At 47.3% G+C, this 60948-nt stretch overlaps 1 protein-coding gene across 1 annotated transcript; it reads left to right on the top strand.

Moving 5' to 3' along the window:
• The first annotated feature begins 9289 nt into the window (after nt 1-9289).
• TRPV1 (transient receptor potential cation channel subfamily V member 1) lies at nt 9290-38412 on the top strand. Its single transcript, XM_081337944.1, has 16 exons — nt 9290-9646; nt 11140-11306; nt 13298-13450; nt 14945-15085; nt 16446-16744; nt 17594-17770; nt 21137-21301; nt 22245-22340; nt 23340-23410; nt 24482-24647; nt 26253-26319; nt 28234-28550; nt 30479-30606; nt 31352-31470; nt 32314-32443; nt 38312-38412. The coding sequence occupies exons 1-16, from the start codon at nt 9354-9356 to the stop codon at nt 38322-38324; spliced, it is 2502 nt and encodes an 833-aa protein (XP_081194070.1). The 5' UTR covers nt 9290-9353; the 3' UTR covers nt 38325-38412.
• Nucleotides 38413-60948: the final 22536 nt, after the last annotated feature.

The raw sequence follows: 60948 nt of genomic DNA, 5'->3' as shown, positions 1-60948 counted from the left end.
CCAAGGACCCTACAGTCCTCCTCCTCTTCCTCCTCCTCCTCCCTTCTAGCACTGATGATGTTACCCAGTTGGGTCATGAAACGTCTGCAAGAAAACCACCAAGCTCAGAGAGCATCAGGGACCCTACAGTAGTCCTCCTCCTCCTCCTCCTCCTCCTCCTCCTCCTCCTCCTCCTCCTCCTCCTCGCACTGGTGATGTTACCTAGTTGGGTCATGAAAGGTCTGCAAGAAAACCCCCAAGCTAAGAGTGCACCAAGGACCCTACAGTCGTCGTTGTCCTCCTCCTCCTCCTCCTCCTCCTCCTCCTCCTCCTCCTCCTCCTAGCACTGCTGATGTTACCTAGTTGGGTCATGAAAGGTCTGCAAGAAAACCCCCAAGCTAAGAGTGCACCAAGGACCCTACAGTCGTCCTCCTCCTCCTCCTCCTCCTCCTCCTCCTCCTCGCACTGATGATGTTACCTAGTTGGGTCATGAAAGGTCTGCAAGAAAACCCCCTAGCTAAGAGTGCACCAAGGACCCTACAGTCCTCCTCCTCTTCCTCCTCCTCCTCCCCCTCCTCCTCCCTTCTAGCACTGATGATGTTACCCAGTTGGGTCATGAAACGTCTGCAAGAAAACCACCAAGCTCAGAGAGCATCAGGGACCCTACAGTAGTCCTCCTCCTCCTCCTCCTCCTCCTCCTCTTCCTCCTCCTCCTCCTCCTCCTCCTCCTCCTCCTCCTCCTCGCACTGGTGATGTTACCTAGTTGGGTCATGAAAGGTCTGCAAGAAAACCCCCAAGCTCAGAGAGCATCAGGGACCCTACAGTAGTCCTCCTCCTCCTCCTCCTCTTCCTCCTCCTCCTCCCCCTCCTCCTCCCTTCTAGCACTGATGATGTTACCTAGTTGGGTCATGAAAGGTCTGCAAGAAAACAACCAAGCACAGAGAGCACCAGGGACCCCACAGTTCTCCTCCTCCTCCTCCTCCCTTCTAGCACTGATGATGTTACCCAGTTGGGTCATAAAATGTCTGCAAGAAAACCCCCAAGCTAAGAGTGCACCAGGGGCCCCACAGTCCTCCTCCTCCTCCTCCTCCCTTCTAGCACTGATGATGTTACCTAGTTGGGTCATGAAACGTCTGCAAGAAAACCACCAAGCTCAGAGAGCATCAGGGACCCTACAGTAGTCCTCCTCCTCCTCCTCCTCCTCCTCCTCTTCGCACTGATGATGTTACCTAGTTGGGTCATGAAAGGTCTGCAAGAAAACCCCCAAGCTAAGAGTGCACCAAGGACCCTACAGTCCTCCTCCTCCTCCTCCTCCTCCTCCTCCTCCTCGCACTGATGATGTTACCTAGTTGGGTCATGAAAGGTCTGCAAGAAAACCCCCTAGCTAAGAGTGCACCAAGGACCCTACAGTCCTCCTCCTCTTCCTCCTCCTCCTCCCCCTCCTCTTCCCTTCTAGCACTGATGATGTTACCCAGTTGGGTCATGAAACGTCTGCAAGAAAACCACCAAGCTCAGAGAGCATCAGGGACCCTACAGTAGTCCTCTTCCTCCTCCTCCTCCTCCTCCTCCTCCTCCTCCTCCCCCTCCTCCTCCCTTCTAGCACTGATGATGTTACCTAGTTGGGTCATGAAACGTCTGCAAGAAAACCACCAAGCTCAGAGAGCATCAGGGACCCTACAGTAGTCCTCCTCCTCCTCCTCCTCCTCCTCCTCTTCCTCCTCCTCCTCCTCCTCCTCTTCGCACTGATGATGTTACCTAGTTGGGTCATGAAAGGTCTGCAAGAAAACCCCCAAGCTAAGAGTGCACCAAGGACCCTACAGTCGTCGTTGTCCCCCTCCTCCTCCTCCTCCTCCTCCTCCTCCTCCTCCTCCTCCTCCTAGCACTGCTGATGTTACCTAGTTGGGTCATGAAAGGTCTGCAAGAAAACCCCCAAGCTAAGAGTGCACCAAGGACCCTACAGTCCTCCTCCTCCTCCTCCTCCTCCTCCTCCTCCTCCTCCTCCTCCTCGCACTGATGATGTTACCTAGTTGGGTCATGAAAGGTCTGCAAGAAAACCCCCAAGCTAAGAGTGCACCAAGGACCCTACAGTCCTCCTCCTCTTCCTCCTCCTCCTCCCCCTCCTCCTCCCTTCTAGCACTGATGATGTTACCCAGTTGGGTCATGAAATGTCTGCAAGAAAACCCCCAAGCTAAGAGTGCACCAGGGGCCCCACAGTCCTCCTCCTCCTCCTCCTCCTCCCTTCTGGCACTGATGATGTTACCTAGTTGGGTCATGAAACGTCTGCAAGAAAAGCCCAGAGTGCGCCAAGGACCCCACCGTTGAAGCCTGAGCCACAAACATCGTCTTCTATTGAGACTGTGCACATCTGGCCTTTCATCTTCCTCCTAAAAGTTTGCCTCCCTTGCTGGGAAAGGGTTACGCCTACCTCAGTCAAGCTATGCTGGCTCAGGAATTCTGGGAGTTGAAGTCCACGAGTCATAAAAGAGCCAAGGTTGCCTATCCCCGGTCAAGGGCTTGGGGTAAAAGACGCACGCCCCTTCCAAACCTAGGATCCCATGAATTTTGCGGGTGGGCAAATCGGATTCCTGTTTTTTCCCGCTTTCCCGGTGCCGAGCCAGCTTTTGGACGTGTGAACGTTGCAGGAAGTAATTGGATGAAATCTCATCCGAAACTGCCTCGATGGCCCAAGTTTTCCAGTAAATTTGGATGACTCAAAAGCAAATTGCAGAGCCGTTGGAACAGCTCTGAGCAATTAGCCCGGTCCTTAAAAGCTGCTCAGTTCTGTTTGGGTTTTTTTTTCCTGTGACTTAATTGTGGGAAATTGAGCAAAAAGAAACAATCTCACTGTTGTTTATGGAGCCAAAATAAAAGCCCACATCCCATTGTGGTTCCTTTAAGCCAGAAATCAATTGCCTTTTTTTTTTTTTGAGCCAATGGACATATTTGAAGCATTTGGGTGGGCTGTTCCCCAAAATCCGAGGGGTGGTGGTGGTTATAAAAATCCAAATGGTGGCTGCAACAACAGGATCAACGCTGTGCCCCTTTTTAACCCTAAACACACACACACACACACACACACACCACACACAGGGAGCCTTTTGGGTCAGAAAGCAGTTAACTGTTAAACGTGGCCAGCTCAAATGCGCCCATTGCTCAGAAGGCAAAACTGATCAGGGATCCATCACAGTTTTTAAAAGTAAGGAATGGTATACAATATTCCGAAGAAGATTGATCTGAAAAGATTTATAGGCAGATAGCAGAATGTTAGATTATTTGATGATCTTTTCAGGGCATTTCCCAAATACAGATAGTCCTTTAGAATAGAATATAGAGTAGAATTATAATAGAATGGGATGGGATGGGATGGGATGGGATGGGATGGGATGGGATAGAATAGAATAGAATAGAATAGAATAGAATAGAATAGAATAGAATAGAATAGAATAGAATAGAATAAATAGAATAGAATAGAATAGAAAATAGAATAATAATTAGAATAGAAAATAGAATAGAATAGAAAAACAATAGAATAGAAAACAACCAGGTTACTAACTAGCTGCAGTGATTCACTTAACAACTGTGTCAAGAGAGGTCATTAAATGGGGCAAAACTCATTTAACGAATGTCTCGCTTAGCAACCATGCTGGTCGTAAGCCAAGGACTTACCTGTATAAGAAATGAATTTGCAGGGACTTTTCCGTTTTCTCATTAGCCCTAAACAGATTTCATATTCCAATTTCCGATCAAATTTCGACGCAGAACTAATGCCGCATTTCCACCGTGTGTTGTTTTTGAAAGAAATCTGTTTGTATTGTCCTCTGTTTGTGCGTGCGTGTTTGTGTGTGTGTGTTTGTGTGTGTGTTTTAAATTCCTTGGAGAGTTTTTATGGCTATGTTTTATTTCCCAGCAACATTTTGCAGCGAACTCTGGCAACAGCAAAACAAAAAAACAACAACAAAAAAGACGGTTTTGCTGATATTGTAGCTTCCTTGACCGGCTGTGTGAAGTGGAAGTGAGGTCACATCCAGAGATGGTCTGGTTTTTTTCCTACCGTTTTAAAAAAACACCAGACCCTAAAACCAGTAAAGCTAAACACAATTTTATGGACATTTCTGAAGCCGTTGCTAGAAGCCAAATTAGCATTTGTTATCTTTCTCTTCCTGGAATTAAAATTCCAGGCTGCAAAGATTCAAAACTTTGAATTTCCTATTTCCCAAGATGGTGCCATATACCGGAATAACAAGAGTTGGATGGGACCTTGGAGGTCTTCTAGTCCAACCCACTGCTCAAGCAGGAAACCCTGTACCATTTCAGACAAACAATTCTCCAATCTCTTCTTAAAAACCTCCAATGTTGGAGCACCCACAACTTCTTGAGGCAGGTTGTTCCACTGGTTAATTGTCCTCGCCGTCAGGAAATTCCTCCTTAGTTCTAGATTGCTTCTCTCCTTGATTAGTTTCCATCCTTTGCTTCTTGTCCTGCCTTCAGGTGCTTTGGAGAACAGATTGAGCCCCCCTCTTCTTTGTGGCAGCCCTGTTATAATAATAATAATAATAATAATAATAATAATAATAATAATAATAATAATAATAATAATAATAAGAATAAGAAGAAGAAGAAGAAGAAGAAGAAGAAGAAGAAGAAGAAGAAGAAGAAGTTGGAAGGGACCTAGGAGGTCATCTAGTCCAACCCCCTGCTCAGGAAGTAAACCCTATACCAGGGGTGTCAAACTCAATTTCATTGAGCGCCGCATCAGCATTGCGGTTGCCCTCAAGGGGCTGGGTGGGTATGCCCAGGGTGGGCCTACTGGGTGGGCGTGGCTAGAGTGTGTATGGCCTACTGGGTGGGTGTGGCCAGCTCTACATCGTTCGCATCAAGGGTGCCTATGGGGGCCTGGGCAGGAGTGGGACAGATCTGAGGGTCTCTGGCAGGAGGAGGGTCTCTGGGCCAGGGCCAAGGCAGTGGGGGCCATACCCTCACTGTTTCCAGGATGGCTTCGTGGGCCGCATGAAACCACTTCGCGGGCTGGATCCGGTCCCCAGGCCTTGTGTTTGACATGTCTGGTATAGGGTTTCCTGCCTCAGCAGGGGGTTGGACTGGAACAGGGCTTTTCAACCAGTGGTACGGGTACCACCTGTGGTACGTTGGCACCTGGCACTTGTGGTAAGCGACCATCCTAGGAAAGTGGTAGCAGGGGAGGGGAATGAGCTGAACCGGTGGCAGCACCGCACAAGCTTGAGCGAGAGACGGCTGGAGCTGCAGGGCTGTCGGGGCTGAGCGGAAGCGCCAGGATCAGCGCCAGGATCCAACTGGAGCTCGGCACTGATCCTGGTGCTTCTGCTGAGCCCAGAAGAAGCGCCGATCAGCTGGAATGTGGCAGCATCTCCAGGGTCTTGTGATTTACGTTCAGATGCTTGGCAACTGATTCATGTTTATGACGGTCACAGTGTCCCAGGGTCATGTGAAGGGACCAAAACCTGCTGCAACCACCCAGCAGACGGGGGGGGGGGAATAAAAACCAAACACCCACCCCACCCCACCCCCACTGCCAATCCTCCACAGAAATGCTCACAACAATGAAAACCTCGGACAGGAGGAAGAGCGCCGCCGGGCAGGCAGGCAGGTGTCTTGCTCGGCTGTGGGTTGGGGGGCACTTTTTTCAGGGCCATTGTAACTTCGAATAGTCACTAAGCGAGCTGTTGTAAGTCGAAGACTACCTGTGCTTCATCACTTTTTTCCTTCTTTTTTTTTTTGGTCATCAAGTTTTTGACCCCTTGCTGGGCGACTGGTGGTACTCGGATGTTGCCATATCCTAAAAGTGGTGAAAAGGTTGAAAAGCTCTGGACTAGATGACCTCCAACGTCCCTTTCAGCCCTATGATTCTATTGTAATCAGTGGAAGGGCTTGCCTTCAGAAGTTGTGGGTGCTCCAACGTTGGAGGTTTTTAAGAAGAGATTGGACAGCCATCTGTCTGAAATGGTATAGGGCTCCCTGCTTGAGTAGGGGGTTGGACTAGATGACCTCCAGGGTCCCTCCCAACTCTGTTATTTCTGTTATTTTGTTAAATGTGTTCGGTTGGTTTTTTTTCCCCTTTGCAAAAAGCCTTTACAGGCCTCCTGGGAACAGCCATCATTTCTGAATTTGCTTTCTCCATTATCGTATTAGTCAAATCCAGCGTTTTTCTTCGGCATTACCGCTTGCCTATCAAATCTTCCTTGACATGGTCTACTCCACCAATAAATGATTCCAGAAGAGAAAAAAAAGCTGATTTTTTTTCCCCCACCAGGCAACGCCTAAGGCAGGACGTCCCTCGCAGAAAATATTAAAGACCATCCAGAATAAGGTGCAGTGAGCAGAAGGCAAACCTTGGCTACTTCTGTAAGTCCTGGGGATTTTTATTTTTTAAAAAACCAAATTTTGATTTGAAAAGTTCAGTCTGGGTTTGTCTAAGCCGGGATGCTGGTTTCCATCACACACCCTTATCGGAGTGATGCTGTTTGAAATTTATCTAATTCTGACATAGGGGCATAAAGCTAAAAGTTTTTTTTTTAAAGTCAAAAATGGGACTTTTTGTATTAAGCCAACATGGCAGAGGGCTAACGTTATTTTTTTAAAAAAAAAATAAATTAGAAGAGGTTTGCAACCTGTTGTTGCTTGGTAGTAACTTGGAGAAGAATTATGGAATTAAGACAAGCCAAAGTCATTTGGCTGGAAACGAGGTTTAGGCGTTCAGTCCAATTTTTAAGAAAATAATAATAAAGAACTAGGATTCTATGATTTTAAACATTGGATGGTTAAGAAAAAAAATGGACCTATTTATGGCCCAACCTTCTGTAGGGATGTTTATTTAAGCTTTTGCAGGCAAACTGAAGAAAGAATGCAAAACCATTGCGTGGTCATTTGTTTTCTATTAAATGCAACTTAATTTAATTTCTATATAAGAGGCGTTATTTTCCCTCTTTTTTTGTGCCTGAATATTAAATGAATATTCCAAACGAAACGCCATCCGAAAAAGAAATGTTTTATTATTACTGGCAAAAAAAAAAAAGAACCACGACTTTATTTTCCGAAATGAAAAAAAGGGGACCTCAACATTCTTGAATTTGGCTAGGCCAGGGGAAGGCAACCTTGGCCCTTTTATGGCTTGTGGACTTCAACTCCCAGAATTCCTGAGCCAGCATGGGGGGACTATGGCCCCTTCATGACTCATGGACTTCAACTCCCAGAATTCCTGAGCCAGCATGGGGGGACTATGGCCCCTTCATGACTCGTGGACTTCAATTCCCAGAATTCCTGAACCAGCATGGGGGGACTATGGCCCCTTCATGACTTGTGAACTTCAATTCCCAGAATTCCTGAGCCAGCATGGGGGGACTATGGCCCCTTCATGATTTGTGGCATTCAACTCCCAGATTTCCTCAGTCAACATGGGGGGACTATGGCCCCTTCATGACTTGTGGACTTCAATTCCCAGAATTCCTGAGCCAGCATGGGGGAACTGTGGCCCCTTGATGACTTGTGGACTTCAACTCCCAGAATTCCTGAGCCAGCATGGGGGAACTATGGCCCCTTCATGACTTGTGGACTTCAACTCCCAGAATTCCTGAGCCAGCATGGCTCTGCTTGGAAACCTCTCCATTTCTCCTCAGCATGGTTGGCTCAGGAATTCTGGGAGTTGAAGTCCATGAGTCATAAAAAAGCCGAGGTTGCCTACCCCTGGGCTAGGCTAACCAAATTCAGAAAAAAAAGAGAAACATTTCTGTAATGAAAACAGTCACTATCCCTTAGCTCAGCGCCTCTAGAAATCCCTGTTTCTTACAGAAACAGCAAAATTGAACATGGATATATTTTTTTTTGCAGGCAAGAAAAAAAAATAACATTCATAAAGAGATGTTACAGGTAATCTTCAAACTTACGACCACAATTGAGCCCAAAATTTATGTCGTTAAGTGAGAAATTTGTGATGTGAGTTTTGCCCCATTTTACCCCAGAATGCTAAGCAAGGTGGTGGTTACATGAACCGTGCCCAGTTTTACGACCTTTTCTGCCCCGGCTGTTAAGTGAATCACTGCAGTTGTTAAGTGAATCACAAGTCTTTAAGTGAATCTGGCTTTCCCCACTGACTTTGCTTGTTGGAAGCCAGCTGGGATGCTTCAACCCATCATAAATACATGTCGGTTGCCAAGCGCTCAAATTTGATCATGTGGATGCTGCGATGGTCATAAATGCGAGGACTGGTCCTAAGCCATTTTTTTTTCAGTGTCGTAACTTCAAACGGTCCCTAAACAAATGGTTGTAGGTTCTCTTAATGACTCTTACAACAAACGTTGTAACATATAGTTGTCGTGTGATCATCTCATTTTATGACCATACGGTCATAAATGGCAGACTCCATTAGGGTCAAATGTCTACCTATATTATGACATCCCAGCACTTTAACTCACCCTCTGCTCTTTCTAAAAAAAGATATTTGCGAAGGATACGGATAAAGGAGAATATTTATAGATCAGAGTTGAACTGTGGGGTCCTTGCTGTTCTCTCAGCTCAGTTGTTTTCCTGCAGACGTTTCATGACCCAACTAGGTAACTTTATCAGTGCTGGAAGGAATGGGATAGGAGGAGGAGGAGGACTGTGGGGTCCTTGCTGCTGTCTGAGTTTAATTGTTTTCCTGCAGATGTCTCATGACCCAACTAGGCAATATCATCAGTGCTAGGAGGGAGTGAGGGTTGGTTTCAATTAGAATATATATTAGGACTAGAATATAAATTGAGAGCAAACCTTGCTCCTTTCTAGCACTGAAGATGTTACCTGGTTTGAGTCATGAAATGGCTCCAAGCTCAGAAAGCACTACAGTCCTCCTCCTCCTCCTCCTCCTCCTCCTCCTCCTCCTCCTCCTCCTCTCCCCAAACCCTTCTCCCTTCTAGCACTGATGACTTTGCCCAGTTGGGTCATGAAACATCTGCAAAAATACAGCCATCTCAGAGAGCACCAAGGACCCCGCAGTCCTCCGCTTCCTTCTCCTTCCTTCTAGCACTGATGACATTGCCTAGTTGTGTCATGAAATGTCTGCAAGAAAACAACCAAGCTCAGAGAGCACCAAGGATCCCTCAGTCTTTCTCCTCCTCTTTCTCCTCTTTCTCCTCTTTCTCCTCCTCCTCCTCCTCCTCCTCCTCCTCCTCTTCCCCTTCTCCTTCTTCTCCTTCATTCCAAAAACCCCGCCCCCTTTCTATCACTGATGATGTTCCCTAGTTGGGTCGTGAAACTTCTGCAAGAAAACCACCCAGCTCAGAGAGCACCAAGGACCAATGTTTCATTTGCGAACGATGTTTCCTTTGTAGCTTCCAGGTGAGATCGGTCCTTTGTTGTAACCGGCCATGTCGAGTATCCTGGGGAAGATGAGAAAGCTGGGTAGCTCAGATCTGGAGGAATCTGAAACCACGGATGATCACACGGATGGTGAAGACTCTGCAGCCGGCACACCCAACAGTAGCACCAAGGGGACCAAGCATGGCATCTTTGCAAGACGAGCGCGGTTCGGGATTGGCGATGGTGACAAGGACATGGCTCCCATGGACTCCTTCTACCATATGGAGCAACTGGCCTCCAACCCCATCATAAAGTTCAGCCTGAGCTTGGAAAGAGGGCGGTGTGGGAACCACTGTCCCAAGTAAGAGGACTCATCTACTCTCAACTTTGCTCAGGATGAGGTTGCATATTTAGATTTTAGGGTAGAGAACATCCTGGACAAAACGTAACGTAAACGTTGCATATTGTTTAGAGACAGTTTAGTTTAGTGCTTAAGACACTGGGATAGAAACCAGGAAGTGGGGAGTTCTAGTCTTGCCTTAGGTAGGAAAGCCAACTTTCGCCAATCACCAGGAGACAAAGAGTTCTAGTCCCACATTAGACATGAAAGACAACTGAGTGACTTTGGGCCAATCACCAGGAGCCGGTGAGTTCTAGTTCCACCTTGGGCATGAAAGCTGGCTGGGCAACTTTGGATCAGTCCCTCTTTCTGAGCCCAACCCACCTCCTAGGGTTGTTGTTGTTGTGGGGACAATAGGAGTAGCAAGGAATGTTATGTACGTTTGTTGCCTTGTGTTACTTATAAATATAATAAAAGTAGGATATAATAAATAAATAAACAATCTGGGCATTTCCTTTCTCCAGTTGGAACGAGGTCCAACAATGCCGTACTGGAAAAAGAGAAACATCAAAGATTTGGGGGCATTTGGCAGTTTTATTTTCAAATAAGTCACTTTTTTTCCAGTGCCCTTGCAACTTTGAATGCTCACTAAACGAATGCTCACTAAGTTGCAGACTCCACTGGGTATCAGCTTGAAAAGTGGTTATCAGACTCACGATTTTGGCGGCCACGGAGGAACATGATTATCTTATCAGTGATGTAGGGAAAGTGGGCTTCCGGTTACCCCTTACAATCAGCAGAGTCACTTCAGTAGTGTGATGGGAGGCATATAAATTTAATCAATCAATCAATCAGTAAATCTCAACCCCATTCCTCCCTTTTCCTTTGGCAGGCTACTGTCCACAGCATCCATCAGGGTATGTGCTGGGAAAGCTTTCAAGATATACAATCAAAGGAGTCTCTTTAGACTCGTGATTTTGGCGACCACGAAGTGACATGACTCTCCTATAAGAGATGTAGGAAAAGTGGCCTTCCGGTTACCGCCGACAATCGGCAGAGTCGCTTCAGCAGTGTGCTGAGAAGCATATACATTTAATCAATCAATCAATCAATCAATCAATCAATCAATCAATCAGTAAATATCATCCCCTTCCCTTCAGCAGGAGGTTGGACTAGATGACCTCCAAGGTCCCTTCCAACTGTATGATTATTATTAATCAGCAAATCTCATCCCCTCCCCTTCCCTTCAGCAGGCTACTGTCCACAGCATCCATCGGGGTATGTGCTGGGAAAGCTTTCAAGATATACAACCGTAGGAGTCTCTTTAGACTCGTGATTTTGGCGACCACAAAGTAACATGACTCTCCTATAAGAGATGTAGGAAAAGTGGGCTTCCGGTTACCGCCAACAATCAACAGAGTCGCTTCTGCAGTGCAATGGGAGGCATATACATTTAATCAATCAATCAATCAATTAGCAAATCTCATCCCCATTCCTCCCTTTTCCTTTGGCAGGCTACTGTCCACAGCATCCATCGGGGTATGTGCTGGGAAAGCTTTCAAGATATACGACCGGAGGAGTCTCTTTGATGCCGTAGCACAAGGAGACCCGAGTCAATTGGACGATTTGCTGATCTTCCTGCTGGAATCGCTAAAAAACTTGACCGATGCAGAGTTTAAAGGTGAGTGAGAGAAACATTGGTGTGCGCACATCACAATGAACGTGATATCCTGTGGAGACAACATTCTCCAGAAAGACCCAGGTTGGCTTTAGCAATTACAGGTAGTCCTCAACTTACGACTGCAACTGAACCCAACATGTCTGTTGCTAAGTGAGACAATTGTTAAGTGCCCAAATTTTACAACCGTTCTTGCCACGATTGTTAAGTGAATCACTGCAGTTGTTAAGTTGATCATATGGTTGTTAAGTGAATCTGGCTTCCCCTTGGATTTTCTTTGTCAAAAGTTTACAAAAGGGAATCACATGTTTCCCCGGGACACGACGACCGTCATAAAAATGAGCTGGATGTTGAGCATCTCAATTTTGATCATGTGATCATGGGGATGCTGCAATGGTTGTGAGAGTGAAAAACGGTCATAACTTACAATTTTCAGTGCTGTTGTAACTTCACTAAATGAACTGCTGTAAGTCAAGGACCATCTGTTTGTACATTTTCAGCAAGAGATTGTTTTTCTATTCTTCCCTTTTTTAATAAACACCTTTTTCTCAGGAGAGTTAGAAGAAGGTAAAACTGACAATCTGTTGTTTTTGTTTTAATCTGGCTCATGACGGGCTCATTTTGCAGAATCTTTTTGCCAGATTCAGGATCTTTGCTCTCATTTGCAATCTCTCTTTTATTTATAAAAGTGATTTATTGCCCAGGCTGGATGGGGGAATTCTGGGAATTGAAGTTCACACCTCTTAAGGTTGCCAAGGTTGAGAAACACACAGGGTGATTGGAAATATCTCCCTGCTGTCACTGCAACAAAAGAACTAAGGCAGGACAAGAAGAAGCGACAGATGGAAACTAACCAAAGAGAGAAGCAATCAAGAACTAAGGAGGAATTTCTTGACAGTTAGAACAATTAACCAGTGGAACAGCTTGCCATCAGACATTGTGGTTGCTCTAACACTGAAGGTTTTTAAGAAGATTGGACAACCTTTTGTCCGAAATCGTGTAGGGTTTCCTGCTGAGCAGTGTTGTGGCCCTGACCCCCAAGCCTGTCCTACCCGAGGAAGAGGACTCTGAGGATGATGGGGAGGAACTGGCAAGGCCTCCCTCTCCGGGACCCTCCCCTCTGGCAAGGCCTCCATCTCCATCTGAAGGCCGACAGGAGCAGCCTGTGATTAGCCAGGCTGGGAGTGAGCCAGAGCAGCTGCAGCAGATGGAGAGTAGTGGAGATGAATCATGGCTAGATCCCCGAGAACGGTGCAGAGCCAAGCGTTTACAGCAGCGTAGGAAGAGTAGGAGGGTCAGGGATTAGCTGAGTCACTGAGCCACACCCCACAAGGTACAAAAGGGGGTGTGGCTGCTCTCAGGACTTTGTGACGAACAATAATTTAATCAACTTCTGGTCACATCTTCAGAATTCTGTTGGATTTACTACCTGTTTGAAACCCTGGCCTGAATTCTTGACAATGCTTCTCTACTTTTGTTTCTGGACCGTTTGCTTGTTTGCTTGGACTCATTTTGAGTAATTGTTTGGAAGTTATCTCATTCCAGCCGACGCTTGAGGTAACCAGCCTATTTTGGCTGACTGTTTGTATTTTGCTGCCAAGGCCTTATCAGGAGGCAATTAGTAAAGCCTAAGGAATTAACCCTTGCTAGTTGTGCCTGCTTGTCTGTCTGTTTGTACCCCAGGAGGGGGGAACAGGACAAGCAGGGTGTTGGACTAGATGACCTCCAAGGTCCCTTAAATCATCATCATCATCATCATCATCATCATCATCATCATAACCATTATTACTATTATCTCAAAGGGATTTAACAACCAAATGTGAAATGAATTGAGTGGAAAACCAGGTACAAAGGAGAGGAAGGAAGTAATAATATTTACAATAAGATTTGAAAATCTTGAAAAATTGGACTCTTTCTTTCACCCTGGAAATAAGGCTGTTGAGTTGTTATTTTGGAAACAACCATTTTCTCCCATCCTGTTTCTCGATTCCCAGAGCCCGACACCGGCAAGACCTGCCTGCTGAAGGCCATGCTCAACCTTCACAATGGCCGCAACGACACCATCCCTGTCTTGCTGGAGATTGCGGAGAAGACGGAGAACCTGATGGAGTTTGTGAACGCCGGATACACGGACAGCTATTACCGGGGTAAAGACGGTGTGGAGGAGAGCCGTTTCTCTGGGGTTGCTAAGGCTTTGGGAGCTGTAGCATGGGAGGGGACCTTAAAGGTCATCAAGTCCAACCTTCCCACATCACTGCGGTAGAAGGTACCCCTCGCCTCGCAGGCATAATGCAGCCTGCCCGTTGTGGTTGTAACATGTGACGGTTGTAAACCAGGTCACCGGTTTTTGGAATGGGCATCAATTGGGTCATTCCATGACCGATTTTTGTTGTCAGTCGTTAAGCAAAAGCTAGGGTCATTAAGAGAACCAGCAGGATTTTGCTGCAAATAGGGAGCAAAACTCATCAAATGTGGTCACGTGACCATGGAACGCTACAAATGCGGGGGGGGGGGGCGGAGGCCGTCGGGATTTTGAATCTGGGTCATACATATTCCCAGGGAGGTCCATTGCAACTTCAGATAGTCATCATTAAGTGATTGGGCGTAAGTCGAGAACTACCTGTTAGATACACCTGCCTCCAGAAGCGGTGAATGCTCCAACACTGGAAGTTTTTAAGAAGAGCCTGGACAGCCATTTGTCTGAAATGAGTAGAGTTGCCTGCCTGAGGAGGGGGTCAGACTAGAAGACCTCCAAGGTCCCTTCCAACTTTATTATTCTTAGTAACAACCTGCCTCCAGAAGCTGTGAATGCTCCCACACTGGAAGTTTTTAAGAAGAGCCTGGACAGCCATTTGTCTGAAATAAGTATAGAGTTTCCTGCCAGAGGAGGGGGTTGGACTAGATGACCTCCAAGGTCCCTTCCAATTCTGTTGTTGTTGTTACCTACGGCACCCTGACCAATTGACAGCCACCCAGCCTCTACCTGACACAATTCGGCTGTGATCTCAAATTTTCTAATCACCTTGGGGTCTCCTTTCCTTTATTTTTCTTCATCATGAGGCCATCCTTCCTTCTGGGGCTCCAAAATGTGCCTTAACAATGTGGCTTTTGGATACCTTTCCCTTCAAACTTCAGGTGGGGTGAAAAGCTTAGATTGACCCCCTCTGACAAGAAGGTGACAGATTGTGTGAAATAATGGGGTCCTTGGAGGTCACTTAGCTGTGCTGGCTGAGGAATTCTGGGAGTTGAAGTCCACAAGTCATAAAAGGGCCAAGTTGGAAGACCTCTGCTAGTGGACCTCAACTCCCAGAATTCTGGCTGAGGAATTCTGGGAGTTGAAGTCCACAAGTCATAAAAGGGCCAAGTTGGAAGACCTCTGCTAGTGGACCTCAACTCCCAGAATTCCTCAGCCAGGCATGCTGGCTGAGGAATTCTGGGAGTTGAAGTCTACAAGTCATAAAAGGGCCAAGTTTGAAGACCCCTGAACTAGACCTTCAGACATTGAGTGAGAAGGACCGCAGCCAGCAGAATTCTGGGAGTTGAAGTCCACAGATATTGGCTGAGGGATTCTGGGAGTTGAAGCCCACCCTTCTTCAAGCTGCCAATGTTGAGAAACCCTGATCTAATGGATGCCTTTGCAGGTCAGACGGCCCTCCACATCGCCATTGAGAGACGCAACATGTACCTGGTCAACCTCTTGGTCAAGAATGGGGCGGACGTCCATGCGAGAGCCCACGGGGAATTCTTCCAGAAGATCAAGGGGAAGCCAGGATTTTATTTCGGTAAAGTCGGGGGCCACGTTTGGAATTCTTGTGCCTTGTCCAAAAAACCCCCTTAATTTGCCTTTAAGACCCTATGATTGATGCCTCTGTTCTGATCAGCCTGATTTGAGGAAGTTGGGAACAGTTGGGTTGGTCTAGCTGACCTCTGAGGTCCCTTCCAGCCCTGTGATTCTATGTTCTAAGGGATTCCCGCGCAAGTCTCCCAGACTTCCTTCCTTCCTTCCTTCCTTCCTTCCTTCCTTCCTTCCTTCCTTCCTTCCTTCCTTCCTTCCTTCCTTCCTTCCTTCCTTCCTTTCTCTCTCTCTCCCTTCCTTTCTCTCTCCCTCTATTTCCTTCCTTCCTTTTTGTCTCTCTGTCTCTCTCTCCCTTCCTTCCTTTCTCTCTCCCTCTATTTACTTTCTTCCTTTTTCTTTCTGTCTCTCTGTCTCTTTCCCTCCCTCCCTTCCCTTCTCTCTTTCCTCCCTTCCTTTTTCTCTCTCTCTCTGTCTCTCTCCTTCCTTCCTTCCTTCTTTTTTCTCTCTCTCTCTCTCTCCCTCTCTCCTCCCTTCCTTTTTCTCTCTGTCTCTCTCCTTTCCTCCCTTCTTTTCTCTCTCCCTCCCTCCCTCTCTTTCCTTCCTTCCTTTCTCTCTCTCTTTCTCTCCCTCCCTCCTTCCTTCCTTCTTTCCTTCCTTCCTTTCTCATTCTGTCTCTCCCTCCCTCCCTCCCTCCCTCCCTCCCTCCCTCCCTCCCTCCCTTCCTTCCTTCCTTCCTTCCTTCCTTCCTTCCTTCCTTCCTTCCTTCCTTCTGCAATATAATTCCACCGCCCCAGTTTACTGGTCTCTCTATATGGGCCAACAGGGACACGGTGGCTCAATGGGTTAGGACGCTGAGCTTGTCGATCAGAAGGTCGGCTCTTTGGCGGGTCGAATCCCGAGTGCTGCGTAGCAGAGTGAGCGCCTGTTACTTGTCCCAGCTTCTGCCAACCTAGCAGTTCGAAAGCACGTAAAAATGCAAGTAGAAAAATAGGGACCACTCCGGTGGGAAGGTAACAGCGTTCCGTACGCCTTTGGCGTCTAGTCACGCCGGCCACACGACCACGGAGATGTCCTCGGACAAGCGCTGGCTCTTCGGCTTTGAAACGGAGATGAGCACCGGCCCCTAGAGTCGGAAACGACTAGCACGCATGTGCGGGGGAACCTTTACCTTTATATGGGCCACCAGCTTAGCATGAAAGTTTCTGAAGCTCAGCCAACATTTGCTGAGGGAAAGGGAAATCGGCCCTGAATAACAATTATTATACCTACAGATGTTCCTTCTGTTTAAGTCACGATTCTGCTCATTGTTTCACCCGCCTCTCTCCCGGCTGGTTTTCGGCCTGCAGGAGAGCTGCCTCTCTCTCTAGCCGCCTGCACCAACCAGCTCAACATCGTCAAGTACCTGCTGGAGAACCCCTACCAGGCGGCCAACATCGCCGAGCAGGACTCCATGGGCAACACCGTCCTTCACGCCCTGGTGGAGATCGCCGACAACACAGCCGACAACACCAAATTTGTCACCCGGATGTACAACGACATGCTCATCCTGGGAGCGAGGATCAACCCCACCCTCCGGCTGGAGGAAGTCGCCAACCGCAGAGGGCTGACCCCGCTCACCCTGGCAGCCAAGATGGGGAAGATACAGGTAGTCCTCGACTTACGATCGTTCCTTTAGCGACTGTTCGAAGTTATGACGGCACTGCAAAAAGTGACTTGCGACTGTATCGCAGCATCCCCATGGCCAATGTGACTAAAGTTCAGTCACTTGGCAACTGACTCATAAAGAATAGAATAGAATAGAATAGAATAGAATAGAATAGAATAGAATAGAATAGAATGGAATGGAATGGAATGGAATGGAATGGAATGGAATGGAATGGAATGGAATGGAATGGAATAGAATAGAATAATAGAATAGAATAGAATAGAATAGAATAGAATAGAATAGAATAGAATAGAATAGAGTAGAATAGAATCTTTAAATAGAATAGAATAGAATAAGAAATAGAATCTATATAGAATAGAATAGAAGATAGAGAATAGAAGATAGAGAATAGAATAGAATAGAATAGAATAAGAAAGAATCTTTAAATAGAATAGAATAGAATAGAATAGAATAAGAAATAGAATCTATGTAGAATAGAATAGAATAAGAAATAGAATCTTTATATAGAATAGAATAGAATAGAATAGAATAGAATAGAATAGAATAGAATAGAATAGAATAGAATAGAATAGAATAGAATAGAATAGAATAAGAAATAGAATCTTTAACTAGACTAGACTAGACTAGACTAGACTAGAATAGAATAGAATAGAATAGTTGAAGTCCACCCTTCTTAATGCATGCTGGCTAGGGAATTCTGGGAGTTGAAGTCCATGAGTCATAAAAGAGCCAAGGTTGCCTACCCCTATTGTAGTCCAACCCCCTGCTCAGGCAGGAAATAAAATCCAGGCGTCAGCATCCCGCCTCCTGTCTTCCCCTCTGCACCAGGTCTTCGCCTACATCCTCCGGCGGGAGATGAAGGAGCCGGAATGCCGTCACCTCTCTCGCAAATTCACCGAGTGGGCCTACGGACCCGTCCACTCCTCGCTTTACGACCTCTCCAGCATCGACACCTGTGAGAAGAACTCCGTCTTGGAGATCATCGCTTACAGCAGCGAAACCCCGGTGGGTCAAAGCTTTCGCCACTGGGCATGCTCCCGGGACCTTAGGACTCCCACTCCCAGGATCCTCCAGGCCTGGAATTCTGGGAATTTTGGGGTCCAACCTCTGGGGAAGGCCCCCTTGGGAAGCCTGGCTGGGGGCTCCCGGGATGAGGGGCTGATTCAGGAGGGTCACCTGGTTTCCTTTCCCCTTTATTAGGCCGTCATACTTGGAAGGACTTAGGTATTCAGAGATTCAGAGATTCAGATATTTGGATTTGGATTTGGATTTGGATTTGGATTTGGATTTGGATTTGGATTTGGATTTGGGTTTGGGTTTGGGTTTGGATTTGGATTTGGATTTGAATTTGGATGATTTGGATTCGGATTTAACTGATGATTTAGATTTCGACTAAGGGACGCGGTGGCTCAGTGGGTTAGGACGCTGAGCTTGTCGATCGGAAGGTCGGCAGTTTGGCGGGTTGAATCCCGAGTGCCGCGTAGCAGAGTGAGCGCCTGTTACTCGTCCCAGCTTCTGCCAACCTAGCAGTTCGAAAGCACGTAAAAATGCAAGTAGAAAAATAGGGACCACTGCGGTGGGAAGGTAACAGCGTTCCGTGCGCCTTTGGCATCTAGTCATGCCGGCCACATGACCACGGAGACGTCCTCAGACAAGCGCTGGCTCTTCGGCTTTGAAACGGAGATGAGCACCGGCCCCTAGAGTCGGAAACGACTAGCATGCATGTGCGGGGGAACCTTTACCTTACTTTTTTTTAGATTTCGATTTGGATTTGGATTTGGATTTGGATTTGGATTTGGGTTTGGATTTGCATTTGCATTTGCATTTGCATTTGGATGATTTGGATTTGGATGATTTGGATTTCGATTTAACTGATGATTTAGATTTGGATTTGGATGATTCGGATGATTCAGATGATTCAGATGATTCGGATTCGGATTTAACTGATGATTTAGATTTGGATTTGGATTTGCATTTGCATTTGGATTTGGATGATTTGGATTTGGATGATTCGGATTTGGATTTAACTGATGATTTAGATTTGGATTTGGATTTGGATTCGGATGATTCGGATGATTCGGATGATTCAGATTCGGATTCGGATTTAACTGATGATTTAGATTTGGATTTGGATTTGGATTTGCATTTAGATTTGGATGATTTGGATTTGGATTTGGATTTGGATGATTCGGATTCAGATTTAACTGATGATTTAGATTTGGATTTGGATTTGGATGATTTGGATTCGGATTTAACTGATGATTTAGATTTGGATTTGGAGTTGGATGATTCGGATTTGGATAATTTAGATTTGGATTTGGATCTGGATTTAGATTTAGATGATTTAAATTTTATTTGTTAAATTTATTTCCTCCCTTCTCACTCTAAAAAGAAGGTTTTGGTTTGGGATTTGGGTTTTTTTTGTTCATTTTTCTGCAGTAAGATGGGAAAGGAATGATTGGATTTAAATATACAACTCTGAGTGCAAAGAATAGATTTTATTTGCAAATGGGAGGAATTATTGATTTTAGTAGTGGGCTGCCTTATTTAGCCTGTCTCAATTCCAGCAAATGTATTTGATAAGTAGTTAGTAATCTTTATATTGGTACATTAATATACAGTAATATATTACTTTCTCTTTATCATCAATCTGTTTGACTGTCCCTCTGTCCCTCCATCCATCCAGGCAGCCTTATATCCATCCATCTCCCTCTGTCTTTCCTTCCATCCATCTGTCTATCTGTTTTTCCCTCTCCCTCCACCCACCCATCCATCCATCCATCTGTCCCTTCATCTCTTCGTCCCTCCCTTCCTCATTCCCTCCCTCCCTCCCTCCACCCACCCATCCATGCATCTATCCATCTATCCATCCATCTGTCCATCCATCCATCTGTCCCTCCATTCCTTCATCCCACCCTCCCTCTTTCCGCCCCTCTCTCCATCCATCCATCCATCCATCCATCCATCCATCCATCCATCCATCCATCCATCCATCCATGCTTGGGACATACAAACATATGTATGTATTTGCACATACAAAATCAATCCATAAATTTGTTTGGAGGTCAGTAGAGAAGAAAATAACTAGTTTTTGTTTAAGACGGATCCTGGTAACCCTTGACTGACCAAGTGGAAAAACTGAGCATTGCTCTTTGTGTGTGTGTGTGTGTGTGTGTGTGTGTGTGTGTGTATGTGTATTGTGAATCTCTTTTTTAGCAAAGCAAAGAAGGGCAGATGGGTTTACATCCAGCGTTGTCTTCCTTTCCGGCGATCATAATAGGTTCTTCCGCACGTCTCTGTGTGCAATTGTGGATTGTTTTCGTTTCCTTATTTATGAAAAGGCAAGGTCCGTCTGTCATCCTGGGGAATTGCAGGGCGCAGAAAAAAAAAGGACAATAAAATGAAAACTGCTCGGCGTAGCCCATCCATTCTCATACAACACTAACACTAACACAGCAGCCGAGTCATCAAACTTCCCAAAACAAAGAGGCAATAACAGTTGTGTTTAAAACATCTGGACAAACCAAAATCATTTGTCCTGGTTGCCAAAAAGACCTTGGTGCGCTCTCTTCTGCAATTTCCATTTCCCGAGTCAGGATTCCATCAAAGATTGGCATGAAAGCTGGCTGGGTGACTTTGGGCCAAACACCAGGAGACAGTGAGTTCTAGTCCCGCCTTAGACATGAAAGCCGGCCAGGTGACTTTGGGCCAATCACCAGGAGATGGTGAGTTCTAGTCCCGCCTTAGACATGAAAGCCGCCCGGGTGACTTTGGGCCAATCACCAGGAGACGGTGAGTTCTAGTCCCGCCTTAGGCATGAAAGCCAGCTGGGTGACTATGGGCCAGTCACCAGGAGATGGTGAGTTCTAGTCTCGCCTTAGGCATGAAAGCCGGCCGGGTGACTTTGGGCCAATCACCAGGAGACGGTGAGTTCTAGTCCTGCCTTAGGCATGAAAGCCGGCTGGGTGACTATGGGCCAGTCACCAGGAGACGGTGAGTTCTAGTCCCGCCTTAGGCATGAAAGCCGGCTGGGTGACTATGGGCCAGTCACCAGGAGACGGTGAGTTCTAGTCTCGCCTTAGGCATGAAAGCCGGCCGGGTGACTTTGGGCCAATCACCAGGTGACTATGAATTCTAGTCTCGCCTGAGGTGTAAAAGCCAGCTGGATGAGTTTGGGCCAGTCTCTCTCTCTCTCTTTTAGCCCAGCCCACCTCACAGGGGTGTGTGTTGTGGTGAGGAAACCAGGAGGAGAAAAGTGTGCTGAATTACATTCGCCGCCTTGAATTATTTGTAAAAAAGAATAAAGGTACGATGCAAATAAATAGATAAACGAATATAAAATAAACCCTCGGGGGGGTCTTTTCTTCCTAGAACCGCCACGAGATGCTCCTGGTTGAACCCCTCAACCAGCTCCTGCAGGATAAGTGGGACAGATTTGTGAAGCATCTCTTCTACTTCAACTTTTTCACCTACGCGGTGCATATCCTGATCCTCACCGTCGCTGCCTACTACAGACCCACCAAGAAAGAAGGAACGGTGAGACCACACCTCATTAAGCTTCTAGGGTTTGATTTTTTCTCTCTCTCTTTTACAGGTAGTCCTCGACTTACGACCACATTTGAGCCCAACGTTTTCATCGCTAAGCAAGACAGTGGCTTACCCGGGTTTCCCCCCATTTTTTACGACCTTTCTTCCCACCGTTGCTGGTCCTCCATCATCTCAGGGTCATACCTGATCACCCTTTGCGACCTTCCCAGCCGGATCCCAGCAAGCAAATTCAAAGGGAGGAAGCTGGACTCATTTAACGACCATGCAAAAAAGTCCTCAATGTACAACGACCCCAATTGAGCCCAAAGCTTCCGTGGCTAAGCGGAATTGGTCGGTGAAGTGAATTTGGATCCGTTTTACGATCTTTCTTGTGCCGGGTTGTTAAGTGAATCCCTGCAGTTGTGAAGTTAATCAAACGGTCGTTAAGTGAATCTGGCATCCCGCCCCCCCCAGATTCAGAAGGTCAGAAGGTCGCAAAAGAGGATTGTGTGAGCCCCGGATCCCTGCCACCGTCATAAATAGGAGCCCAGCCTCTGAATTTATGATCACGTAACCTCAGGGATGCGGCAACAGTCGTTAAGTGTGAAAAACGGTCACCGGTCACTCTTTGCAGTGTTGTGACTTTGAATAGTTGCCAAAGGAACGGTTGTAAGCCGAGGACCACCTGTAACTCACTGAAAAACCGGCAGTCATTCCCTTAGAAAGGTGGCTAAATGGGGCAAAACTCACTTCACCCATGTCTCGCTTAGCGACATAAATTTGAGGCTCCATTGTGTTCGTAAGTCGAGGACTATCTGAATTTGAAAATAGCAACCAGGATACTTCATCAGAGCTTATTCTCAAGCTGAGTGATCCGGTTTTTCCTTTCGGCAGTCCTCAATTTCGAATTTTGAATTTTCACGGTGTGTCTCTGCTTGCTCTCCGTTCACAGCCTCCATTTGCCTTTCGTCACACGACAGGCGAGTATTTCCGGGTCACTGGGGAGATCCTCAGCGTCTTGGGAGGTGCCTACTTCTTCTTCAGAGGGGTAAGAGTTTGGACCGGGCCCCCAGAGACCCCCTCCCACCCACCCCAAAACATGGGAGCACAAAAAAAGAGAGAACGGCACTTGGGACTCATCCATTCCTGCCCAGGGCATCGAAAGCTTGCAAATACGCGGAATCCTTGACTTACGGCTACCACCGAGCCCGTTGCTAAGCGAGACAGTTCTGAAGTGAGTTGTGCCCCAACGGAGGTGGGAAACAGGCAGTGGTGGGATTGAAATAGGTAAACCACCGGTTCTCTGCATGGATGCTGTTTCCGGAAGTCTGTTCTGGGCGTAGGTAACAAAAAATGAGCTACCGGTTCTTGCTGAAGTGGTGCGAACTGGCTGAATCCCACCACAGGAAGGAAGGAAGGAAGGAAGAAAGGGAGGGAGGGAGGAAGGAAGGGAGGGAGGGAGGGAGGAGTGGTGGGATTCAAATAGGTGAACAACCGGTTCTCTGCATCGATGCCGTTTCCGGAAGTCTGTTCTGGGCCTGAGCAACAAAAAATGAGCTACCGGTTCTTGCCGAAGTGGTGCGAACCGGCTGAATCCCACGGAAGGAAGGAAGGAAGGAAGGAAGGAAGGAAGGAAGGAAGGAAGGAAGGGAGGGAGGGAGGGAGGGAGGGAGGGAGGAGTGGTGGGATTCAAATAGGTGAACAACCGGTTCTCTGCGTGGATGCCGTTTCCGGAAGTCCGTTCTGGGGCTGGGCAACAAAAGATTAGCTACCGCTGGTTCTGCCAAAGTGGCACGAACCGGCGGAATCCCACCACTGGAAAGAGGGCAAAAAGCTGTGTGGGTGAGCCTCAGAAAAGGGGCCTTAGAGGTCATGTAGATCAGGGGTCCCCAACCTCTGGGCTGTGCACCGATACCGGTCCGCAGCCTGTTGGGAACGGGGCCGCACAAGCAGCGGGTGAGCGAGCGAGGCTTTATCCGCACAGGCGTGGGATCGAGCTGGCGTGTTTCTCGTCCCACTTTCCTCTCCTCTTTCTCCGTCCTTGCAGATCAAGTATTTCCAGCAGAGGCGCCCCTCTTTGAAAGCCATATTTACCGAATGCTACAGTGAGCTGCTTTTGTACGTGACTCGGAGAGATGCTTTGCTTTTCGGGGTGGGGGGTGAGGGGGGGTGGGAGGAAGGGAAGGGGGCAACTCTTCATTTAGCTAGTTTTTTTTCCCCTTTGGGTTCTGTGGGGTCTCTGAGCTTGGTGGCTTTCTTGCAGACGTTTCATTACCCAACTGGGTAATGCCTTCAGTGCTAGAAGGGAGGGGGATTTGCAAGGAGGAGGAGGAGGAGGAGGAGGAGAAAGGGGAATAAATGTGGGGTGCTTGGTGCTCTTTGAGCTTGGTGATTTTCTTGCAGACGTTTCATTACCCAACTGGGTAATGCCTTCAGGCCTAGAAGCGAGTAGAGTTTGCAAGGAGGAGGAGGAGGAGGAGGAGGAGGAGGAGGAGAAATGTGGGGTCCTTGGTACTCTCTGAGCTTGGTGGTTTTCCTGCAGATGTTTCATGACCCAACTGGGTAATGCCTTCAGGTCTAGAAGCGAGTGGAGTTTGCAAGGAGGAGGAGGAGGAGGAGGAGGAGGAGGAGGAGGAGGAGAAATGTGGGGTCCTTGGTACTCTCTGAGCTTGGTGGTTTTCCTGCAGATGTTTCATGACCCAACTGGGTAATGCCTTCAGGTCTAGAAGCGAGTGGAGTTTGCAAGGAGGAGGAGGAGGAGGAGGAGGAGGAGGAGGAGGAGGAGGAGGAGGAGGAGGAGGAGGAGGAGGACTGTGGGGTCCTTGGTGCTATTTGAGCTTGGTGGTTTTCTTGCAGACGTTTCATTACCCAAGTGGGTAACGCCTTCAGGGCTAAGGCGAGTGGAGTTTGCAAGGAGGAGGAGGAGGAGGAGGACTGTGGGGTCCTTGGTGCCCTCTGAGCTTGGTAATTGGCTTGCAGACGTTTCAGGACCCAGCTAGGGAACATCATCAGGGCCAGAGAACATGGGAATTACAATGAACGGTCACCGAGGTCCCAAACGCCGAGCGATAGAGAGGAGAGCAGAATTTCACGAGTTGCCCCCTTGCCCTCCCCCGATTATCCCAAAAGCTGAACGAGATGCCGGTCGGTCACTCCGGTCCTCTCTTCCTGCCCTGCTCCTCCCTCCAGCTTCGTCCACTCGGTTCTCTTGCTGGGCTCGGCCGTCCTCTATTTCAGCAGGCAGGAAGTCTACGTGGTGCTGATGGTCTTCGCCCTGGCGCTGGGCTGGTCCAACCTGCTGTATTACACCCGAGGCTTCCAGCAAATGGGCATTTATTCGGTTATGCTGGAGAAGGTGAGTCTGGAACGGAGGAGAGGGCTGGGCGGGCGGGGTTGCCTCGGATTAGGAGGGCAACTTCAGATTAGGAGGGCAGAAAGGGGCACGGGATTAGGTGCTCCAGATTAGATTCTGAATAGGAGGGCTGAAAGGGGCACGGGATTAGGTGCTCCAGATTAGATTCTGAATAGGAGGGCTGAAAGGGGCACGGGATTAGGTGATCCAGATTAGATTCTGAATAGGAGAGCTGAAAGGGGCACGGGATTAGGTGATCCAGATTAGATTCTGAATAGGAGAGCTGAAAGGGGCATGGGATTAGGTGATCCAGATTATATTCTGAATAGGAGGTCTGAAAGGGGAATGGGATTAGGTGATCCAGATTATATTCTGAATAGGAGAACAGAAAGGGGCACGGGATTAAGTGATCCAGATTATATTCTGAATAGGAGAACAGAAAGGGGCACGGGATTAAGTGATCCAGATTATATTCTGAATAGGAGAACAGAAAGGGGCACAGGATTAAGTGATCCAGATTGTATTCTGAATAGGAGGGTGGAAAGGAGCACGGGATTAAGTGATCCAGATTATATTCTGAATAGGAGAACAGAAAGGGGCACGGGATTAAGTGATCCAGATTATATTCTGAATAGGAGAACAGAAAGGGGCACGGGATTAAGTGATCCAGATTGTATTCTGAATAGAAGGGCAGAAAGGGGCACGGGATTAAGTGATCCAGATTAGATTCTGAATAGGAGGGCAGAAAGGGGCACGGGATTAAGTGATTCAGATTATATTCTGAATAGGAGAACAGAAAGGGGCACGGGATTAAGTGATCCAGATTATATTCTGAATAGGAGAACAGAAAGGGGCACGGGATTAAGTGATCCAGATTGTATTCTGAATAGGAGGGTGGAAAGGAGCACGGGATTAAGTGATCCAGATTAGATTCTGAATAGGAGAACAGAAAGGAGCACGGGATTAAGTGATCCAGATTATATTCTGAATAGGAGAACAGAAAGGGGCACGGGATTAAGTGATCCAGATTGTATTCTGAATAGAAGGGCAGAAAGGGGCACGGGATTAAGTGATCCAGATTATATTCTGAATAGGAGGGCAGAAAGGGGCACGGGATTAAGTGATTCAGATTATATTCTGAATAGGAGAACAGAAAGGGGCACGGGATTAAGTGATCCAGATTATATTCTGAATAGGAGAACAGAAAGGGGCACGGGATTAAGTGATCCAGATTATATTCTGAATAGGAGAACAGAAAGGGGCACGGGATTAGATGCTCCAGATTAGATTCTGAATAGGAGGGCGGAAAGGAGCACGGGATTAGGTGCTCCAGATTAAGAGGGCATTTTCAGATTAGGACGGCAGAAAGGGGCATGGGATTAGGTGCTTCAGATTAAGGGGGCTTCGGATTAGGATCCCTTCAGATTGAGACATCTTCCAGATTAGTGTCTGATTAGGAGGCCAAAGAGGATAACGGGTTTAGGTGCTCCAAATTAGGAGGGCTTCCAATTAGTTTCAGATTAGGAGGGCACCTTGTGCCACCTTTCTGCCCTCCTAATCTGCCACACCTGAAAGGGGGCCACCCCCATTTCCTCCTATCCTTGACAGATGATGCTACGAGACCTGGGCCGTTTCATCATGGTTTACCTGCTCTTCCACCTGGGATTTTCGACAGGTAAGGGAGGGTCAGACTGTAGTTGGGGGGGCGGGCGAGAAGCAAGACGGAAGAGCCACCCCCCGGCTGTGCGGTGTATAGGTTATGGCAGCGTTTCTCAACCTTGGCAACTTGAAGATGGGTGGACTTCAACTCCCAGAATTCTACGCTGGCTGGGGAATTCTGGGAGTTGAAGTCCACCCATCTTCCAAGTCAGGGCTTTTCAACCAGTGGTACGGGTACCCCCCCAGGGTACATGGGCACCTGGCAGGTGGTACGTGTCCATCCTAGAAAAGTGGTAGCAGGGGAGGGGAATGAGCTGAACTGGTGGCAGCACCGCACAAGCATGAACGAGAGACGGCTGGAGCTGCAGGGCTGTCAGGGTTCAGCGGAAGCGCCAGGATCAGCGCCAGGATCCAGCTGGAGCTCAGCGCTGATCCTGGTGCATCTGCTGAGCCCAGAAGAAGTGTCGATCAGCTGGAATGTTGCAGCATCTCCAGGGTCTTGTGACTTACATTCAGATGCTTGGCAACCGATTCATATTTATGACGGTCACAGTGTCCCAGGGTCATGTGAAGGGACCAAAACCTGCTGCAACCACCCAGCAGATGGGGGGGGGAACCAAACACCCCCCACCCCACCCCCGTTGCCAATCCTCAACAAAAATGCTCACAACAACGAAAACCTCAGCCAGGAGGAAGAGCACCGCCGAGCGGGCAGGCAGGTGTCTTGCTTGGCTCTGGCTTGGGGGGGGCACTTTTTTCAGGGCCATTGTAACTTCGAACAGTCACTAAGCGAACTGTTGTAAGTCGAGGACTACCTGTACTTCATCACTTTCTTCCTTTTTTTTTGGTTATCACGTTTTTGACCCCTTGCTAGACGACTGGTGGAACTCGGATGTTGCCATATCCTAAAAGTGGCACAATGGGTGAAAAGGTTGAAAAGCCTTGTTCCAAGTGGCTAAGATCGAGATACAATGGGTGATGGCATCAAAGTCCTTCGGGAGAAGGGCGGTATAGAAATCAAATTAAATTAAAAATTAAATTAAAGTGTTCCCCCAGTTCAGGGAGAAGTCTACCCGCAATTTTCCCAAGGAAGAAACGATTGAAGAAGGACAAAATGGAGTGGGTTTTAATTTCATTTATTAAATTTATTCACCGCCCATTTTGCTGTCACACGACAGTAGGACTTCAGGGAAGTTTAAATACAGGTAGCTCTCGACTTTACAACCGCTTGTTTAGTGACCGTTCGCAGTTACAACGGCCCTGAAAAAGGGGACTTAGGACCATTTTTCACACTTATGACCCTTGCAGCATCCCTGTAGTCATGTGACTAACATTCACATGCCTGGCAACTGATTCATCTTTACGACGGTCGCAGCGTCCCGGGGGGCGGGGTCACGTGATCCCCTTTTGCGACCTTCTGACAAGGAAAGTCAACGGGGAAGCCAGGCTCGCTTAACAACCTAATTTAACAACCGCAGAGTTTCACTTAACAACAATGGTGAGAAAGGTCATAAAACGGAGCCAAACTCACTTAACAACTCTCTAGATGAACTAAGAAGAAATTTCCTGACAGTGAGACCAATTAACCCGTGGAACTGCTTGCCACCAGAAGCTGTGGGTGCTCCATCACTGGAGGTTTGGAGGAAGAAATCGGACAGCCGTTTGTCTGAAATGGTATAGGGATTCCTGCCTGAGTAGGGGGTTGGACTAGATGACCTCCGAGGTCCCTTCCAACTCCGCTATTCTGTCCTGTTCTGTTCTATTCTCTCGTTTAGCGACAGAAATTTTGGGCTCAGGGGTGGACTCGCCCGTGAGCATCTAAGCAAAGGCAGAGGGGTTGGTCTAGATGACCTCTGAGGTCCCTTCCGATGCTCACTTTCACGCCTTTTGGTCCTCTTTCCCACCGCCGTGATGTTCCCTTTCGGGACAGCCGTGGTGACCCTGATCGAGGAAGACAACGAGGGCCGTCCGGAGATGGCCCAGCCGCTGGACGTCTGCCCATGCCCCGTGAAGGCCCGCCCGTCCTACAACAACCTCTACACCACCTGCCTGGAGCTCTTCAAGTTCACCATCGGGATGGGCGACCTGGAGTTCACCGAGAACTACCACTTCAAGTCCATCTTCATCATCCTCTTGCTGATCTACGTGGTGCTCACCTACATCCTGCTGCTGAACATGCTGATCGCCTTGATGGGCGAAACCGTCAACAAGATCGCCCAGGAGAGCAAAAGCATCTGGAAGCTGCAGGTGGGTAGCAGCCCCCCGCCCCCGAATCCCTCCCCAGGGTTTGGTTTCGAGGCGCAAGTGTGGGTCAGTTTTCAGGGAGGAGAAGCAAGAAGGCTGAAGGGTGTTGCGTCTTGCTTTGGACATAGTCACGCATACGAAAGCTGGCTGGGTGACTTTGGGCCAGTCACCAGGAGATGGTGAGTTCTAGTCCTGCCTGAGCCATGAAAGCCGGCTGGGTGACTTTGGACCAATCACCAGGAGATGGTGAGTTCTAGTCCCACCTTAAGTACAAAAGCAGCTGGGTGACTTTGGGCCAATCACCAGGAGACAGTGAGTTCTAGTCCCACCTTAGGCATGAAAGCCAGCTGGGTGAGTTTGGACCAATCACCAGGAGACGGTGAGTTCTAGTCCCGCCTTAGGCCTGAAAGCTGGCTGGGTGAGTTTGGGCCAATCAGCAGGAGATGGTGAGTTCTAGTCCCACCTTAAGCACAAAAGCAGCTGAGTGACTTTGGGCCAATCACTAGGTGACTATGAATTCTCTGGGGATTTCCAGAAACGCTAGGACATTTATTTATTTATGTATTCTTGTGTGTTTATCTTCTGCCTTTATTATTTTTATAAATATGGTAACTCAAGTCAGCAATCATAACTAATTCTCTGCCTTCCCCCTATTTTCCCACAACAACCCTGAGAGGTGGGTCGAGTTGAGAGAGAGTGAGTGATTGGCTCAAAATCACCTGGACAGCTTTCATGCCTAAGGCGGGACTAGAACTCACCATCTCCTGGTGATTGGCCCAAAGTCACCCAGCTGGATTTCATGTCTAACGCGGGACTAGAATTCACTGTCTCCTGGTGATTGCCCCAAAGCCCACAGCTGCTTTTGTGCTTAAGGTGGGACTAGAACTCACCGTCTCCTGGTGATTGGCCCCAAGTCACCTGGCTGGCTTTCATACCTAACGCGGGACTAGAATTCACTGTCCCCTGGTGAATGGCCCAAAGTCACCCAGCTGCTTTTGTGCTTAAGGTGGGACTAGAATTCATCATCTCCTGGTGATTGGCCCAAAGTCACCCAGCCGGTTTTGTGCCTAAGGCAGGACTAGAATTCATGGTCTAGTGGTGATTGGCCCAAAAGTCACCAAGCTGGCTTTCATACCTAACGCGGGACTAGAATTCACTGTCCCCTGGTGATTGGCCCAAAGTCAACCAGCCAGCTTTTGTGCTTAAGGTGGGACTAGAATTCACCATCTCCTGATGAATGATCCTAAGTCACCTAGCCCCTGATGTGTGCTAGAATCTTTATTATTAAATCAAAAATCATCAGTCAGGAAATATAGCGGTGCCTGTCTAAACTGCATCTGATTCCAGGGTTGGCTGTTTTTGCATCCACTTTTAGGATATGTTAAGCGAATCACCATAGGTGTTAACTGATTCATATGGTGGTTAGGTCAATCCAGCTTCCCCTTGGACTTTGTTTGTCAAAAGCCAGCAGGGGAGGTTGTAAATGGTGATGACATGACCCCGGGACAAACCTTGTAAACCTTGTAAATATAGGCTGGTTGCCAAGCACCCAACTTTTGATCCTAGGATTGCGGGGATCCTGCAACGGTCACAAGTAGAAGGAGCGGTCGTAAGTCAATTTTTCCGTACCGTTGCAGCTTAGAACGTTCGCTAAATGAATGCTTGTAAGTCGAGGACTACCTGTATAATTTTATAATTATATAGTAGTAAACCTGCATGACTTTGGTTTCCAGATTGGGCCTACCTCAGTGGTGGGATTCAGCCGGTTTCACACCACTTTGGCAGAACCGGTAGCTCATTTTTTGTTGCCCAGGCCCAGAACGGACTTCCGGAAGCGGCATCCATGCAGAGAACTGGTTGTTCACCTATTTGAATCCCACCACTGGCCTACCACGCAGGGTTGATCTGTTCTCTCTTGTTTCTGCACACAGCGAACCATCACCATTTTAAACATCGAGAACAGCTACTGGAATTGCATCATCAACTCTTTCCGGTCCGGGAAGCGGGTTTTGGTGGGGACAACCCCGGATGGCAAGGATGATTATCGGTGGTGTTTTCGGTAATTGGAGTTCTAAATTTGGGAGGTGGGCATCCTTCGAACTGGTGCCCATCAAAAAACCCTGCCCATCGCGTATACCTGTGGAAGAGTGTCGGCCTTACGAGGTAGACCAGATTGGAAACATGACTGATAAGCTAATTCTTATCGGGAGGGGACGGCCTCCATGGAAAACACGGTTAGTTTCAGAAAAGGTTCGTCTTGTACGGTGCTCAGGCTGTAAAAGAGGCAGCGGGTGTTTCGTACTTTCAAATCTGCGAGATTCTATTCCTGTAGCCTTAGAGCAGGGGTCTTCAAACTTGGCCCTTTTATGACTTGTGGACTTCAACTCCCAGAATTCCTCAGCCAGGCACGCTGGCTGAGGAATTCTGGGAGTTGAAGTCCACAAGTCATAAAAGGGCCAAGTTTGAAGACCCCTGCCTTAGAGTGAAATGAAATTATGTCGCCTGGTCTGTTTCCTCTCTTCCTCTCTCTGGGAAGGCTGACCCACCGTTAAAAGATGCCCATTTGTTTAAAAAAAAATTAAGTGAGAGCTGCCATCTTGACTTTCTTGCCTGCTCTCCTCTGTGGAGGTCCCTTTGAGAAGCTAAAGGTATCCCCCCTCAATTTGACGATCCTGTTTGTACATCATAAAAAGGAAGAGAGGGGGAATGGTCATGTATTCTGGGGGATATTTGCCAGCCAATTAATTGGCTGGCTAAATTAAAATTGTAATTTTTCCCTTGGTGCTTCGGACGTGCATGAGCAGGGTGGACGAGGTGAATTGGTCAACATGGAATACCAACCTCAGCATCATCAACGAAGATCCCGGAGGATGCACAGAAGAGCTGAAACGCAACCTGAGTTTTTCTTTCAAATCTGGCAGAGGTGAGAAGGTGGTCAAAGAGGCTAGTCCTCATTGTTATTCTGTCAGCTAACAGGGAGGATTCCTGTGTGAGTGAGGGGCTGAAGTACAGAAGTACAGATAGTCCTCAACGTACAATTGGGATAAGAATTTCTGTTGTACAGCAAGATGGCTGTTAGGTAAGTTGTGCCACCACCAAAAGACCATCTCGAAAAGAGATCACCTCTTGTGGATTGTTTAACACGCTTTCCTGCGCAGCAGGGAGAGTTGGACTAGATGACTTTGGGGGTGCCTTCCACCTGGATAATTCCATAATTATTCCTCTTCTTGAAATGATGATTAGGAAGGATTTTGTGGGATAATAGTAACTCAGGTTTTGGGGGCCTCCTTCAATTGGGGTTTGTCTGGCTTCAGGACATCAACCCTATAGGGAGAGATCCCAATTTTTGCAGAGCAACGTCTGCAAAAATTAAGATCTCTCCTTGCAGTGTTTACTAATCTCTGCAAAAATTGGGGTCTCTCCTTGTAGGGTTGACCAATCTCTGCAAAAGTTGGGATCTCTCCTTTTAGGGTTGACCAATATCTGCAAAAATGTGGATTTCTCCTTGTAGGGTTGACCAATGTCTACAAAAATAGTGATCTCTCTTTGTAGGGTTGACCAATCTCTGCAACAATTGGGATCTCTCCTTGAAGGTTGACCAATATCTGCAAAAATTGGGATCTCCCCTTTGGGTTTATTTTCTACAAGCAGGAGAACCCCAACCAAACAACGGCTGATTAATCTTGCAGATGCTCGCTAGGGAAACAGACTTGGGTTCAAAGGATCAGGCAAGCGACCTAACATTATATCTTAATTATTGTGTCAGTTTCAGGGAAAAACTGGAAGACCTTGGTGCCGATTCTAAGAGATGGAAAACGAGAGGGATCCCTCAAACCGATTTCGGAGGTTTATGCTGATTCAGACGAGCAAGATGTCCGGAAAAAGTCCCTTCCCAAGTTGGTCTAATTTTAATATTTGTTCCTTGCCTGTCTCTCTTTTGTGGTCCTGACTGAGTTATTACAGGAAGTCCTCAACATACGACAACAATTGAGCCCCAAATCCTCCAGAAGCAGTGAATGCTCCAACACGGGAAGTATTTAAGAAGAGACTGGACAGCCATTTGTCTGAAATGGTCTAGGGCAGGGGTGGGCAACCTTGGCTCTTTTATGACTCGTGGACTTCAACTCCCAGAATTCCTGAGCCAGCCATGCTGAGGAGAAATGGAGAGGTTGCCATACTGAGCCATGCCGGCTCAGGAATTCTGGGAGTTGAAGTCCACAAGTCATAAAAGAGCCATGGCTAAGCATGGAAACCTCTCTCTTTCTCCTCAGCATGGCTGGCTCAGGAATTCTGGGAGTTGAAGTCCACGAGTCATAAAAGAGCCAGCGTTGCCTACCCCTGGTGTAGGGTTTCCTGCCTGAGCAGGGGTTTGGGGTTGGACTAGATGACCTCCAAAGTCCCTTCCAACTTTATTATTATTATTATTATTATTATTATTATTATTATTATTATTATTATTATTATTATTATTATTATTATTATTATTATTATATTGCTTCGCAAGACAGTCATTAACTGAGTCTTGTCCCATTTTTACGACCTTGCTTGCTGCAGTTGTTAAGTGAGTCACTGCAGTTGTTAATAATACTGTTGTTAAGCTTCCCAGAAGGTCACAAAAGTTGATCACATGACCCCGGGACACGGCAACAGTCATAAATATGAGTCAGTTGCCAAGTGTCTGGATTTTGATCACGTGACCTTGGGGAGGCTGCAACCCTTGTAAGTGTGGGAAATGGTCATAAGTCCCGTTTTTCAGTGCAGCTGTGACTTCGAATGGCCACTAAACAAATTGTTGTAAGTCAAGGACTGCCTGCATTTATATCCCCTTGAAGGGTGAGGAGTGGAAGGTTCCCTAAACTAGAACAAAATTCAGGCAGACTTTCTCAGGAATGGTCAAAAAAATCAAGAGGGCAGCCCTGATAATCTGATTGAAGCCCTGCTTATTTTTTTATGTCAATTGTCGAGACTTGGTCGAGGGTGAGCAGGCTGACCTGGCTTGCATCACGGAAACTTGGTTGGGCCCAGAGGGCGGCATTCCTCTGGTTGATCTTTGCCCACCAGGTTTCCGGGTGCTGCACCGGCCTCGGGCTCAGGGTAGGGGTGGGGGAGTGGCTGTTGTTATGAGGGAGACCTTGTGTCCGCGGGAGGCCACCGTTCCCCAGATAGTCGGGTGTGAGTCTCTCTTTTTGAGATGCGGCCCTGGTGCGCAGTTGGGCTTGCTGCTGGTGTACCTTTCGCCTAGTCACGCAGCAGCAGCCCTGCCTGAGCTGCTCGATGTCCTCTCTGGGCTGGTGGTTGAGTTCCCGAAACTTATAGTTTTGGGGGACTTCAACCTACCATCGCTGGGAGGATCATCTGAGTTGGCTCGGGAGTTCATGGCTTCCATGACGGCCATGGACCTGACGCAAGTAATTTTGGGACCGACTCATGAAGGAGGCCACACCCTTGACCTAGTTTTTTTGTCTGGACGGTGGTTAGATGATCTTGGTGGGGGCTCTCCAATTATTATGCCCCTGTCATGGACCGATCATCATCTCCTGCGGCTGGTCTTCCGTTTTGCCACCCCCCGCCGTGGGTGTTTGGAACCACTTAGATGGTACCGCCCCAGATGCTTAATGGATCCCCAGAGGTTCCAGGCGGCGCTGGGGTCCCCACCTGCCTTCCTTGCTCACAGCTCGGCCGATGCCTTAGTGGAAGCCTGGGAAAGGACGGCCACTGAGGCTCTTGACCGAGTTGTACCCCTGCGGCCCCTGACCCGGTGCAGATCCCGTCGAGCTCCATGGTTCTCTGCGGAGCTCCGGGAGATGAAGCGTCGGAGACGGGGCCTAGAGAGCGGTTGGAGGTCCAGCCGATCCGAATCCGACCGATTGCGACTAAGAGCCTACATTAGGTCTTATCTCGCTGCAATAAGGGAGGCGAGGTCTAACCACTTCGCCACCCTTATTGCGTCCGCAGATAATCGCCCGGCCGCCCTGTTTAGGGTGACTCGCTCCCTCCTAAATCAGGAGGTGAGGGAGGATCCCTTGCAGGGTCGTGCCGAGGAGTTTAACCAACATCTGTCGGACAAAATCGCTCGGATTCGGACCGGTCTGGACTCTGACTGGGCAGAGTCTGACGATCAGGACACGGGTGGTCTTGTCGATATCACTTGGGAGGAGTTTGATTCTGTGACTCCGGAGGAAGTGGACAGGATCATGGGGAGGCTGAGCACCACCACATGTTTATTGGACCCGTGCCCTTCCTGGCTGGTCTATGCAGCCCGGGAGAGGACACGCAGCTGGTTCCAGGCAGTTATATCGGCTTCTTTGAGTGAGGGTATCTTCCCCGCCGTCTTGAAGGAGGCGGTGGTGAGGCCTCTCCTCAAGAAGCCTGCCCTGGACCCAGCTGTATTGAACAACTTTCGTCCTGTCTCCAACCTTCGCTTTCTTGCGAAGGTTGTTGAGAGTGTGGTGGCGCATCAGCTCCCTCTGGTCCTGGATGAAGCGGATTATCTAGACCCGTACCAATCGGGTTTCAGGCCCGGGCACAGCACGGAGACGGCATTGGTCGCGCTGGTGAATGATCTCTGGAGGGCTCGGGACAGAGGGCACTCCTCTGTTCTAGTCCTATTAGACCTCTCGGCGGCTTTCGATACCATCGACCATGGTATCTTGCTGCGGCGTCTCAGGGGACTGGGAGTGGGAGGCACAGTTTTACAGTGGTTCTCCTCCTATCTCTTGGGACGTTCGCAGTCGGTGTTGGCAGGGGGGCAGAGGTCGACCGCGAGGTCTCTCATTTGTGGAGTTCCTCAGGGGTCGGTCCTCTCGCCTCTCCTGTTCAACATCTACATGAAGCCGCTGGGTGAGATCATTCGTGGCTTTGGAGTTGGGTATCATCAGTACGCTGATGATACCCAACTTTTCTTTTCGACCCCAAACCACCCCAGTGATGCCCTCAACGTGATGTCCCGTTGCCTGGAGGCGGTTCGGGTCTGGATGGGGAGGAACAGACTTCAACTCAATCCCGACAAGACTGAGTGGCTTTGCATATCTTCATCCCGGGTTTATTCGGACATTCCACCTCTGGCTATGGGGGGTGAACTATTACCCCCCGTAGATAGGGCTCGCAACTTGGGAGTCCTCCTAGATTCACGGCTCACTCTAGAAGACCATATAGGAGCTGTGACTAGGGGGGCCTTCGCCCAGGTTCGCCTGGTGCGCCAGTTGCGGCCCTATCTTAGCCGGGATGATTTGTGCACGGTCACTCATGCGCTCGTGTCCTCTCGTCTGGACTACTGCAACGCTCTCTACATGGGGCTGCCCTTGAGGACCACCCGGAAGCTCCAACTGGTACAGAATGCAGCCGCGAGAGTGGTGTTGGGAGTTTCCCGATACTCCCACGTTACACCTCTGCTCCGTGAGCTGCATTGGTTGCCAGTTGTCTTCCGGGTGAGATTCAAGGTACTGGTAACGGTGTTCAAAGCCCTCCATGGCATGGGGCCGGAGTACCTCAGGGAACATCTGCTGCCGGCATCAAGCTCCCTGCGCCCTGTGCGTTCCCACAGAGAGGGCCTCCTCAGGGTGCCACCGATCAGAGAATGTCGATTGGTGGCCCCCAGGGGGAGATCCTTCTCTGTGGGCGCTCCGGAGCTGTGGAATCAGCTACCGGTAGAGCTCCGGATGGCGCCCGATCTTCGCTCCTTTCGTCGCGATCTCAAGACATTTTTGTTTGTACAAGCTGGCCTAGCCTGATGGGGATCGGTGGGGTTGTTTTATCTTTGGTCTTTTAATTTTATCTTGGGGTTTTTTAGAATTGTACTTCTATTGTTTTTAACTAGGGCAATTGTTTAATCTCTTTTTAATGTTTGTATTTGCTATTTTATTCTGCCCTGTGAACCGCCCTGAGTCCTCAGGGAGAAGGGCGGTATATAAATGTTATTAAATTAAATTAAATTAAATTATTTACTTATTTATTATGAAATATATTTTCCACCCTTCTCAAATCCAACGACTCTAGGCGGCTTACAACATAACAATTTAATGTAAGGATTTAATATTGGTTGAAGAGAAGAGAGGAAAAAGATATTTTAGATTTGTTCAGCTACTTGAACATACAATACTGGGGTTGGAAGGGACCTTGGAGGTCTTCTAGTCCAACCCCCTGTTCAGGAAGGAGACCCTATACTAGACTTTAAGACTTGTGGACTTCAACTCCCAGAATTCCCCTGGGAGTTGAAGTCCACAGGTCTCGAAGGTGCCAAGGTTGGACACTTCTGCCCTACACCATTCCGGACATATTTTGGAACAATCGTTCTTGAAAGATGGCGGGCTATCCTTGGCATGAGTTGTTTTATCAGGGAATTGTTCAGCAGGTGTACCAATGGAGTCAGAGATGCTGACACAAACTTGTAGCTTTATGTAAATAAATATATTTTACATATACAGAAAACTAGATAGTCAGGCAAACAGGGCATCAACACAGCGGGAGCATCATGAGGTAAATCAACACAGCAGGAACCTCATGAGGTAAATCACAGAGTACAAAAGGGTGCGCAGAAGGAAAAGGCGGGAAAAATGGGAACCTCCCCCTCCACACCCACAGCAACCAATCACAGCGTCTTCTAGTCCAACCCCCTGTTCAGGAAGGAGACCCTATACTAGACTTTAAGACTTGTGGACTTCAACTCCCAGAATTCCCCTGGGAGTTGAAGTCCACAGGTCTCGAAGGTGCCAAGGTTGGACACTTCTGCCCTACACCATTCCGGACATATTTTGGAACAATCGTTCTTGAAAGATGGCGGGCTATCCTTGGCATGAGTTGTTTTATCAGGGAATTGTTCAGCAGGTGTACCAATGGAGTCAGAGATGCTGACACAAACTTGTAGCTTTATGTAAATAAATATATTTTACATATACAGAAAACTAGATAGTCAGGCAAACAGGGCATCAACACAGCGGGAGCATCATGAGGTAAATCAACACAGCAGGAACCTCATGAGGTAAATCACAGAGTACAAAAGGGTGCGCAGAAGGAAAAGGCGGGAAAAATGGGAACCTCCCCCTCCACACCCACAGCAACCAATCACAGCGCAGATTGCCTCACGCAGGAGCCAGCACTCTCCAATCAATCAACCACAACTATGTGTTCTGGCGCATTGCACAACCCCCACTGCACCAGCTGCTAAATTTATATATCTTAACATATTTAAACACAGATTTGCTGGCCATCAGTTGGGGAGCCAGTAGTACTGGGTTCCTAACTGGGCAGTGGGTTGGACTAGTTGATCTCCAAGGTCCCTTCCAACTTTCTGTTCTATGACTGTCTGATACAAATCTAATTACGGTAGTCTTCAACTTATGACCACAATTGGGCCTGAAATTTTGGTTGCTAATTGACACAGTTGTTAAGTGGGTCGTCCCATGACCGGACCTGATTTCACGACCATTTCTACCATGGTCCCCAAGTGAATCATGCGGTCGTTAAGTGAGTCACAGAGTCATTAAGCGAAGCCAGCTTTCCCAATTTACTTTGTTTGTTGGAAACTGGCTGAGAAGGTTGCCAGTCACAATCAGGTGACTTCCAAGGTGCTGCAACCATCGTTATTCAGAGCCGGTTGCCAAGAACCCAGGTTGCGATCATGTGTTCACGGAGGTGGTGTAATGGTCATAACTCCGAGGATGGGCCGTTAGCCCCTTTTCCCAAAGCTGTCGTAACTTTGAGCTGTCTTGAAACGAACAGTTGTAAACCATGGACGGATGGGTTTATTTCTCCTTGTTTACTTGCAGCCCTGTCTTGTAATCCTTTGGATGGAAGTCTTGATGGACGACGTGACTCGTGCTGCTTCGACGCAGCGCGGCGCAATGCATGCACGCCGGAGGTCTTTCTCTTCTCCCGGGAGCATCAGATCTCATCCACACCAAACGTCTCTATTATCTATCTCCTGCCGTCTCAGCCTCGTGACCCCCATCTGAGTCATTCATTTCAGTGTTTTTCAAAAGTCCCCGAGAAAAACTTGCAAATTGCATTAAGTTGAGGGTGAAGGTTCGTCCTCCGAGCTTGTGGGTTGGTTTCTGAACATTTTGTTACCAGGCTAGGCAATGTCTCCAGCAGAGTTTAGAGGGTGTCGGTGTTCTGTTTATAAAGGATTCGGGGGTGGGTGGGTTGAGGGAGGGTCTTGGGATGGGTCTGGTGATGGGTCTGTTGTGAGTCATCAGTGAGAGTCTTGTGATGGGGAGGCTACCTCAGATCAGGATCATTGGGAGGTGAACTGCTAGTGATTGGGGGATTGTGCGGGATGGTTGAGGGGTTGGTGCTGTCTCGGGCTGGCTGTGTGGTGGATTTGGATTCTGAGGGGATTGTCGGCTGGTTGTCGGCCGATGTCTCTGTTGATGGAATGGCTTGTGGAGGGCTAGGCTTCTATGAACTCACAAGCGTTGACAGGTGGTAGCCCGGCCGGTGAGTTTTGCATTGCTCCGATCGAACCGGTGTTATTTGGTGTCGGTGTGGGTAGAGATTAAGGATTTGGCATCGTGGCATTGGACTGCCAGCCGGTGTTCGTGGATCCTGGTTTTCGACATACGTGATGTTTGTCCCACGTAGAATTGGTTGCAATTGTCGCAGTTGATTTTGTAGATTATATTGTTTCTTTCATCCTTCTGTGCCTGGTCTTTGGTTCTGGATAACTCTTGGTGGAGGGTGGCCCTGGGTTTGTGGCCTATTGCTATATTCCTAGGGATTGGAGAATTCTGGCAGTCATTTCCGACACCTCTTTTGGGTATAGTAGGGTTAGTTTTTGCATGGGTGGTTGGCTGTGCGGTGCGTTGTGGTTTGAGTGCTGTGTTATCTAGCCTGGTAACAAAACATTCAGAAACAAACTCACGAGCTCAGAGAATTAACCTTCACCCTCATCATACACCCGAGCTACCGATATTTGCCACTATTGCATTAAGTTCCCAACCTGAGCATCTTTAAGATGTGTGAACCTCAACTCCCAGAAGTCCACACATCACCAAGGTTGGGAAACCCTGCATGAAGCCATCAGCAAGCAGTCTGTAAAACCATCATTTCAGTGTCAGTCGTTATAAGTTCAGTGTAATAGTTATCGAAAAGCTTATTAAAAATATCGTCCTATGCTTGCATTATAGCCCTCAGCACCTTTTGCCTTGACTTTATTCAGCAGTAAATCTTGTAAGAAGGGGAACAGAGAAAATGCCTCCGCTGTAGCAACTGGGAGAGGGATCTAAGGATCCTGGTGGACAACCACTTAAATATGAGCCAGCCGTGTGCTGCAGCTGCCAAAAAAGCCAACACAGTGCTAGGCTTCGTTAACAGAGGGAGAGAATCAAGATCACTTGAAGAGTTAATACCACTTTACACCGCCTTGGTAAGGCCACACTTGGAATACTGCGTCCAGTTTTGGTCATGATGTAAAAAAGATGTTGAGACTCTAGAAAGAATGCAGAGAAGAGCAACAAGGATGATCAGGGGACTGGAGGCTAAAACATATAAGGGACGGTGGCTGGAATTGGGTATGTGTAGTTTAATGAAGAGAAGGACGAGGGGGGACAGGATAGCAGCCTTCCAGTATCTCAGGGGCTGCCGCAAACAAGAGGGAGTCAAGCTATTCTCCAAAGCACCTGAAGGCAGGAGAAGAAGCAACGGATGGAAACTCATCAAGGGGAGAAGCAATCAAGAACTAAGGAGGAATTTCCTGACAGTTAGAACAATTAACCGGTGGAACAACCTGCCTCCAGAAACTGTGAATGCTCCAACACTGGAAGTTTTTAAGGAGAGACTGGACATCCATTTGTCTGAAATTGTACAGGTTTTCCTGCCTGAGCAGGCGGTTGGACTAGATGACCTCCAAGGTCCCTTCCAACTTTATTATTATTATTATTATTGGGTATGTCTAGTTTAATGAAGAGAAGGACGAGGGGGGACAGGATAGCAGCCTTCCAGTATCTCAGGGGCTGCCCCAAAGAAGAGGGAGTCAAGCTCTTCTCCAAAGCGCCTGAAGGCAGGAGAAGAAGCAACGGATGAAAACTAGTCAAGGAGAGAAGCAACCTGGAACTAAGGAGAAACTTCCTGACAGTGAGGACAATTTAACCAGTGGAACAACCTGCCTCCAGAAGTGGTGAATGCTCCAACACTGGAAGTTTTTAAGAAGAGACTGGACAGCCATTTGATCTGAAATGGTATATGGTTTCCTGCCTGAGCAGGGGGTTGGACTAGAAGACCTCCAAGGTCCCTTCCAGCCCTGGGCTTCGTTGTTCTATGGAAATTCAAAGACATGTTAGTCTTATATACCGGTATGTCTCAGTTGCTTTCAGCAAAATCTTCACTGCCACTAGATGGGTGTACAAGATTAGGTTTCCCTTTGCTGCTGACAACTAGTGAAATTGAGATATTTCTAAGACAGACGCCATTTAATTAGTCTCTTCCTCCTGTACCATGGGCTTCTGCTCTAGTTACACCATGGAAAGGAGGCAATTGTGCTACCCATGTCTAAAACTGGCTTAATATTAGTAGTAAAAGGGCAGGTTGGTGTGTGCCCGCACATGGGTGTGCTACAACACTTGGGTAAAAACAGCCAGCAAAAGCACCTGCTTAAACTTAGACTAGACTAGACTAGAGTAGACTAGAGTAGAGTAGAACAGAACAGAATAAGAATTAGGAATAGAACAGAATAGAACAGAACAGAACAGAACAAGAATAAGAATTAGGAACAGAACAGAACAGAACAGAATAGAATAGAATAGAATAGAATAGAATGGAATAGAGCTGGAAGTGGGGTCTTAGAGGTCTTCTAGTCCAGCCCCCTGCTCAAGCAGGAGACCTTACACTCAAACAAGTGACTGTCTAGCCCAGAGGCCCCCAACTTTTTGGGCACCAGGGACTGGTTCCATGGAGAGAAGCATTTCCGCGGACTGGAGGGTGTGTGGTTTTGTGTGCTGCCTGCATCCTGCGGATGGACCGGTTGCTAGCATGCCATGGCCCAGTACCGGTCCAGGGACTGGGGGTTGGGGACTCCTGGTCTAGCCTCTTCTAAAAAATCTCCAATGATGGAGCGCCCACGATTTCTGGTGGCAAGCTGTTCCCCTGGTTAATTGTCCTCACTATCAGGAAGTTTCTCCTTAATTCTAAGTTGCACTTTGCTTAGTGCTCCTGTTGCAAGCGGCTATTCACAATTTTTATCTCTAAATTCTGTCATCCTTGACTTACAACCATTCATTTGGTGACTACTCAAAGTTACAGTGGGACGCGGTGGCTCAGTGGGTTAGGACGCTGAGCTTGTCGATCTGAAGGTCGGCAGTTTGGCGGGTCGAATCCCGAGTGCCACGTAACAGAGTGAGCGCCTGTTACTCGTCCCAGCTTCTGCCAACCTAGCAGTTCGAAAGCACGTAAAAAATGCAAGTAGAAAAATAGGGACCACTACGGTGGGAAGGTAACAGCGTTCCGTGCGCCTTTGGCGTCTAGTCATGCCAGCCACATGACCACGGAGACGTCCTCGGACAAACGCTGGCTCTTCGGCTTTGAAACGGAGATGAGCACCGGCCCCTAGAGTTGGAAACGACTAGCACGCGTGTGCGGGGGAACCTTTACCTTTACCTTTACAAAGTTACAACAGCACTGAAAAAAGTGACCTGTGACCGTTTTTCACACTTATGACCATTACAAGCATCCCCATGGTCACGTGATCCAAATTCAGATGCTTGGCAGCTGGCTCGTATTTATGATGGTTGCCGTGTCCCGGGGGTCACATGATCCCATTTTGCGACCTTCTGACAGACAAAGTCAACAGGGAAGAAGCGGGATTCAGTTGAGCAACCGTGTTACTAACTGAACAACGGCAGTGATTCGCTGAACAAGGCTGGCAAGACAGGATGTAAAATGGGGCAAAAGTCGCTTAACCAGCGTTTCACTTAGCAACATAAATGTTGTGCTGCCTCACTCAGCAACAGAAATGCTGGGCTCAGTTGTGGCCGTAAGTCGAGGACGATCTGTATGCGTATTGATAATTTGCATCATGCAATGGAGGGGAGAGAGGGGTATCAAAAGTTCAAGAGGGCAGCCATGATCAAAGCTGCCTATTTTTAATAGATGAGGAGTAAATTGCATGGTTTGGGTGCAGTTTTTTGACTGGTACCCTGTAGATATCAAGGTGTAAAAATATAAGAAGGATCCTTGCAGATCGCGCTCTAAGCCCATTTAGCCCAGCATTCTCTTAACAACCAATAGTCAGAATTCTCATGTGCAGGCTGTGGAATTCTGGGAGTGGAGGTCCACCCCTTTTAAAGCATCCTGGCTGGGGAATTCTGGGAGTGGAAGCCCACCCCTCTTAAAGCAGGCTGGCTGGGGAATTCTGGGAGTGGATGTCCACCCCTCTTAAAGCATGCTGGCTGGGGAATTCTGGGAGTGGAAGCCCACCCCTCTTAAAGCAGGCTGGCTAGGTAATTCTGGGAGTGGAAGCCCACCCCTCTTAAAGCATGCTGGCTAGGTAATTCTGGGAGTGGAAGCCCACCCCTCTTAAAGCATGCTGGCTAGGTAATTCTGGGAGTGGAAGTCCACCCCTCTTAAAGCATGCTGGCTGGGGAATTCTGGGAGTGGAAGCCCACCCCTCTTAAAGCAGGCTGGCTAGGTAATTCTGGGAGTGGAAGTCCACCCATCTTAAAGCATGCTGGCTGGGGAATTCTGGGAGTGGAAGCCCACCCCTCTTAAAGCATGCTGGCTGGGGAATTCTGGGAGTGGAAGCCCACCCCTCTTAAAGCATGCTGGCTGGGGAATTCTGGGAGTGGAATCATGCCCCACCTGAAGGACAGCTATATTGCTCAACTGTACACACTTTGCCCCCTCCGGAAGGCAGCTGTGGAATTCCCAAGCACAGTCAAGGGAACATCTGGAGGGCATGGAGGGGAAAGCGGTGCCATGTGCAGCATAATTACCAGATGCCCGTGATCTGGCTGGAGGACTCATTGATAGGGGAAATTATGTTTGGAACAGTCCTTTTACAAATGCTCTAATCCAGTGGCCCCCAAATTTTGGGGGCACCAGGGAACAGTTATGTGGAGAGAGGTTTTTCCATGGACATGAGGAAGTGCAGTTTCGTGTGCTGCCTGCATCCCGTGGATGGGGCGTCACTTGTTTGTGCGGCCTGGATTCTGGCATGCTGCGGCCCGGTGCCAGTCCACGGAATGGGGATTGGGGACCCGTACTCTAGTCTGTATTTAACCCCACCTGAAATGCAAAAGATTTCTTTCTTTCTTTCTTTCTTTCTTTCTTTCTTTCTTTCTTTCTTTCTTTCTTTCTTTCTTTCTTTCTTTCTTTCTTTCTTTCTTTCTTTCTTTCTTTCTTTCTTTCTTTCTTTCTTTCTTTCTTCCTTCCTTCCTTCCTTCCTTCCTTCCTTCCTTCCTTTTTCTTTCTTTCTTTCTTTCTTTCTTTCTTTCTTTCTTTCTTTCTTTCTTTCTTTCTTTCTTTCTTTCTTTCTTTCTTCTCTCCCTCTCTTCCACCTTCCCTCCTTTCCTTCCTTCCTTCCCTCCTTTCCTTCCTTCTTTCTTTCTTTCCTTTCTTCCTCCCACTCCCTAACCCTCCCTCCCTCTTCCTAACCCTCCCTCTCTTCCTTCTCCTTTCTTTTTTCTTACAATGGTAACCACAACAAAAACAACAACTTATTAAATCTCATTGCAATTCTATTAGTGACCCAAACTAGGTAATTTCTCCCTCCCTCCCCCTCCCTTCCTTCCTTCCTTCCTTCCTTCCTTCCTTCCTTCCTTCCTTCCTTCCTTCCTTCCTTCCTTCCTTCCTTCCTTCCTTTCATAATAGCAACAACAACAACAACAACAACAAATTATTAACCATTATTTTGCAATTCTGTTAATAACCCAAATCATGGAATTTGTCCCTCCCTCCCATCTCCTCCCTTCTCCTGCTCCTTCTCTTCTCCTTCTTCTTCTTCTCCATTCTTCTTTTTTTTACAGCAGCAACAATGACAACAACAAGAACAACAACAACAACTTATTAAACCTCATTTTGCAATTCTGCTAATAGCCCAAACCCAGGAACTCCTTGTGAGTTCTCTCTGTTGCGGTGTTAAAGGCCTCAAGAGAAGTGCCACGGTTAGTCCACATTAATTTTGGCTAGAATAATGTTAGGCTATTTGAAAACTGCATTTTTGCAGGGAAAAAGTCTGTGTCCCAAGTATTTTCTGGCCTCATTGGAACGATCTGTTCAAGGTCCGAAGGTGAGCGAACAATTTCCCCATCTTATAAAATGATAACGTCCCCAAACTGTGGAATTTGAAGAAAGTGGCCTAAAGGTCATCTAGTCTAACCCTTCACTAGGGGCAGGAAAACAAACTCTATTATCCTCAAAAGGCAGCTTTTGAGTTTCTTCTTTAAAAACCTCCAGAGAGCTTAATATTTCATATCCCCGTCACCCCATATCTTTCTAACAGCTTCCAAAACAACTGAGGGATTTGTTTCAAAATAAATCATTAAAAAAAGACGAGGAATCGGGCCAAAAGTTCTTTCTTTATACAGGTTGTCCTCGACTTAAGACCATAATTACTGCTAAGCTTGTAAGCCGCCCTGAGTCTTCGGAGAAGGGCGGGATATAAATGGAATTAAAATAAAATAAAATAAATAAATAATGGAATCCAAAATTTCTGTTCTTGAGTGAAACATTTGTTAACGTGAGTTTTACCCCATTCTGCGACTTTTCTCGCCGCTGTCATTAAACGAATCACTGCAGTTGATCAGTGAGTAACCTGGTGGTGAAGTGAATCTGGCTTCCCCCCCCCCATGGATTTTGCTTGTCAGAAGGTCGCAAAAGGGGATCACGTGACCCCTGGACACTACAACTGTCATAAGTACGAGTCAGCTGCCAAGTGAACCAATTTTGATCATCACTGACCATGGGGATGCTGCAGCGGCCGTTAAGTGTGAAAAAACGCTCATAAGTCACTTTTTTCAGTGCCGTTGCAACTTTAGTCGCTAAACGAGCTGTTGTAATTCAAGGACTATGTATGGTCAAGTTAAAATGCAAGCAAAATGTAAGCATTTCAATCTAGGCACCATTTGCAACTGTTTGTTTAGTGACTGAAGTTCCAAAGGCACGGAAAAAAGTGACTTATAGCCAGTCCTCTTGCTTATGACCGCTGCAGCATCCCCAAGGTCACGGGATCAAAATTAGGAGGCTTGGCAACTGGCATGTACTTATGACGGTTGCACTGTCATGGCTCAGGGGTAGGCCACCTTGGCTCTTTTATGACTCGTGGACTTCAACTCCCAGAATTCCTGAGCCAGCCACGCTGAGGGGAAAGGGAGAGGTTCCAAGCTGAGCTATGCTGGCTCAGGAATTCTGGGAGTTGAAGTCCACGAGTCATAAAAGCCAAGGTTGCCTACCCCTGGTCATGTGGGGGTCACGTGATCGCCACCTTGCAAATCTCCCAGCCAGCTTCCGACAAGCAAAGTCAACGGGGGAAATCCAGATTCACTTAACGACCCGTGTGATTCACTTAAGAACCGCAGGGATTCCGTTAGCAACTATGGGGGGGGGGGAAAAACGGGGCAGAACTCAGTTCACAACGGCCTTGCTTAGCAATGGAAATCTTGGGCTGAGTTTATGCTCGTACGTTGAGGATTAGCTGAATGGGGAAAAACTTTCTTAGATCAACAGCAGAGAGTGGACAGCCGTTTGTCTGAAATGGGATAGGGTTTCCTGCCTGAGCAGGGGGTTGGACTAGATGACCTCCAAGGCGCCTTCCAACTCTGTTATTCTGTTATTAACACTGGAGGTTTTTAAGAAGAGACTGGACAGCCATTGGTCTGAAATGGGATAGGGTTTCCTGCCTGAGCAGGGGGTTGGACTAGATGACCTCCAAGATCCCTTCCAACTTTTTATTTTTATTGTTATTGTTATAGTAGATAAAAATATGACAGAAATGTGTTGTGGGTGCTCCAAGACTGGAGGTTTTTAAGAAGAGACTGGACCGCCACTTGTCTGGAATGATACAGGGTTTTCTGCTTGAGCAGGGGGTGGGGGTGGACTAGATGACCTTTCCAGCTCTATTATTTTTTGTTCTATGACAACTGGGAGGTTCTCCTTCCTAGACACACTGATCCATCACGTGTACATTCATTTGCATAGTGAAATTTTTTCCAAACTTCCCAACCAGTTTCGCTTCCTTCAGATCTGCAACGACGGTGTCATTACAATGTGATCATAAGGATGACACCATCATGATGCAATCGTAAAGCATGACATCACGCGACTGCGCCCTTTAGCAGCAGGAGTTCTGGAAATCCAGGGCTGCTGTCGTTAAATGAGGACTGTGTGGGTGGTTAAGCGAGGACCTCCTAGGAGCACGACTTTCCATTTCCATCCGTCTTCCCCATTGCTTGGGGGGAAGGCAAAAGCCAGGTAAGCCTCGACGTAGGACCACAACTGAGTCCCAAATTTCCGTTGCTAAGCGAGACAGTTGTTAAGGGAGTTTTCCACCACTTTTATGACCTATCTTGCCACGGTTATTGAGTGAAGCACTGCAGTTCTGAAGTGCCTCTGGCTTCCCCACTGACTTTGCTTCTCAGAAAGTTTGCAAAAGGGGATTGCATGACCCCGAGACATTGCAACCGTCATAAAGGTGAGCCATTGCCAAGCATCTGAATTTTGATCAGATGAGAAAGAGAAAGAGAGAGATGGAAAGAGAGACAGAAAGAGAAAAAAGAGAGAAAGAGAGAGAGAGAGAAGGGCAAAATAAATATAGAGCAAGAAAGAGTGAGAGAAAGAGAGGGGGGGAGAGAAAGAACAGTGAGAGAGAGACAGAAAGAAAAAAGAGAGAAAGAGAGAGAAGGGTGAAAGAGGGAAAAAGTGAGAGAAAGAGAAAAGAGAGAGAATGAGAAGGGGTGAAAGAGAGAAACAGTGAGACCAAAAAAAGAAAGAAAAAACGAGAGAGAGAAAGAGAAAGGGCCGAAAGAGAGAAAAAGTGAGAGAAAGAGAGACAGAAAGAAAAAATGAGAGAGAGAGAGAGAGAAGGGTGAAAGAGAGAAAGAGTGAAAGAAAGAGAAAGAGAGAGAGAGAGAGAAAATGAGAGAAAGCAAGAAAGAGAAAGAGAAAGACAGAGAAGGGCGAAAGAGAAAGAAACAGTGAGAAAGAGAAAGAGAGAGAAAGAAAGATAAAAATGATAGAAGAGAAGGGAGAAAGAGAAACAAACAGAAAAAGAAAAACCAAAAGACAGAGAGAGAGAAGAAGGGAGAAAGAGAGAGAGAAAGAGAGAGAGAGAAAGAGAGAGAGAGAGAGAGAAAGAGAGAAAGAGAGAGAGAGAGAGAAAGAGAGAGAGAGAAAGAGAGAGAGAGAGAGAAAGAGAGAGAGAGAGAAAGAGAGAGAGAGAGAAAGAGAGAGAGAGAGAGAGAGAAAGAGAGAGAGAGAGAAAGAGAGAGAGAAAGAGAGAGAGAGAGAGAGAGAGAGAGAGAGAGAGAAAGAGAGAGAGAGTTGCTAATATATTTGTTTAATTTAAGAGTCTCTGCCCTTGTAGTCAAGCTGTGTTTGGATATTAAGGAAAAGTTTTTATATTTTCGAATTATATTTTAATATATATATATACTTGTATACTTATACTTTATTTTGGCCAAGCGAGGTTAGACACACAAGGAATTCGTCTTCGGAATTTGAAAGAGGAAAAACAATTAAATTATTCCAGTTATTGAATGAATGGTTATGAAATTATTACGACGTGGATGAAATTGAGTAAAATTTATTCAATTTTTATGGGGAAAAAGAAACGGTTCCCCGCAACTCTCTTATTCAGACAGACCATGGATTGGTCCTCGTTTCTGATCAATGCAACCCGCGATCCAACTAAAAAAAAAATTCTTGGGAAAAAAAAGGTTAATTTGTTAAAATTAACCTGGAATTAAGGAGAAACTTTCTAAGAGTGAGGACAATTAACCAGTGGAACATCTTGCCACCAGAGGTTGCGGTTGCTGCAACGCTGGAAGTTTTTAAGAAGAGGCTGGACCGCCATTTGTCTGAAATGGTACACAGGGGGTCTCCTGTCTGAGCAGGGGGTTGGACTAGATGACCTCCAAGGTACACAGGGGGTCTCCTGTCTGAGCAGGGGGTTGGACTAGATGACCTCCACGGTCCCTTCCAACTCTTTGTTATTCTGTTGAATTGTAAGTGCTCCATCGCTGGAGATTGTTTTTTTTTTTAAGAAGAGGCTGGACCATCATTTGTCTGAAACGGTACACAGGGGGCCTCCTTTCTGAGCAGGGGGTTGGACTAGATGACCTCCACGGTCCCTTCCAACTCTTTGTTATTCTGTTGAATTGTAAGTGCTCCATCGCTGGAGAGTATTTTTTTTAAGAAGAGGCTGGACCATCATTTGTGTGAAACGGTACACAGGGGTCTCCTGTCTGAGCAGGGGGTTGGACTAGATGACCTCCAAGTTCCCTTCCAACTCTTGTTAGTAAGCGCTCCATCGCTGGAGATTTATTTTTTTAAAAAAAGAGGCTGGACCGCCATTTGTCTGAAATGGTACACAGGGGCCTCCTGTCTGAGCAGGGGGGGGGGGGGTTGGACTAGATGACCTCCACGGTCCCTTCCAACTCTTGTTATTCTGTTGAATTGTAAGTGCTCCATCGCTGGAGGTTATTATTTTTTTTAAGAAGAGGCTGGACCATCATTTGTGTGAAACGGTACACAGGGGTCTCCTGTCTGAGCAGGGGGGGGGTTGGACTAGATGACCTCCAAGTTCCCTTCCAACTCTTGTTATTCTGTTGAATTGTAAGTGCTCCATCGCTGGAGATTTTTTTTTTTAAAAAAAGAGGCTGGACCATCATTTGTGTGAAACGGTACACAGGGGTCTCCTGTCTGAGCAGGGGGGTTGGACTAGATGACCTCCAAGTTCCCTTCCAACTCTTGTTATTCTGTTGAATTGTAAGTGCTCCATCGCTGGAGTTTGTTTTTTTTTTTAAGAAGAGGCTGGACCATCATTTGTCTGAAACGGTACACAGGGGTCCCCTTTCTGAGCAGGGGTTGGACTAGATGACCTCCAAGTTCCCTTCCAACTCTTGTTATTCTGTTGAATTGTAAGTGCTCCATCGCTGGAGATTGTTTTGTTTTTTTTGTTTTTTAAGAAGAGGCTGGACCATCATTTGTCTGAAACGGTACACAGGGGTCTCCTGTCTGAGCAGGGGAGGTTGGACTAGATGACCTCCACGGTCCCTTCCAACTCTTGTTAGTAAGTGCTCCATCGCTGGAGACTTTTTTTTTAAAAAAAGAGGCTGGACCATCATTTGTCTGAAACAGTACACAGGGGCCTCCTGTCTGAACAGGGGGTTGGACTAGATGACCTCCACGGTCCCTTCCAACTCTTTGTTATGCTGTTGAATTGTAAGTGCTCCATCGCTGGAGATTGTTTTTTTTTTAAAAGAGGCTGGACCATCATTTGTGTGAAACGGTACACAGGGGTCTCCTGTCTGAGCAGGGGGGTTGGACTAGATGACCTCCAAGTTCCCTTCCAACTCTTTGTTATGCTGTTGAATTGTAAGTGCTCCATCGCTGGAGATTGTTTTTTTTTTTTAAGAAGAGGCTGGACCATCATTTGTGTGAAACGGTACACAGGGGTCTCCTGTCTGAGCAGGGGGTTGCACTAGATGACCTCCAAGTTCCCTTCCAACTCTTGTTAGTAAGCGCTCCATCGCTGGAGATTTATTTTTTTAAAAAAAGAGGCTGGACCACCATTTGTCTGAAATGGTACACAGGGGCCTCCTGTCTGAGCAGGGGGGGTTGGACTAGATGACCTCCACGGTCCCTTCCAACTCTTGTTATTCTGTTGAATTGTAAGTGCTCCATCGCTGGAGGTTATTATTTTTTTTAAGAAGAGGCTGGACCATCATTTGTGTGAAACGGTACACAGGGGTCTCCTGTCTGAGCAGGGGGTTGGACTAGATGACCTCCAAGTTCCCTTCCAACTCTTGTTAGTAAGTGCTCCATCGCTGGAGATTTATTTTTTTTAAAAAAAGAGGCTGGACCGCCATTTGTCTGAAACGGTACACAGGGGTTTCCTGTCTGAGCAGGGGGTTGGACTAGATGACCTCCAAGTTCCCTTCCAACTCTTGTTAGTAAGTGCTCCATCGCTGGAGACTTTTTTTTTAAAAAAAGAGGCTGGACCATCATTTGTCTGAAACAGTACACAGGGGCCTCCTGTCTGAGCAGGGGGTTGGACTAGATGACCTCCACGGTCCCTTCCAACTCTTTGTTATGCTGTTGAATTGTAAGTGCTCCATCGCTGGAGATTGTTTTTTTTTAAGAAGAGGCTGGACCATCATTTGTGTGAAACGGTACACAGGGGTCTCCTGTCTGAGCAGGGGGGGTTGGACTAGATGACCTCCAAGTTCCCTTCCAACTCTTGTTAGTAAGTGCTCCATCGCTGGAGATTTTTTTTTAAAAAAAGAGGCTGGACCATCATTTGTCTGAAACGGTACACAGGGGTCTCCTGTCTGAGCAGGGAGGTTGGACTAGATGACCTCCACGCTCCCTTCCAACTCTTTGTTATTCTGTTGAATTGTAAGTGCTCCATCGCTGGAGTTTGTTTGTTTTTTTTAAGAAGAGGCTGGACAGCCATTTGTCTGAAACGGTACACAGGGGTCTCCTGTCTGAGCAGGGGGTTGGACTAGATGACCTCCACGGTCCCTTCCAACTCTTTGTTATTCTGTTGAATTGTAAGTGCTCCATCGCTGGAGGTTGTTTTTTTTTTTAAGAAGAGGCTGGACCATCATTTGTGTGAAACGGTACACAGGGGTCTCCTGTCTGAGCAGGGGGGTTGGACTAGATGACCTCCAAGTTCCCTTCCAACTCTTTGTTATGCTGTTGAATTGTAAGTGCTCCATCGCTGGAGATTGTTTTTTTTTTTTTAAGAAGAGGCTGGACCATCATTTGTGTGAAACGGTACACAGGGGTCTCCTGTCTGAGCAGGGGGTTGCACTAGATGACCTCCAAGTTCCCTTCCAACTCTTGTTAGTAAGCGCTCCATCGCTGGAGATTTATTTTTTTAAAAAAAGAGGCTGGACCACCATTTGTCTGAAATGGTACACAGGGGCCTCCTGTCTGAGCAGGGGGGGTTGGACTAGATGACCTCCACGGTCCCTTCCAACTCTTGTTATTCTGTTGAATTGTAAGTGCTCCATCGCTGGAGGTTATTATTTTTTTTAAGAAGAGGCTGGACCATCATTTGTGTGAAACGGTACACAGGGGTCTCCTGTCTGAGCAGGGGGTTGGACTAGATGACCTCCAAGTTCCCTTCCAACTCTTGTTAGTAAGTGCTCCATCGCTGGAGATTTATTTTTTTTAAAAAAAGAGGCTGGACCGCCATTTGTCTGAAACGGTACACAGGGGTTTCCTGTCTGAGCAGGGGGTTGGACTAGATGACCTCCAAGTTCCCTTCCAACTCTTGTTAGTAAGTGCTCCATCGCTGGAGACTTTTTTTTTAAAAAAAGAGGCTGGACCATCATTTGTCTGAAACAGTACACAGGGGCCTCCTGTCTGAGCAGGGGGTTGGACTAGATGACCTCCACGGTCCCTTCCAACTCTTTGTTATGCTGTTGAATTGTAAGTGCTCCATCGCTGGAGATTGTTTTTTTTTAAGAAGAGGCTGGACCATCATTTGTGTGAAACGGTACACAGGGGTCTCCTGTCTGAGCAGGGGGGGTTGGACTAGATGACCTCCAAGTTCCCTTCCAACTCTTGTTAGTAAGTGCTCCATCGCTGGAGATTTTTTTTAAAAAAAAGAGGCTGGACCATCATTTGTCTGAAACGGTACACAGGGGTCTCCTGTCTGAGCAGGGAGGTTGGACTAGATGACCTCCACGCTCCCTTCCAACTCTTTGTTATTCTGTTGAATTGTAAGTGCTCCATCGCTGGAGTTTGTTTGTTTTTTTTAAGAAGAGGCTGGACAGCCATTTGTCTGAAACGGTACACAGGGGTCTCCTGTCTGAGCAGGGGGGGTTGGACTAGATGACCTCCACGGTCCCTTCCAACTCTTTGTTATTCTGTGGAATTTTAAGTGCTCCATCGCTGGAGTTTTTTTTTTTTTTTAAGAAGAGGCTGGACAGCCATTTGTGTGAAACGGTACACAGGGGTCTCTTGTCTGAGCAGGGGGGGGGTTTGGACTAGATGACCTCCAAGATCCCTTCCAACTCTTTGTTATTCTGTGGAATTTTAAGTGCTCCATCGCTGGAGTTTTTTTTTTTTTTTTAAGAAGAGGCTGGACAGCCATTTGTGTGAAACGGTACACAGGGGTCTCTTGTCTGAGCAGGGGGGGGGTTTGGACTAGATGACCTCCAAGATCCCTTCCAGCTCTAGTCCATTTGAAATTGTCCTTGCCGGGCCGATTCAAAAGCCCAAAAGAAACCGGAACGGATGAAGGGGGTTTTTTTGTTTTGTTTTGGTTTTTTTTTGTTTTTTTGGCAGGAATGCGATTCAAGGATCCCGAAGATCATCATTTGTTCTGATGAGTCAGCCTCCTTCCTTTCCGTGGCTAATTGTCGGCGGAAACATCTCCCGGAGTGGCTCAGAAATTTGTGGTCCAACAAGTTTGCTTCTCCGCCTTCGTGGCTCAGGTGAAGTTGAAGGAAAGCATCGCAGAGATATACTTAGCCAGGGAAACTGCACCCAACTCGGCCGAGGAACGCTTCCCACATTTTTAAGGATTATTTCGAGGGGCGAAACGTGGAGAGATCCGGGATCTTTGATGGAACCGGTCCAGATTTAGCAGTGGGTGGAATTTACCTGCTTTTCTCGAGATTCCCCTTTTCGGCTGATGGAGATTCAGTGAGGAAGGTAAAATATACATAATATATATATGTGTGTGTGTGTATTTATATATATCTATAGGCCTTTAAACTTTTCCATTTTGAGATTGGACGGTTTGTCATGGCTTTTTTCTCTCTCTCTCTCTCTTTCTCTCTCTTTTTTTTTTAGCTCCCCTTCCTTTTTCTTCTCTTTTCTGGACTTTATTTTCCCAACCTGGGAGAGATTCAAAGCGGCGAGGAGATTACTTAGTTCTTAAGTCTTGTGTGTGTGTGTTTTTTTTTAATTTTTACTTTATAGTTACCGTGGTTGGAAGATTGCTTGAACTTGTTCTACCTGATTGAGGGCAAAAGAGCCCAGCGCTTTCCTTTTGAGATGACAGATTCACAGGGAGTCAGACTTAGAAACAGAAATGGGAATATTAGAAATATATAGAAATAATAGAATTTAGAGTAGAATAGAGCTGGAACGGACCTTGGGGGGGGGGGTTCTTCTAGTGCAGCCCCCCATTCAGGCAGGAGACCCTAAACCAGACATGTCAAACACAAGGCCCGGGGGCCAGATCCGGCCCGCGAAGTGGTTTCATGCGGCCCACAAAGCCATCCTGGAAACAGCGAGGGAACGGCCCCCACTGCCTTGGCCCTGGCCCAGAGACCCTCCTTCTGCCAGAGACCCCCAGATCTGTCCCACTCCTGCCCAGGCCCCCATAGGCACCCTTGATGACAACGATGTAGAGCTGGCCACGCCCACCCAGTAGGCCAAACGCACTCTAGCCACGCCCACCCATTAGGCCACGCCCACCCTGGCCATACCCACCCGGCCCCCTGAGGGCAACCGCAATGCTGATGTGGCCCTCCATGAAATTGAGTTTGACACCCCTGCCCTATACCATCTCAGACAAGGGAGGAAGGGAGGGAGGGAGGGAGGGAGGGAGGGAGGGAGGAAGGAAGGAAGGAAGGAAGGAAGGAAGGAAGGAAGGAAGGAAGGAAGGAAGGAATAGAGTCAAATAGAGCTGGAAGGGACCTGGGAGGTCTTCTAGTCCAGCCCCCCATTCAGGCAGGAGACCCTCTACCATCTCAGACAAGGGAGGGAGGGAGGGAGGGAGGGAGGGAGGGAGGAAGGAAGGAAGGAAGGAAGGAAGGAAGGAAGGAAGGAAGGAAGGAAGGAATAGAGTAGAATAGAGCTGGAAGGGACCTGGGAGGTCTTCTAGTCCAGCCCCCCATTCAGGCAGGAGACCCTATACCATCTCAGACAAGGGAGGGAGGGAGGGAGGGAGGGAGGGAGGAAGGAAGGAAGGAAGGAAGGAATAGAGTAGAATAGAGCTGGAAGGGACCTGGGAGGTCTTCTAGTCCAGCCCCCCATTCAGGCAGGAGACCCTCTACCATCTCAGACAAGGGAGGGAGGGAGGGAGGGAGGGAGGAAGGAAGGAAGGAAGGAAGGAAGGAAGGAAGGAAGGAAGGAAGGAAGGAATAGAGTAGAATAGAGCTGGAAGGGACCTGGGAGGTCTTCTAGTTCAGCCCCCCATTCAGGCAGGAGACCCTATACCATCTCAGACAAGGGAGGGAGGGAGGGAGGAAGGAAGGAAGGAAGGAAGGAAGGAAGGAATAGAGTAGAATAGAGCTGGAAGGGACCTGGGAGGTCTTCTAGTCCAGCCCTCCATTCAGGCAGGAGACCCTCTACCATCTCAGACAAGGAAGGAAGGAAGGAAGGGAGGGAGGGAGGGAGGGAGGGAGGGAGGGAGGGAGAAAGGAAGGAAGGAAGGAAGGAAGGAAGGAAGGAAGGAAGGAAGGAAAAGAGGGAAGGAATAGAGTAGAATAGAGCTGGAAGGGACCTGGGAGGTCTTCTAGTCCAGCCCCCCGTTCAGGCAGGAGACCCTATACCATCTCAGACAAGGAAGGAAGGAAGGGAGGGAGGGAGGGAGGGAGGGAGGAAGGAAGGAAGGAAGGAAAAGAGGGAAGGTATAGAGTAGAATAGAGCTGGAAGGGACCTGGGAGGTCTTCTAGTCCAGCCCCCCGTTCAGGCAGGAGACCCTATACCATCTCAGACAAGGAAGGAAGGAAGGGAGGGAGGGAGGGAGGGAGGGAGGGAGAAAGGAAGGAAGGAAGGAAGGAAGGAAGGAAGGAAGGAAGGAAAAGAGGGAAGGAATAGAGTAGAATAGAGCTGAAAGGGACCTGGGAGGTCTTCTAGTCCAGCCCCCCGCTCAAGCAGGAGACCCTCTACCATTTCAGACAAATTTTTATTTTTATTTTATTTTTTATTTTAATCCCATTTGTATCCCGCCCTTCTCCGAAGACTCAGGGCGGCTTACAATCTAAGAAGCACAAATCAATGTGCTTAGCAATAGCCTTCATTCTATGTATACGCCTGCTTATTAGGGCTCTCGCCCCCCCCCCCCGCAAAGCGGCATTTTTACAAAGTCAGCTTAATTGCCCCCAACAATCTGGGTCCTCATTTGACCTACCTCGGAAGGATGGACTGTCTAGCCTCTTCTTAAAAACCTCCAGTGATGGAGCACCCACAATTTCTGGAAATAGAAATACTAGGAAAAAAAATTAGAAATAAATAGAAATAATAGAAATATATTGAAATAATGGAAAAAGATAGGAATAGAAATATATCAAAAGGTATAAAAATGATAGAAATAGAAATATATCGAAATAATAGAAGAAGAAATAGACAGAAATCATAGAAATATGTAGAAAGACAGGTAGCCTTTGACTCAGGGCCACAACTGAGTCCAACATTTCTGTTGTTAAGTGAGACGTTTGTTAAGCGAATTTTGCCCCGTTTTACAACCTTTCTTGCCACGGTCGTTAAGTGAATCACTGCAGTTGTTAATTTAATAACACAGCTGTGAAGTGAATCCGGCTTCCCCCCTTGGCTTTGCTTGTCAGAAGGTGGCAAAAGGGGGTCACGTGACACACACACACACACACCCGGGACACTGCAACGGTCATAAATAGGAGTCAGTTGCCAAGTGTCCCAGTTTGGATCATGTGACCATGGGGTTGCTGTAACAGTCGTAAATGTGGAAAACCGTCATGAGTCCCTTTTTTCAGTGCTGTCGTAACTTTGAACAGTCACTAAATGAACTGTTGTAAATTGAGGACAACCCAGTATGTGTGTATGCGTGCATTTATGGGTATTTGGAAGAAAGAATAGAATAGAATGGAATAGAAAATAGAATAGAATGGAAAGGAATAGACTACACTAGACTAGACTTTAGAATAGAATAGAATAGAATAGAATAGAATAGAATAGAATAGAATAGAATAGAATAGAATAGAATAGAATAGAATAGAATAGAATAGAATAGAAGGAATGGAATAAAATGGAATGGAATGGAATAGAATAGAATATATGGAATAGAATAGAATAGAATAGAATAGAATAGAATAGAATAGAATAGAATAGAATAGAATAGAATAAAATGGAATGGAATAGAATAGAATAGAATAGAATAGAATAGAATAGAATACAATAGAATAGAATAGAATAGAATGGAATAGAATAGAATAGAATAGAATAGAATAGAATAGAATAGAATAGAATAGAATAGAATAGAATAGAATAGAATAGAATAGAATAGAATAGAAGGAATGGAATGGAATAGAATAGAATAGAATAGAATAGAATAGAATAGAATAGAATAGAATAGAATAGAATAGAATAGAATAGAATAGAATAGAATAGAATAGAATAGAATATATGGAATGGAATAAAATGGAATAGAATAGAATAGAATAGAATAGAATAGAATAGAATAGAATAGAATAGAATAGAATAGAATAGAATATATGGAATGGAATAAAATGGAATAGAATAGAATAGAATAGAATAGAATAGAATGGAATGGAATGGAATGGAATGGAATGGAATGGAATGGAATGGAATAACAGAGTTGTAAGGGACCTTGTAGGTCATCTAGTCCAACCCACCCCCCCCTCATTAGATTTTGAAAGGTTATTATCACCCCAATTTCCCCAACCTGGAACTTTCCAGGAAGTGGGACTCCAGTTCCCATTCTCCCCACCCTTCGGTGCTCATGGTTGGGGAATTGGTGACTGGAAGGCTAAAAGGTTCCCCATGGAAGCTGTGTCAGAACCCAAAGTAGGAGGCGGGGAACCGTTTAGAGATCCGCAATTAAATCTTTTGTGATCTGCGTGGGCGGCCTTTATTGTGATGCAAACTCAGCCGAGGGAAGGAAAGGTTGTCTCTTTTCATTTTAATTGCGTCCTTTCCCCCAAAGTTTGTTTGTCGGCCCCAGACAGGGATAAAAGAGCCTTGTCAGTTTTGCGGCGTGGCTGATGTTTTTTAACCCGCTCGGTTGTCGCTGATTTTTTAAGCCGCCCTGCGGACATCTTAGGGAAGAGCCATCTGATTTTGAAGCTAAATAAATAAACACAGTCAGTCCTCGACTTACGACCGCAGCTGATCCCAAAATTTCTGTTGTTAAGCGAGGCGTTGGTCAGGTTTGCCTCATTTTACCACCGTTCTTCAATGAATCACCAAAGTTGTGACATTAGTAACAAGGTTATGAAGTGAATCTAGCTTCCCCGTTGACTTGGTTTGTCGGAAGGTCGCAAAAGGGGATCACGTGACACCCCCGGGACACGGGCAACCATCATAAATATGAGTCGGTGTCTGAGCATCTGAATTTTGATCACGTGACCAGGGGGATGCTCCAACGGTCGTAAGTGTGAAAAACGGTCCTAAGTCACTTTTTTCAGTGCCGTCGTGACTTTGAACGGTCACTAAACAGACCGTTGTAAGTTGAGGACTACCTATATTATGCAGTAGACACCTGGTTTAATAAACAATTAAAGGGGAGGGGAAGTGGATTCACCCCAAAAGTCTGTTAAATCCACATTTACCTCGGCTGCAAAATAACATCATTATGGCAGGAACAACAGACGTCTGAATCATGTCGCTGTGGCACACACACTATGCGCTGAAGTCATTGCCGTCATTTATGTGATTCCTCCGGACACTTTCAGACACAATGGACTTTATTCTTTTAGGAGGGGGGGGCTTTTCAAAGGATGGACGGTGTTTTTTCACTGGGGTCCTGGGTGCTCTCTGAGCTTGATGGTTTCCTTGCAGACTTTTCATGACCCAAGCAGGTAACATCATCAGGGCTAGAAGGGAGGGGGTTTTGTAGGGAGGAGGAGGAGGAGGAGGAGGTGGTGGAGGAGGATGACTGTGGGGTCCTGGGTGCTCTCTGAGCTTGGGGGTCTTCTTGCAGATGTTACATGACCCAACTAGGTAACATCATCAGGGCTACAAGGGAGGTTGCTTGTAGAGAGGAAGAGGAGGAGGAGGAGGAGGAGGAGGAGGAGGAGGAGGAGGAGGGAGGAGGAAGAGGATGACCGAGGGGTCCTTGGTGCTCTCTGAGCTTGACGGTTTCCTTGCAGACGTTTCATGACCCAACTAGGGAACATCATCAGTGCTACTGATGCTAGCATTGATGATGTTACTTACTTGGGTTATGAAATGTCTGCAAGAAAACCACCAAGCTCAGACTCCACCCTCCTCCTCCTCCTCCTCCTCCTCCTCCTCCTCCTCCTCCTCCTCCTCCTCCTCCTCCCTTCCTCAAACCACTCTCCCTTGCAGCCCTGTTGATGTTAGCTAGTTGGGTCATGAAATGTCTGCAAAGAAAACCACCAAGCTCAGAGAGCACCAAGGACCCCACAGTCCTCCTCCTCCTCCTCCTCCTCCTCCCTACAAATCCCCTCCCTTGTAGCACTGATGATGTTACCTAGTTGGGTCATGAAACGTCTGCAAGGAAACCAGCAATCTCACAGAGCATCAATGACCCCACAGTCCTCCTCCTCCTCCTCCTCCTCCTCCTCCTCCTCCTCCTCCTCCTCCTCCTCCTCCTCAAGGATGTACAATCTCTTCTTCAAAATCTCCAGTGGGCATCAAGGACCCCACAGTTCCAATGTGAGCTATTTTACACTCATCACGTCTGTGTGAATGAAGCCAGTTTGGCTTGCAAACCCCAGCGTCAGCACTGGTGGTGCCCTGCTTGGAAATCTTCAGGTTTTCAATTCCCACGATCCTTTATCATTGTTCATCCCACATGGGGAAGAGGGGAACTAAAAACCTTTTCCTGGTTTAGGGCTACCTGCAAACCCATCCAGGGTGGCTGATTGAGGAAGCCATCCTGCATCAAGTCGCAACCAGGCCTAACCTCCCTTGAACTCACAGTGGTGCAATCCTGGAGAGTATCAGGAAAAGCTACATGAGTGATCTCAGGATCAAGCCATTTATGTGGGAGGTAGGAGTGACCCAGCAGCCATGCCCTTCTGGAAGGTGATCTTGAGAAACGGTGGAAATAGAACAGAACAGAATCACAGAGCTGGAAGGGACCTGGGAGGTCATCTAGTCCAACCCCTTGCTCCAGCAGGAGACCCTATGCTATTTCAGACAAGCGGTTCTCCAATCTCTTCTTAAACCCCCTCCAGTGATGGAGCACCCACAACCTCTGGTGGCAAGTCGTTCCACTGGTTAATTGCCCTCATTGTCAGGAAGTTTCTCCTTAGTTCCAGGTTGCTTCTCTCCTTGATGAGTTTCCATCCGTTGCTTCTTGTCCCGCCTTCAGGGGCTTTGGAGAATAGTGGGACCTCCTTCTTCTCTGCGAGTCCCTTAAATATAGGAAGACAGTTTGTTAGCCATCCGAACAGAATATCAGAGTTGGAAGGGAACTTGGAGGTCATCCAGTCCAACCCCCTGCTCAGGCAGAAAACCCTGTACCATTTCAGACAAATGGCTGTCCAGTCTTTTCTTAAAAACTTCCAGTGTTGGAGCATTCACAGCTTCTGGAAGCAAGGAGTTCCACTGGTTAATTGTTCTAACTGCCAGGAAGTTTCTCCTTAGTTCTAGGTTGCTTCTCTCCTTGGTTAGTTTCCATCCGTTGCTTCTTCTCCTGCCTTCAGGGCCTTTGGAGAAGAGCTTGACTCCCTCTTCTTTGGGGCAACCCCTGAGATAATGGAAGGCTGCTATCCTCCGAAGACTCAGGGCGGCTTACAATCTAAAGCACAAATCAATGTGCTTAGCAATAGCCTTCATTCTATGTATATGCCTGCTTATTAGGGCTTTCGGGGGGCCCCAAGCAGCATTATTACAAAGTCAGCTTAATTGCCCCCAACAATCTGGGTCCTCATTTTACCAAGGCTGAGTCAACCTTGAGCCTGGTGGGACTCGAACCTGCACTAATTGCAGGCAGCTGGTGTTACTTAAGGAGGCATTAGCCCACTGCTCCACCCTGGTCCTTCTTTTCATTAAACTAGACATATGCCTTAACTAGTAACATCATCAGGGCTAGTCTGGTGGCTTTCTTGCAGACGTTTCATGACCCAACTAGGTAATATAATCAGGGCTAGGAGTAGGAGTAGGAGAAGGAGTAAAAGAAGGAAGAAGAAGAAGAAGAAGAAGAAGAAGAAGAAGAAGAAGAAGAAGAAGAAGAAGAAGAAGAAGAAGAAGAAGAAGAAGAAGAAGAAGAAGAAGAAGACTGTGGGATCCTGAGCTGGGTGGTTTTCTTGCAGACTTTTCATGACCCAACTAGGTAATATAATCAGTGCTAGAAGGGAGTAGGAGTAGGAGTAAAAGAAGGAAG

The sequence above is a fragment of the Vipera berus genome, assembly GCF_964194415.1.
Source record: "Vipera berus genome assembly, chromosome: 1".
NCBI classification, from domain to species: Eukaryota; Metazoa; Chordata; class Lepidosauria; order Squamata; family Viperidae; genus Vipera; species Vipera berus.
This window is presented reverse-complemented; position numbering and strand designations above follow the sequence as displayed.

Excerpts from the sequence above, each read along its gene's own strand:
- TRPV1 (XM_081337944.1), top strand. The coding sequence starts at position 9,354 with ATGTCGAGTATCCTGGGGAAGATGAGAAAGCTGGGTAGCTCAGATCTG. Across the intron at positions 17,771-21,136 it reads CTTACAGCAGCGAAACCCCG|AACCGCCACGAGATGCTCCT; the intron begins GTGGGTCAAAGC and ends TTTTCTTCCTAG. Across the intron at positions 23,411-24,481 it reads TGCTACAGTGAGCTGCTTTT|CTTCGTCCACTCGGTTCTCT; the intron begins GTACGTGACTCG and ends TCCTCCCTCCAG.